A 72,089-nucleotide genomic window follows, 5' to 3' on the forward strand; every position below is an offset into this window, starting at 1 on the left:
TGGTGGAATGGGCCTCTTCAATATGTAGCTGATCGTGTGCATCAGTTTGGTTTGAGAGTGTATTACTTTGCTAGGGCTCTCATAACAAATGCCACAGCCTAAGTGGCTTAAACAACAGAAATTTATTTTCTCTCAGTTCTAGAGGCTGGAAGTCAAAGATAAAGGTAGTGGCAGATTTGGTTTCTCCTGAGGCCTCTTCCTTGGCTTACAGATGGCCACCCTCTGGCTGTCTTTTCACATAGTTATCTCTCTATGGAAGCACACCCCTGGTGTCACTTTTTTTGTCAAAATTTCCCCTTTTTATAAGGACACCAGATTGGATAAGGCCTCATTTTAACTTAATCACCTTTTTAAAGCCTCTGTCTCCAAACACAGTCACATTATATGATACTGGGGTTTATGACTTCAAAATATGAATTTGGGAGGGAGACACAATTCAGCCCATAACAGAGAAGGAGGGGTGCCATCCTCCAAGACACAATATATACCCCAAGTCAAGGAACTTTATATGTTGTTTTGTCCTCAATATCTCAAACACAGGAGACTGGGAACCAAAGAGTTGGAGGTAGCAGTCGCCCCACTTCTTATCACTCCCAATGACCCACTAGGAAAATTTGGGCTCCCTGTGTTACCAGGGACACAGTAAGAGTCCCACTCAACTTTCAACTTGAAAGTTGCTGTCCAGTAACTTCAGACTCCTTGTACCAAGAAAACATCAGGAAAAATAGAGAATCACCATCCCGACAGGCATCTTGATAAGAAACCCACCCTAAGCATCATGCTGCAAAATGGAACTAAACATATTTTGTGCTCAAGGGATTCACTGGGGTATCTCGCTGCTTCCGTGACCAGTTTTAATAATAATGAACAAGCACCGCAGCCATTGTCTGAGAAGAGCATGGTAACTAAGGGACTCAGATCCTTCAGGGACAAAGATCTCATTCACTCTACCAGGGAAACCACCTAGCAAGCAAAGGCGTTAGCTGAGAATGAGGAAAATGTGGAATGTGTGGTGGAGCAGGGTGACGAGTATTAGTTACTGCTAAGAGGTCACACGAAGCAAATGTGGTTCATCCTATAGACCTTTTCTTGTAAGTTTCCCAGGAAAGGTCAATAAGAACCCTGAAGGAGAGCTGCTCCCAGATAGGGAAAACTTACTAGAAGATGTTGGTGGATCTGTTCCACTTGGTAATAAACTATAATTATTACAGGGTGCTTCACTCAGATACCCTCTATAGGGTTGACACACCACCCCTAGCTGCTGGGAAAACAGGCTGCTGAGAGCTCACTGATACATCCTTCACTGTAAATTTCCTCAGCTACCGCAGAGAGTGCCTTACCCTTTGTTATAAACTCTTCCAGTGGAGCAACTTATAGCCAGTGACCTTGAAGATGCAAAGCTCTGTTCCCTTGCCTTAATTGGGGGTAGCTTTGAAGGGCCATCCCAGCAGCCAGGCTTCCATAGGATCAGCTGAGACCTCAGGTGCATTGTGGCCCAACTTCTCCCTCAACCCAGTCCTGCTTCTTCGATGCCTCAACGAATATCTTGAGAACAGTCCACAATAAATCTTCTTTGTGAAGCTACCATTCTAAATGTTTCCAGGACATGCAATCTAAAACATTCCACCCTCTTAGCCTCTCACCTTATATCTTAACTTTCTTTCAGAGCAATTAACATTATTGGTAATTATACATTTATATGAGTGTTCATTTGTTTCTATCTCAACTACTAACATGATTGAGGGCAGGACACATATGTAAGTATTTTGTTCACCCCTGTATCCCCTTATACGTGATACATAATTTGTACTTATTAAATAGTTCTTTCTGCCGCTACTCAAACTAGATAAAATGGTCTATTTTTTCAACTCCTCTATTAATAATACATTGACCTTCCTCTAATGAATTCTTCAGTTACCAGTATAGAAAAACACCAAGCATGAATGAATATAGTTTTCTGCCTTGTGCAGGATGCTGAATTCTGGGGAAAATAGTACCAGCTCCCAGATCATGCCATGAGCTGTAGCATCTACTTGTTCCTCAACACTGTTTCCTGATCCTTTTAGATTCCCCTAATCAGCTGCTTTCCTTTTCCCCTGAAGAGCTAATTCAGCCTTCTCTAAGCTCCTTAAGCACCTCCACCTTCTAACTTGCCGTATCATTGCAGAGGACTTGAACTTCTTGACATGATGTTCATTTTTGCAAAACAAAAACACCGATGCCTGTATCTAAGTCTACTTGTTTAGTGCCCAAATCATTAGGAGTACTTTTTGTCTAAGCTTATCAGCCCTAATTTTTAGGCCAGCACTAATTCTTGCCCCTGCCCTTCACAGATGAGCTTTTTGAAGAGTTGTTACATTTGCTGTTTTTGCTTCATCACCTTCTAGTTTTTCCCCATCAACTTCAGCTTTCTTTGTGGAGTCCATCATTCCACTGAAATTACTCATACCAAGATTGCCAACAATCTCATTGTTAATAAATCCAACAGAATTGTTTTCAATCATCAGATTACAAAGCCTTTCTTAAGAATGTATGACACTCATCCTGCCTCCTGAAATGCCCTCTTTCTTGGCTTTTGTGATACCAGCTAGCTTTGTATTCCTTTCACCACTGTTCAAAATTATTGTCAGGCAACTTTATTAACTCCTAGTCTTCTGGGACTCCCATAACTATTGGAATTTTCCTGAGTCATTGGCTCTCTTCTCTCCATATTTTATGATGCTCAAAAGATAATCCCATTCAGTTCCTTGGCCTCATTTATTCCATCCATATCTCTGGTGCTAATCTCTATGTGATTGTCAAATTCTACATTTCCAAACCCAAGTTTGTTTCCTTTCTCACTCGCTCCTCTTCCACTCTCCTTATATACATACTCCATTCACCCAGCAACACAAATCAGAAATTTAGGAATTTAGGAATAATACTTGACTATTTTTCACCTTTTCCTTCAGTTCATTACAGAGCTTTCTGAAATCACACCTAATTATGGTAGTACCTCACTTACATCTGCCTAGTGATCTGTACTGTCCCTGAGGTAAATCCCTATTTCATTTATAAGACTCCTAGACCTTTCAGGAGCTGAACTCCCTCTCACCAGAAATATTTTAATCATTCTTTTCTATCAAGAAAGATAGGATAATTCAAGAGAATCAAGATGCCTCAATTTGAATTCATCATGTACTATCTGTGTGACATTTATTACCTGTGTGAGGCAAGAGAATTAATTTGTCCATGCCTTTTTCCTTTAATGTTAAAAGAAATGAGTAATAGTATCCATTTGTGTATGTATGAGAATCAATTCGTATCTGACATGTAAAATTCTACAGTGGTACCTGGCAAGTAGGAACCACTCAACAAATTGTACCTATATTTATTATTATTATTACCAAGAGTAGTAGTAGTATCTCATTCTAGACATGAAATTTCGTCAGGGAAGGTACTATGATAGGCATATGATAGATACTAATTAAATGTTATATGGATAAAAAATACAAGAGCTCTTCTTTTGAAAACCAACTCATGACACTATGTAATATTTTACTCACTTTAAATGCTGAAATAATTGCAAAAATAAGCACATTTCAAAGAATTTCAGTAAGTGTAAACGCTGAACTTATGACAGAAAGAAAATACTCTGATACGTATCAAATGAGAAGGGACATTAAGACTATCTCAGGAGACTCAAGCAGTTCACATGTAAGGGCTTCAGAAGCAAATATTTTCTGAAATAATCAAAAAGAAAATGAAAAGTTATGCCATAAATTTATCATGCCTATGGCATAGGAGAAAGCAAATTTTGCAAAATAAAACTCAACCAAAGCTGACTTTCAAACTGTCTTATTTAAAACTTCTGGCAGAGACCAAAAACTCAACAACTTGGTTTATCAAAGACCGCAATCAATATAGCAAGGCTTACAAAAGATTGGAATGAACAAGCTGCTCCACAGACTGAACATTATTAGAGTTCAATAGAGTCAGAGCCAGCCATACCATATGGTTGCTGAAAAATTCACTCATCAGGAAGAGCCATAAAATTGCAGTTTATTTCCAGAGGTGCAAAACTTCTGCCTATTAAGGATTGAAAACAAAAACAAAACAAAACAAAAGAACAACAAAAAACACAGAGAACTTGCCAGGAAGGAAAGGGAAGCAAGATTAGAAGTCTTCTAAAATTCTCTTAGAGTGTTTGTGCTATATACAGCTACACAGCAGACAGCGAAATATGTCCTAGGAGCTGCAGAGATAACATCGACGCACAGAAATTCCAGGCTGTTTGTGAATTGTCTATAGATATTACTGACTCAATACTCACCCACTACTGACAGATGCCCTTCCAATGGCCTTTTCACCTACTACGTGTCCTGATTCCACTACTGCCATGCATTTCCTTCTATTCCACAAACTTTTTGGAATAAAGCAAGTATTATGTTTTTCAAATAAAACCACAACATTTAGGTATCAAAACATATTTCTGAATAAAAATAAAATTGACTCTCAGTCACTGGTGAGAAATTTAATCTCTCATATTGCACATCCTCAGGTCCCCCAAATTGTATAAAATACAGAACGTTTAAAGAGGGCCTCCTGTTTTTTTGGATTTCATTTTCTATTTGTCTGTGCATACCAATCAAGTGGGACTGGTCTCCTGAGGGTAGGAACCACCACTGGTTTGTCACCAGGATGAGGAGAGAGCATTTTGCCTAAATTTACAGCTTCAAAGTCCACCATCTGTTCTCCTAGTGATGTCCTGAAGCTCAGTATCTTCTGACGCCTTGCTACCCCCTCCAAAGTAGCAAGAATCATGCATTGTAACTGATCAAAATGCAACTTTATTTTTGTTTCCTGCAGCCCCATTAAGTCTTATTCAGTGGTAGAATTCTTCTCTATTCGTGAAGGAAAACTTGGATGAAATCAAAGTCCCTTTATGTTCTGCTCATTCTTTATGTAATTGGTCACTTTGTCACAAACACTGTCTTATTTCAGTTATTAGCATGTCCAGACCAAGTTAACCTCTTAACTTGATGAAGCAAAAATCTCTTCTCTAGCCTAGATCAGCCTTAGGCTAGAGCCTGCAAAAGGGATCACAAGACAGAGTCAGATGTTATAAGTTAGCTGTACTCCTGGCCTTGGCCCGTAGTTAAACTAGACTTTCTCTTGTGATGCACTTTCAGTCACTTCAGGGACCCTCACCTGTGGAAACCTCTATTCTACAGCCCCATGCCAATGTCTATTCCGAGCAGATACTTTGTGTTCTTCTTCAGCATCCTGTGACACACCCTATGATACCCTCTGTGATACACCATATCAAGTCTCTCTTAGCTGAGGTCTCCTCAGTCTTCTAATCACCATTCTTGGCATGATCTTAGGTGACCTCATGCCAGCTCACATGGCCCATTCTGATCTGCAGAACATACTCTCACATGCTGTGCCCTGAGAAACTCCACAGTGTTGCAGCATTCTTCTGGCTTGTCACCAAGCAATTAGTTGGCACTTCTTCTGCCCACTAGTGCTTTCGATGTGACCCCCACAGCTGCAGAGACACACATCTTTTAGCTCTCCAAGTCTTCTTGTGAAAGTCCTCCTCACCAGGCTTTAGGAAGTGGGACAGAGCCATGTGCCTTTGGTGGAGAGTGCCCAGGTTGGTTACAGAGCTCACAGCACCATCTTCTGCACAGGTGTTCTCAGAAATCTCTTGAATAACATCATCTGCTGAGAGTTCTTGGAGTGACAACACCGGAACTCAGATATTTTATGAATATGCATTGCATATAAAGATGTGTCTTATGTCCATCCTGCTACCTCAGTCTCTCTTACTGGAATGTATTTGAAACTGAGTCAACATGAGTCTCATTCCACCATCCTGTCATGGTAGCATGACCTGCTAACACCGTAGCATCTTCAGTTGGGGGCACATTCTCAGACTTTGTACTCTTGCTGCTCTGTTTTCCTCCTTGTTGCTTTCTCAGAAACTACACACTATTTCCCCTCAATTTAAATTGGCTTTTAAATCCTCTGTTCTTATAGTGGAGTGGGTAAATAAGATGCAAAGACCAGTCATATTTTTCTCATCAACTGATCCCACTATAAGAATAATAAAAATGAAAGCAAGAATTTTACATAACTGCACAGATCAGTAACTACTGAGAAATAATACATATTTATTATATAATTTCCCAATAGTAAAGGATAAAAGTATACACTTAAAAATTTTGCTAGCCAAATATCCAATGCACTTGAAAGCTCTGATAATCTTTGCAATGAGTGAGACATCTTTAGTGCTGTTGAAACATTCCTTGGACATTTGAGCGTTCAAAAGGAAATTTAAAACTTTTATGGAGGGCAAATATAACAAAACCAGTAGTCACAGTCAACAACCTGTGGTTATTCCCACAGATACTGTGACAGGTGAGAGCTAAGATCATTCATCTCTAAGTTTCCTTTCCTCTTCTTTCTCTAGTTTTTGTCAAATGATGAGTGTACCTGGGCCTCAGTTGTGTGCAGAAGTATGAATAATGCAATGAATAATCTCAAAAGAGGAGCCATTTATTTTTCAGTTAACAAAAGAGAAAGACAAGCACCAACCTGAAATATTTGCCTGGGATCCCAGAGCTGAAGCTTGATACCTGCATCTTAATAGAAGTTTGAAATTACACCAAGTATTGGAATAGAGAAGTATGTAAAAAATGACACAGCGATGTCAATTATTTGAGACATCAGGTAAAATATCAAGTAAAAAGCTCATGTGGATAAGGAACTTGACTATAGATGAGGGTATTGCTTTGCTGTCTACACATAAATTATTGCAAGGGAAGGGCAAGAAATATTTAAACTGCCAAATGAATAACTAATAATGCCACTTATCTCCCTCAAATACAATGAATATTTATTTACTTCAATTCAAAATTATTTTTCTTAAGCCTCATTGTTTTAGTTGGTCATAGAATTTCTCTGTGTGTGTGTGAGTGTGTGTGTGTGTGTGTGTGCATGCGCGTAAATGGAGTGAGACTTAGCTCATTAATGGTATGGAAGTAATTCAGTTAATGAATGAAACTGGCAGTGTGAGAGAAGAGTGGTTCATTGTAAATGCTGTACAAGGTATGATATATTACCTGTGATCAGCAAATAAAGAAGGGAGTGATGGTGTTCCTATTCTCTACAACAGGAGTATGTTTGGGGTGTGCTGAATGGCACATTTTTAAATGTATTGAGATGAACAATAACTCACTTAATGTGCAATTAAGAAAAACATGACACCGGTTAACATTTTTAAAATGACAGAAAGAGCTGAGAATGTTTTCTCTGGAGAAAAATATTCAGTTGGACATGTAAGCTGAGGGACGCGAGTACTATCTTCACATGTTTGAAACTACCATGTAGAACAAGAGATATTTCTTTAGATGCCAGAGGAAAATGAGCAAAAGGTAAAGGGAGATCATGTTTGGATTAAAGGTAAGATGGAGGGCTTCCCTGGTGGCGCAGTGGTTGAGAGTCCGCCTGCCAATGCAGGGGACGCGGGTTCGTGCCCCGGTCCGGGAAGATCCCACATGCCGCAGAGCGGCTGGGCCCGTGAGCCATGGCCGCTGGGCCTGCACATCTGGAGCCTGTGCTCCACAGTGGGAGAGGCCACAACAGTGAGAGGCCCGCGTACCGCAAAAAAAAAAAAAAAAAAAAAAAAAAAAAAAAAAAAAAAGCCACAGTGGATTAAAGGTAAGATGGGATATCTCAGAAGGAAGGAGGTTCTCTGCCATCTGAAGTGTATTCGATAGTAGATGTTAATCATATCTGAGATAGAATCTCACTTGGCTCATGTTTCTGGACTCATGAATCCCGGTCCATCACCTACTAACACATTAGACCCATATGGAACATATTCAAATAGGTTAAAGAGGCAAATGTATAAGAATACCAATTGGCTCCATATCCCAATTAGGGACCCCATATTGACTCCTACTGTTGAGCCTGGGACTGAGTAGAGGTGATAGCCAAATCACAGAATTCTTTTGTGTCTTAGACCTTTCAAAGTGGATAGCTCCGTCCACTAGGCTCTGAATCAGTTCTAAAGAATCCTCTATTTCTTTGTTCAATTAATCCGTACTCTCCTTTTTTGTTTTCAGTCATGAAACTATTTTTTATGGATTTCATATCTTAAAAATTCATGTGACACATTGACAGACCAAAAAAGCACTTTCCCTTTTCAACATCTGTACTATTGTGATTTATGACCTCTTTTTATTTAGTTTGCTGTCCTACATTCTTTAAGCAGTAGGTAGAAGAATGAGAATCAGTTCTTTGAACTGTATTGTATATAAATATCTGAGCTGAAGTACAATAACGGGTCTGTTGTGCATCACAAAGTAGAACCAGTAAGATAAATAATGTAGCCACATAATTATTATAAACACCTCTGATTTTACCTAAACACGGCCAAGTACAGAGTAGCCATATCATCTTGGTGTTGTGCATAGCAACTGTGAAGCATATAAACTTGTATGGCTATTTGTTTTCAGTATTTTCTAATCATAAAATGGAGGTTAGCATTAGTTCATCTTTAAATTCAGAACATTACTCTATACATATGGAGCTTTAACATTTTTTCCCATATGGTGTCATATTTATTTCTACAAAGGAAAAGTGATGACAGAATTTTTTTTTAAGTTCCAAAAAATATGTATTAAAACAGCAGTAGATTTCCCATTAAGCAAAGAATTCCGTACCTCATTTTTCAGCCAGTTGAAGGAGCGCCGAGAATGTACTTGCTTTGGAAAAGATACATCTTTCCAGCCAAAGTCTTCAGAAAAGTTCAATAAGAATAATTTCCATTCAGGAATTCCATCTTTCATATGCCAGGTGTCAGGACTGTCAAATCTTTGGACTGTTTAGTCTTATCAAACCTAATAAAACAATCATACATAACCACTAGGAAACATTTTGTTGTTCTTTTCTTCACAGCATCACTTTTAAGTTCAACTTGGTTTACTAAAAACCAGTTTTGCATTCTTGAACATCTTGTTCAGATTTCTAAAGAAAATTTTCTTGAAAGTATGTCAATATAAGGAGTTATTCAAATATACACATAATACAAGAGTGATATTCAGATGCTTATATATTGAATGTAAACTATGAGACGTAAAGTTTAAATGGTATTCTTTCTGAGGAAAAAAAAAAAATCAGTGGTTGAAACCTTTTAGCCTTATCTTACTGACAGTTCATGGGGAGTCGGATGATGCTGGCTGGATGTTTCTTTGTGCCTAACATTTGAAATTCAGTAGAGAAAAGGGGTGTGCAGATGGCCTCCTTGCACCATGATTCAGTTTTGTGATATGATGGCTTCCCTTGTAGAGCTTTGAGTTGAAGGGGTCCTTGTTTTCCCTAGTTCCCATAATGTGTAGTTCTACAAAAGGAATGGGGTGGAAAGAATTTCTCAAATTAAATATTTTAAGTGTCACCTACAATTGATATTGTTAAAACCAATTCCTTGGCTTAATAACATTAAGGTCTCTTAATTTCTTCATCAATATATTGGTGAATAAGAGAGAAATTTATTTTCAGAGGGGGCTGATGCGATTGCTAACTGTTGCTCTGTCACAGGATGAAGCATGATATAGACTGCTTTTTTATAATCCTCTGTGGGTTAAATTTCTCTGGATTTATGAGAGAATAATAAACAATAAATGCTGGAGAGGGTGTGGAGAAAAGGGAACCCTCCTGCACTGTTGGTGGGAATGTAAATTGATACAGCCACTATGGAGAACAGTAGGGAGGTTCCTCAAAAAACTAAACATAGAGCTACCATATGACCCAGCAATCCCACTACTGGGCATATACCCTGAGAAAACCATAATTCAAAGAGTCGTGGAGCTTCCCTAGTGGTGCAGTGGTTGAGAATCTACCTGCCAATGCAGGGACATGGGTTCAGGCCCTGGTCTGGGAAGATCCCACATGCCGCAGAGCAACTAAGCCCATGAGCCACAACTACTGAGCCTGCGCATCTGGAGCTTGTGCTCTGCAACAAGAGAGGCCACGACAGTGAGAGGCCCACACACTGCGATGAAGAGTGGCCCCCGCTCACTGCAAATAGAGAAAGCCCTTGCACAGAAAAGAAGACCCAACACAGCCAAAAATTTTAAAAAAGAAAAAAAAAAAGAGTCATGTACCGCAATGTTCATTGCAGCACTATTTACAATAGCCAGGACATAGAAGCAACCTAAGTGTCCATCGACAGATGAGTGGATAAAGAAGATGTGGCACATATATACAATGGAATATTACTCAGCCATAAAAAGAAATGAAATTGAGTTATTTGTAGTGAGGTGGATGGACCTAGAGTCTGTCAGAGTGAAGTAAGTCAGAAAGAGAAAAACAAATACCATATGCTAACACATATATATGGAATCTAAAAAAAAAAAAAAAAAAAAAAAAAAAAAGGTTCTGAAGAACCTAGGGACAGGACAGGAATAAACATGCAGATGTAGAGAATGGACTTGAGGACACAGGGAGGGGGAAGGGTAAGCTGGGATGAAGTGAGAGAGTGGCATGGATTCATTTTGTTGTACAGTGGCAACTAACACAACAATGTAAAGCAATTATACTCTAATAAAGATGTTAAAAATATATATATAAATCACTCCTTTGCATACCTGTCATGGAATGGTTGAGGATGATCTTAGTGCATTCAAAAAGGAGATAGAAACTTTATTGACCAACTGTCAAATAATGGGCCAGGTGCTTTTAGGTATATTGTCTCCTCTCACAGTCTCAGTTGTCCCTGAGGTTGTCAACCAGTCCTGCCATTAGTTAAGAAGAACTCTAAGCCATGACTTGTTTTCAAATCATTGGGGCCACTAGATCTTTTTTGACTGTAAATTATACTTCTAAATTCAAGGATTCTGTGTTAGGTTTAAAACAAAGTCCTTGACCTTTGTATCAATTTTAGTACAGGAGTGTTTTGGTTTATTCTTTCAATACTGGCCTAATACTTGAGTTCATCCAAGAATACTTGGTTCTGTTTGCTTTAACCATGCTTCTCCAGAGACTTGAGTTCAGTCCTAATAGTTGCCACTGGGTGCTGATGACCAGTAGCATCTGACTTGCAGAATATCCAGTCATCAAATCGTTGTAGCCTCTATGATAACCATTACTTTGGAATTACCACTAGTAACTAGTGGGATAGAAATATTCATAAGCCTGTATATTCTCATAGCAGCGCAATGTATTTGAATATCAGCTATCATATGTGCCACTTAAAAAAAAAGTTGAAAGTCATCAGTTGTAGGAATTTTGAAGGTACCGTCAAAGTACAGTTGGTCATTTTGTACCCTGAGTGCATAAAATCTTCAAAGCCAGAGAGCCCTTTTCATCACTGTATTCTTTGCAACTAAAATGGAGCCTGGCCCAAGATGCCTTTGTCCTATCTTGAAAAGGCAGGTCTAGTTGCTATATTCTAATCCTTTCCAGTCTATTTCCAGAGTTTGATTCTAGTTTCTGATACTTCTTTTTTTAGAGCCTTAGGAGCTTAATTTTTTTAAAAAAAATGTTTAAGTGAGATTAGCGGTTGCAGAAGTTGGTGGCAGAGGAGAGCAAATGGTAAAGAAATTGAAGTAAAAGGGAGAAGAAAGAAGGTATACCTCTTATTACCTCCAGAAAATATCATAGGTGATTTTGTGATTGGTCATAGAACCATATTTGATAGATAACACTTAGTTTGAAAAGAAATGGTTAGTTTAAGAAATGGATATTTTAGGGGGAAAGTCGTATAATTGATCTATATCATCCTCTTGAAGAATACTTAATATACTTAAATTACAGTTTTTTTCCACATCAGTTCCCATGGCAATCTATGTTCCCATACCTGACACTGTGTGGTCATATCCACGTTTAGGCACCAAATCTAGAATTTTCTCCCCAGTGGTCAAGAAAGCTAGGAAATGAGGATGACACAATACAGATTATGTATTCTTGGTTCTTGTCTAATCACTTTTTTTTTTTTTTTTTTTTTTTGTGGTACGCGGGCCTCTCACTGTTGTGGCCTCTCCCGTTGCGGAGCACAGGCTCCGGATGCACAGGCTCAGCGGCCATGGCTCACGGGCCCAGCTGCTCCGCGGTATGTGGGATCTTCCCGGACCGGGGCACGAACCCGTGTCCCCTGCATCGGCAGGCGGATTCTCAACCACTGCGCCACCAGGGAAGCCCTCTAATCACTTTTAAAGTAAAATTTATATGTTTATAAATTAATAAAATTTACAAATTTGGTACATCTAATCTTGTTAGTAGGAAATGTTTAAGCAAAACCAAACCATTAAGAATAATTATGAAATAAGATATGAAATGAATATTAATGAAATGTGAAGGTAAATCTCTATACTGCTAAACAAATACAATTGGAGCACAGAAATATGAATTATCCAAGAGAACAAATAATTTAAGAAATACAGGAGAAATCATTTGTTAGGCAAGAGAAGTGGTTCATGTTTTTTAGAAACTGTTTAGTCTGCTTTGGTAAACAATAGCATGTCCTCTCAAACATTAAGTTAAATGATCATGTAGCAGGTACAAAAGAAAGTATTTTGGAAATATGCCAAACTTTCATAAATTATTATATGCAAGCTCCATAAAAGAATTTATAAGTGATAATTTTTACACGGTGGCATGTAAACATTCTTGTAGCTTATAGAACTCAGCAGTATATTACCCTTCTTGAAGAAATATTCTTGAATCTCAATGATGATTTACTGGGGTTTGTAAGAATATTAAAAGTAAAAACCAATAATTACAGTGATTGTAAAACTATATATACAGAGAGAAAGCATTTTTCAGAAAATATACACAAGTAATTAATATGGGGTTGAAAAAACATTCCTCCAGAAGATAGTAAGAAGCGGTTAATACCAACATACTTCTTAGCAACATGTTTTCATGGAATCTCAGTCACATCTATATTCTTATCTCTTGTCTAAAATCTCCAGCATTTCACTGAATAATTTTAGTTGAGATTTTCAGACATTGAAAAGCTGACTCTGTGAGAGCGTACGTGTGAAATACCTTCTAAAGTGGGTGCCTTTAACATGATTTCTTTGTATGTTTATTTTACCCATATTTTTACTCTTCTATTTTTTTTAACATATTTTCCTTCAAACTTTGACCTGCATATCCTGAGGGTAGATCCCCCTACTTCCTGACACTTCCAAGTCAAAACTCTCTCACTATGTACGTCTCATGGGCATCATGGTTTCTTGTCGTGAGAAGGGGTGCTGTGAGAGTCAATCTACTGCCACTTAATGTAACATCTTTCTAATCCTGGGTGATGATCAGAGGTCCAGGTGGCGTATAATACTGTCACACACATACCACTGTGGAGCACAAAGAATGAATATTCATATTTAAATGCTTACAAGGATATCCATGATGACACAATTTTTAGTAGAATTTGTGAGAAACAAGATTTTTTTAAAATCTCAACTAACATATCTTTAGGAGATTATTTGCCATGTATAATTTTAAAATAGATTTATGCTTTAAAAATACAATCTTGAAGGAAATATCATAATTATAACTCATGAAAATTCAAACCACAGATAGTGACCAGAAAATATTTTCAGCAAGTTGAAAACTACATTATTTGTTCATAAGAGTATCAGTTTGATCATCTTTTCAGACTTAGTATTGAATTATTTTCATATGTTTGAAAATTTTTTTCTATTTTATTTCTAAATTTCTCATGCTATCCATGTAAAATCATACTTAAAGATTCAGAAACATTTCATAAATATATTTATATATTATATAAATATAGTATACATTTGTATATGTCTCTATGTGTGTATATATCTGTATACACACACACACACACACACACTTTGGAGAATAGAATATTTATCTGTGTTTCTCTGTTCTGCCTTGTCTGAATTCAAAGCCTCTGTTTTGAATAAGATTGTAAGTGGTTTATTGGTTAAAATTTAATGAAACACTCTTCATTTTTTGCATGTACATTCTCCTTAATTATGACACTCATTTTTTTTAGCTACCTTCTCTACTACAAATTATCATTCCAGATGGCATTCCATTGTTTAAAAATCGATGCCACTTGCCTTCTTTTAGGAAAAGATTGTATTTAATAGGAAGTCTGGGCAGTGTTTTTCTACAGAAAGGCAGAGAGGGTGTAGCTTGAGGAACAATATTAGCCTTTGCAATTGAATTGTTCTTCTATGAATTACTTCCTAAAAACTGATGTAAGCAAATAACTCTTCCAAGTCTCTAAGAACTGTTTTACAATAGGAAGTATCTCAACAATTTGCTGAAAATATTTTCATCCCTTCACTCAGGAAGTGAAGATCAAAAGTGATTTATTATTTCTTTTTCCTTAAGAAACACATCATAGGTGCCATGTGTCATAGAACACACACCTTAGCTGTGGGTGTGTACCCGTGTTGAGAAACACTAGTACACTCTTGAAAAGAAACATCTCCCTTCCCCCTCCCCTGCCGACAATATGTTTTTAAATAAATTAAATGTAAAGATCACTGGGAGTAGGAAGAGACTTTTATATACTATGGTCATCTCAGTGCCTAGCTCAGGGTCTGACACAGATGCTTGATAAATACTGACCAGGTGAATGAAGGAAAGCTGTTGATAGTCTCAGCTGCTGAGCAGCAATCTCTGAGTGAACTAAAGGATGCTGGGCTCTCTACTCACTCACTATATTAGCTCCGTAGCTAAGAAAGGCCTCAAGTATATCTCAGTATCAGTTTACCCTTTCAGGTGATAAGAATTGTCCATATTATGTCTGGGAAACACCAACTATGGAGATAAAGGCTATATAGAAAATTAGGAGGAAAAAAAAAAAAATCACACAAGGCTGAGCCAGGTAGGGACCAGATGATCACTAGCCTGTTAGGTGGAGGAGATGGTCTAAGTGTCTGGATCTCTTTCAGGGTCTATATTCTATCATTCTGTGATGATTTTGCCCACAATATACACTAAGTTTGCTTATATACATGGGTGTTCTTGTACTAACAATAAGCAAACCTAGATTAGATATCTTAGGAACTCCAGAAAGTCACTCAGGAACGTGGAACCTAGAGGGTCCTAGCATCTTCCCTAGTTCTGTTTTTGACATTTCTCTCCATGTAGAGTAACTTTTATTTCAAGTTGAGTTTCACACTCCCTTTGTAACTTTTTCATCAGTTGAGATTCTGCAGGATGTGAATTTTAAGCCGTGTAATAACTGTTTTTTAAGGAATGGATTTTAAGGGTATAATATAGTAGTTAAATTCTGGTTCATCAGTAATCATTTCCCTTTTTCTGTTTCCTTTGGATTTTTCACCTGGCACCCACTGTGCCCTAGACTCACAAAGTCATGCTGCTCTTTCTCTTCTAACGTTCCACTTAATAATGTTGATCTAGGGGCTTCCCTGGTGGTGCGGTGGTTGAGAATCCACCTGCCGATGCGGGGGACACGGGGTTCGCCCTGGTCCAGGAAGATCCCACATGCAGCAGAGCAACTGAGCCTGTGTGCCACAACTACCGAGCCTGTGCTCTAGAGCCCGTGAGCCACAAGTACTGAGCCCTTTGTCTTTAACAGGTTTTGGGGTGGAGTAGGGTGGTATGGTAGTCAGAAGATAATAGAGAGGTAAATTGTCACTTGTAACTGATAGCATCTTAGTAGCTAGTTTTATCTTTCATTTCTGGAATTTAATGGTAACTTTAAGTCGAATTCCTTCGTTCATATGCAGAATAATAAAAACTCACCTAAATTTCAAACCTTATACCAAATCATCTGGAAATGGACCATGGACCTAAATATAAAAAGTAAATCAAAGAAAAAGTAAATCTATTAAATTTCTAGATGAAAGCATAGAAGAAAATATGTATGAACTTGGGTCAGACAAAGAGGTTTGTGACCCAAGTTTGATGACTCAGACACCAAAACACAATGCATGAAAGTAAGAATGGATAAACTGAACTTCATTAAAATTAAAATTTCTCCCTGCAAAATAACCAGTTAAGAGAAGGAAAGGACAAAATACAGTGGGGGAAAAGAACCTGTGCAAAGTATATATGTGATAAAGCTATCATATCAGAAATTTTTTTTAAACTCTAAATATTCAACAAATAATAAAAAGCGAATAGCCCAATTTTTTAAATAGGCAAAAGATTTGAACAAACACTTCACAAAAGAAAATGTAAGAAGGGCTAATAAGCTTATGAAAAGATGTTCAAGATCATTAATCTTTAGGGAAATGCCAATTAAAACCACAATGAGAGACATCATAACACATCGATTAGAATGTGTAAAATCTGACAACTAGCAATATCAAAGAGTGGTGAGCTTGCTGAGCAGCTGAAACTCACATACATTGCTGGTAGGATTAAAATACGTCTCAGCCATTTCCAAACAGGAAAAGAATTTGGCAGTTTTTAAATAAAATTCAACATACACCTATTGTATTACCAAGCAATCCTACTCCTAGATATCTGACTAGAATAAATAAAAAGGTATATTCACACAAAGACATGAGTATTTATATTAGCTTTGTCCATTATTGCTAAGAATTGGAAACAGCTACATGACTTTTAGCTGCTGAAGGTATCAACAAACTGCAGTATGCATATACCTGCAATGAAGTATTAGCCATAAAAAGAAGCAAACTATTGATCCACACAACAACATGGATGAATCTTAAATATATTTTGCTAAGTGAAAGAAGCCAGTCCCCAAAGGCCACATACTATATGATTTCTTTTATATGGCAATGGAAAAGGTAAAAGTACATGGTGAAAGACAAGTCAGTCGTTGCCAGCAGTTGAGGAATGTCTAGCTTGGGGGGAATGTTGAGTGATAGAACTGTTGTATACGGAATTGCTGTGGTGAACAAATGACTCCATGCATTTGTTAAGACCCATAGAATCGTACACAATAAAAAGAAAATGTTATTAAGTGTAAATTAAAGAATAAATCAGCCAGGTAGGGGATGTTGGGGAGGAAGGAGAAGCAGTATTACATATAAATCACTTAATCACATTCAAGGGGATGGGGGCAAAAGGAACTGAAACAGTGTGTTCTAGTGTGTAGATTTCTCTTAGAGGTATGGATTAGAAGTCTAAAACTGTTCTATTTGTATACTAGGGCTGAACAAATAAGTGAGTATATATAGATAATAAGATCCAGTCTCATGCTAGCAGAGAGAGAAGTTGTAATAAAGAAAGGGGAAAGGTGAGAATGAATCCTGCAGTGCTGGATTAGTGTGGATGGTACCAATATTGACTTATTAAAAAAATATAGGTCTGTACACACAGGTAAATAGAAAAATAGCTATGGATATGTGTGCATGCATGAGTTCGCACACATATTTGTTAGCTTTATCCAGTGAATGCGGCTAGCATCAGTGACATCCTATTCGCAAATTAGCACATCTCATGCCCAGATATCGGGTTTTTAAAATTAATTAAGTAATTAATTAATTTATTTGGCTGTGTCTGGTCTTAGCTGCGGCATGCGGGATCTTCGTTGAGGGCTTCTCTCTAGTTTCAGTGTGTGGGCGTCTCTAGTCGTGGCACGTGAGCTCCAGAGCGTGCGGGCTCAGTGGTTGCAGCACACGGGCTCAGTGGTTGAAGCATGCAGGCTCTCTAGTTGTGATGCACGGGCTCTAGAGCGCAGGAGCTCAGTAGTTGTGGCACGTGGGCTTAGTTGCCCCGTGGCATGTGGGATCTTCCTTGACCAGGGATCATTCCCGCATCCCCTGCATTGGAAGGCAGGTTCTTAACCACTGGACCACCAGGGAAGTCCCCAGATATTGGTTTCTAAATGCTACTCTCTAATAAAGGAACCAGGGCTCCTGGGAGAATGGTTTTCTCAAGGTGTGAGGCAGGAAAATATGAGATGAGCCTGGAACATTATGTAGTGCCAGAAGTAAAGGAGTGTGAATAAAAAAAGAAAATGAAGGAGGTAGGCATATGGAAGGGCACAGGAGCCAAACTGAAGGATCTCCCAATGGACAAAGTCTGATTAGCTTGAACAATAGAATAAGTTACTGTGGTATTTGAGATTAAAAACCCTGAAATAAAAATCTATAAGTATATAATAATGTAAATAAATTAATTAATGCATAAATTTAAGTGGGAAAAATCAGTGACTCTCCTTACAGAAGAATTTCACTTAACACATTCAAAAGTACTAAGAGAAAATAGAAAACCACCATTTGAACACTAGAGTAAAAATTATCACAGGCAAGATCCAAAGATGGATGCTAAAATGAGTTGGATAAAAGTTTAAGCTGAAACAGGATATTTGTACAGTATTTCTCTATAGTATTTAATAATTACAACAGAAAAAAAAAGTTTAGAATGAAAAATCTTAGAAGACACTTCCACGACCAAGTGGTTAAGTTTACTGTCTCCAGTCATATGTACTGACTTCATGTAGCCCCTGATACAATGTATTGAGAAGGGCACAGCACTGCTGTGATAGTCTTCTCATTAATCCACAGTGTCAATCTAATCATGAGAAAACATTAGACAAACCTAAGCTGAGGGACTTTCTACAAATAACCAGTACTTGTCAAACGTTTCAAGGTCATAAAACACAAGCAATGACTAAAGACTGTCACACATTGGAGGAGACCACATAGGCATGACAATTAAATGAAATGTGGAATCCTTGATTAGATCTGGAACAGAAAAATAACATTAATTTTTTTTAATGGTAAAATTTGAATAAGGCCCGTACTTTAATACTACTGTGTCAAGGTTAATTTATTTGTTTTTGATAAACGTTTATAAGTATAAAATTTTCCCAGTACTAAAAAAAACCTAACTAATTCATCATTTTAACCAGCAGTAGGCTATCAGTGCTATTTATTCCATGTTGCCAATTTGAGTTTTTATTATTTAGGACATTTCCTAATTTTCTGCAAAGTGTTTTCTGTGATCATAGAGAAAGCATGGAAATACTGCAAAACGTCATGTATATAATTTTTATTAGCTAAGATTGACTAAGCTATTGTATCGAACAGACACCAAAGAATCAGTGACTTAAAAACTACAGTTCTCTATCCAAAACAGTACAGGGTGGGGCTTCGAGGGTATCAGGCAGCTTTGGTCCACAGAGTGATTCAGAGATCCAGTTTTCATTCATATTTTTTCTTCACCATCCTCTGAGGTGTCTTTCTCATATGTTACCACCACGTCCAATTTAGAACTGATGGGAAGTAAAAAGAAAAACTCAGGAAGCTCTGCCTCATCTTAAGAAATTATCCTGGAAGTGGCACATATCATTTTGACTCACATAAACTGGGACATCTGTAAGGATGTCTAGGAACTGAATCAACTACAATTCTACTGCTATGGAAGAAGAGAAGAAAGAGTTTGGTGGTTGGCTACCAATCTCTAAAGAGCACTTTTAGAAGATTCCCAACTGTTTTCAATAATGAGGAACTTCATATATAGAAAAGAATCTTTAAGAAATATGAATAATGTCATAAGTGTTAATGGTAATAGCTGACATCTGAATAGTAGGTTATACTTCAAAAATGATTTTCCTGTGAAATGTCACATTTAATTCTCTGAAACAGATATATTAATCCCAATTTACAAAGGAAGAAATTAAAGCAGAGAGAGATTAAATATTAAATAATAGTACTGCAGGAATACAGTTTTAGGTTACCTGACCCAACATGGGCATTTTCTTTATAGACTGTTCATGGATACCTTCAGTTTAATTGTTAGGAATGGTTTGAAAATTTAAAAATCTCACCTCACTATCATTCCAATTACATTGTTAGAAAATTGTATACACTGGTTTCAGGGAATTAGGAGTTTAAGAATGAGTCAAACTCTCCTTCTGAACATGACCTCACCATATTTGTTCAGTTTGTAATGACTGAATGAATGTTTTATTTAGACCAAAGAACCACCAATTCTAGGCTCTGGTTAAAAGCCAGACCTCAAAGTCTGCTATTATTCCAAGACTACATTTCTAAATATTTTATTTCCTTAATTTGTCTCATGCACTGGTTTTGTCCCAGGCAGCTCTCGTTCACCTCCAAGTTCAAACAAGAGCCTTCAGTCTCACAGTCTCTCATCTCTCCCCCAATTTATTTTGGCTGATTGCCTCCCACTGTGGCCACATGATTTCTCTCATTTGCACAATTGATGCCATAAGTCATGGCTGTTGGCAAGGGAGTACTTGAAAGCGTAGGTTCCTCCATAGAGAGTGTGGTTAAAGGACAGATCCCAGAATTGAGGACCTCTCCAGTCCATACATTCCATGATCAGTCTCCTCCTTGTGGAGTGATAAAATAAACATCATCCCTATACAGCACAAGATTCTAAATAAGTAAGCTGGTCCTTTCCTACCCACATAAAATTGATAATAAGATTATAATGAAGCTGCCAAAAATGTTAATTTGATTTTTCATTAGTGGAAGTTGAGGTATCTGAATGGAGGAGTTGCTATTATGTCCTCACTCTGTGATAGAGCAGACCAGAAACTTTAGGTGAAAGTCATGGTCTTACAGCTTAAGAGGCCTATTTATACCTGTGTAACCATTAGAGAGGGGAAAGGACTCAGACGTTCCAAGAGGAATAAGAAGGGTTCCTTTTAAGACTGGAGAACAATTGTCTCAAAATATTTCAAAAGCAGCCCTGTAGCAGCCCTTAATAAGGCATCATTTTGCATTAGCTAATAGGGAAAGCCCAATTTGGGTAATTATTAGAAATCATATATTAGCTCAACATGAAGAAAAATAGGTATAAACATAAGAGCTATCTGAAAAAAAAATGGGGGTATTTCTACAGTGAGCTAGTTTCTTATCCCTTGGAAGGCTTCAAGCACCAGAGCAGCGGTATCAGAGTCTGTGGTTAAGAGAATAAATGCTGAGCCACACTGCCTGGGTCTGCAATCTTGGACACAGTATACTTTAGCATCCTTGCAACATAAGTGGAATATTAATGCCATCTATTTTAAACAGATTTGTGGTAATTAGTTTATATGGAAAGCACTGAGATGGATGAATGTTTACTAATTCTAAATGCTCAATAAATGTTGTAAATATTTCATAACAGCCAGAAATAGAGAAAAATATGTTGTAAATGGAAAAGAAAAAAAAAAAAAAAACGTATAGGAGATTGAAGAGCTGCATTGAAGATTATAACAGATCTGTAAACTCCCCTTAAGATTCTATATGGTCTGTTTTCCATCTTATCTTTATTAAATTGCAAAGTTTAGAAGGCAAAGAATGTATGAAGAGAATGCCAATTTGAAGCCAGGGAAGATAGAGTAATGCACTGTTTTACAACCAAACTGTCATGGCTTAATAATGGGCTGTGAATGGGTTACAGATATGGTTACAGGAGATAACAAAATATAAATCCATTTTATAACCATTTAAAATTTTTATCAATTGAAATTATTGTATGGAGCTATTTCTTTTTTTTTTTTCTTTTTTTTTTTTTTTTTGCGGTATGCGGGCCTCTCACTGTTGTGGCCTCTCCCGTTGCGGAGCACAGGCTCCGGACGCGCAGGCTCAGCGGCCATCGGCCATGGCTCACGGGCTTAGTTGCTCCGCGGCATGTGGGATCTTCCCGGACCAGGGCACGAACCCGTGTCTCCTGCATCGGCAGGCGGATTCTCAACCACTGCGCCACCAGGGAAGCCCTGTATGGAGCTATTTCAAGCATCAAAACTGATACAAAAGAAGTTATGTTCATTTAGCAAGTTTAAGTTGTTCATTAAAACTTCTGAAAACGTTAATTGAGACTTTTTATTACTGAGAAATAAAATACAGAAAATATGATGTTTCTCATCAAGTCTCACATAGACCACCCCACCCCTGAAATCACTTCCAAATTATTCCAATGTGCCAATTAAAGATTATGATTTTCTACATATTGTGACATTAAAATGTATTAAAAGTACTAGTTTCCATACTCTCTTATATACAGTGGTCCCTTGATACTTGTGGGGGATTGGTTCCAAGACCCTCCCCATAGATACCAAAATACAAGAATGCTCAAGTCCTTTATTTAAAATGGCATAGTATTTGCATATAACCTATGCACATCCTCCTCTATACCTAAAATTATCTCGAGATTATTTATAATACCTAAAACAAAGTAAATAGTATGTACATAGTTGTAAATACAATGTAAATGCTACATAGATAGTTGAGAGTACACAGCAAATTCAAGTTTTGCCTTTTGCAACTTTGTGGAGGTTTTTTTTTTTTCTTTTTAAATGTTTTCCATCCATAGTTGATTGAATCCATGGATGTGGAACTTGTCAATACAGAGGGCCGACTGTAATCTTTTTTAATTATTTATTTATATCTTTTACTAAATCCCAATATAAAAATTGCAATAAAGCCAAGTTAATCTGGTCATAGCTTAAGTTTTTGGTTTTGATTTGAGTTTTATTTTAGTTTTTTATACAGCAGGTTCTTATTAGTTATCTATTTTATACAAATTAGTGTATATATGTCAATCCCAATCTCCCAATTCGTCCCACACACCCCTAGATCCCCACCTTGGTGTCCATACATTTGTTCTCTACATCTGTATCTCTGTTTCTGCCTTGCAAATGGGTCCATCGGTACCATTTTTCTAGATTCCACATATCTGCGTTAATATACGATATTTCTTTTTCTCCTTCTGACTTACTTCACTCTGTATGACAGTCTCTAGGTCCATCCATGTCTCTACAAATGACCCAATTTCGTTACGTTTTATGTCTGAGTAATATTCCATTGTATATATAGTACCACATCTTCTTTATCCATTCGTCTGTCGATGGGCATTTAGGTTGCTTCCATGACCTGGCTATTGTAAATAGTGCTGCAATGAACATTGGGGTGCATGTGTCTTTTTGAATTATGGTTTTCTCTGGGTATATGCCTAGTAGTGGGATTGCTGGGTCATATGGTAGTTCCATTTTTAGTTTTTAAGGAACCGCCATACTGTTCTTCATAGTAGCTGTATCAATTTACATTCCCACCAAAAGTGCAAGAGGGTTCCCTTTTCTCCACACACTCTCCAGCATTTGTTGTTTGTAGATTTTCTGATGATGCCCATTCTAACTGGTGTGAGGTGATACCTCATTGTAGTTTTGATTTGCATTTCTCTAATAATTAGTGATGTTGAGCAGCTTTTCATGTGCCTCGTGGCCATCTGTATGTTGTCTTTGTCTATTTAGGTCTTCTGCACATATTTTGATTGGGTTGTTTGTTTTTTTAATATTGAGCTGCATGAGCTGTATTTATATTTTGGAGATTAATCTTTTGTCTGTTGATTCATCTGCAAATATTTTCTCCCATTCTGAGGGTTTTCTTTTCGTCTTGCTTATAGTTTCCTTTGCTGTGCAAAAGCTTTTAAGTTTCATTAGGTCCCGTTTGTTTATTTTTGTTTTTATTTCCATTACTCTATGAGGTGGGTCAAAAAAGATCTTCCTATGATTTATGTCAAAGAATATTCTTCCTACATTTTCCTCTAAGAGTTTTATAGTGTCCAGTCTTACATTTAGGTCTTTAATCCATTTTGAGTTTATTTTTATGTATGGTGTTAGGGAGCATTCTAATTTCATTCTTCTACGTGTAGCTGTCCAGTTTTCCCAGCACCACTTATTGAAGAGGCTGTCTTTTCTCCATTGTATATCCTTGCCTTCTTAGTCATAGATTAGTTGACCATAGGTGCATGAGTTTATCTCTGGGCTTTCTATCCCATTCCATTGATCTATATTTCTGTTTCTATGCCAGTACCATATTGTCTTGATTACTGTAACTTTGTAGTATAGTCTGAAGTCCAGCTCCATTTCTTTCCTCAAGATTGCTTTGGCTCTTCGGGGTCTTTTGCTCTGTAAAAAATGCCTTTTGTAATTTGATAGGGATTGTATTGAATCTGCAGATTGCTTTCAGTAGTATAGTCATTTTCACAAAATTGATTCTTCCAATCCAAGAACATGGTATATCTCTCCATCTGTGTGTGTCATCTTTTATTTCTTTCATCAGTTTCTTATAGTTTTCTGAGTACAGGACTTTTACTTCCTTAGGTAGATATATTCCTAGGTATTTTATTCTTTTTGTTGCAATGGTGAATGGGATTGTTTCCTTAATTTCTCTTTCTGATCTTTCGTTGTTAGTGTATAGGAATGCAAGAGATTTCTGTGCATTAATTTTGTATCCTACAAGTTTACCAAATTCATTGATGAGCTTTAGTAGTTTTCTGGTAGCATCTTCAGGATTTTCTATGTATAGTATCATGTCATCTGCAAACAGTGACAGTTTTACTTTTTCAATTTGGATTCCTGTTATTTTTCTTCTCTGATTGCTGTGGCTAGGACTTCAAAAACTTTGTCAAATAATAGTGGCGAGATTGGGCATCCTTGTCTTGTTCCTGATCTTAGAGAAAATGCTTTCAGTTTTTCACCATTGAGAATGATGTTTGTTGTGGGTTTGTCCTATATGGCCTTTATTATGTTGAGGTAGGTTCCTCTCATGCCCGCTTTCTGGAGAGTTTTTATCATAAAGCAGTGTTGAGTTTTGTCAAAAGCTTTTTCTGCATCTATTGAGATGATCATATGGTTTTTATTCTTCAATTTGTTAATATGGTGTATCACATTGATTTATTTGTATACATTGAAGAATCCTTGCATCCCTGGGATAAATCCCACTTGATCATGGTGTATGACCTTTTATTGTGTTGTTGGATTCTGCTTGCTAGTATTTTGTTGAGGATTTTTGCAACTATATTCATCAGTGATATTGGTCTGTAATTTTCTTTTTTGTAGTATCTTTGTCTGGTTTTGGTATCAGGGTGATGGTGGCCTCTTAGAATGATTCTGGGAGTGTTCCTTCCTCTGCAATTTTTTGGAAGAGTTTGAGAAGGATAGATATTAGCTCTTCTCTAAATGTTTGGCAGAATTCAGCTGTGAAGCCATCTGGTCCTGGACTTTTGTTTGTTGGAAGATTTTTAATCACAGTTTCAGTATCATTACTTGTGATTGGTTTGTTAATATTTTCTGTTTCTTCCTGGTTCAGTCTTGGGAGCTTATACTTTTCTAGGAATTTGACCATTTCTTTCAGGTTGTCCATTTTATTGCCACAGAGTTGCTTGTAGTAGTCTCTTAGGATGCTTTGTATTTCTGCAGTGTCCGTTGTAACTTCTTTTTCATTTCTGATTTTATTGATTTGAGTCCTCTCCCACTTTTTCTTGATGAGTCTGGCTAAAGGTTTATCAATTTTTTGTATCTTCTCAAAGAACAAGCTTTTAGTTTTATTGATCTTTTCTATTGTTTTCTTTGTTTCTATTTCATTTATTTCTGCTCTGACCTTTATGATTTCTTTCCTTCTAATAACTTTGGGTTTTGTTTGTTCCTCTTTCTCTAGTTCCGTTAGGTGTAAGGTTACGTTGTTTATTTGAGATTTCTCTCATTTCTTGAGGTAGGATTGTATTGCTATAAACTTCCTTCTTAGAACTGCTTTTGCTACATCCCATAGGTTTTGGATCATCATGTTCTTGTTGTCATTTGTTTCTAAGTATTTTTTGATTTCCTCTGATTTCTTCGGTGATCTCTTGGTTATTTAGTAATGTATTGTTTAGCCTCCATGTGTTTGTGTTTTTTACATTTTTTTTCCATGTAATTGATTTCTAACCTCATTGCATTGTGGTCAGAAAAGATGCTTGATATGTTTTCAATTTTCTTAACTTTACTGAGGCTTGATTTGTGACCCAAGATGTGATCTATCCTGGAGAATGTTCCTTGTGCACTTGATAAGAAAGTGTAAGCTGCTGTGTTTGGATGGAATGTCCTAGAAATATCAATTAAATCTATCTGGTCTGTTGTGGCATTTAAAGCTTTTGTTTCCTTATTAATTTTCTGTCTGGATGATCTGTCCATTGGTGTAAGTGAGGTGTTAAAGTCCCTCACTATTATTGTGTTACTGTCTATTTTCTCTTTTATAGCTGTTAGCATTTGCCTTGTGTATTGAGGTGCTCCTATGTTGGGTGCATATATATTTATAATTGTATGTCTTCTTCTTGGATTCATCCCTTGATCATTATGTAGTGTCCTTCCTTGTATCTTATAACATTCTTTATTTTAAAGTCTATTTTATCTGATATGAGTATTGCTACTCCAGCTTTCTTTTGATTTCCATTTGCGTGGAATATCTTTTTCCATCCCCTCACTTTCAGTATGTATGTGTCCCTAGGTCTGAACTGGATCTCTCATAGATAGCATAGATACAAGTCTGGGTTTTGTATCCATTCATCCAGGCTCTGTCTTTTGGTTGGAGCATTTAATCCATTCATATTTAAGATAATTATCAGTATGTATGTTCCTATTACCATTTTCTTAATTGTTTTGGGTTTGTTATTGTAGGTCTTTTCCTTCTCTTTTGTTTTCTGCCTAGAGAATTTCCTTTAGCATTTGTTGTAGAGCTGGTTTGGTGGTGCTGAATTCTCTTAGCTTTTGCTTGTCTGTAAAGCTTTTGAGTTCTCCATGGAATTTGAATGAGATCCTTGCCAAATAGAGTCATCTTGGTTATAGGTTCTTCCCTTTCATCACTTTGAATATATTGTGCCACTCTCTTCTGCCTTGTAGAGTTCTGCTGAGAAAGCAGCTGTTAACCTTATAGGAGTTCCCTTTTATGTTATTTGTCATTTTTCCCTTGCTGCTTTCAATAATTTTTCTTTGTCTTTAACTTTTGTCTGTTTGATTACTATATATCTCAGCATGTTTCTCCTTGGGTTTATCCTGCCTGGGACTCTCTCCACTTTCTGGACTTGGGTGGCTATTTCCTCTCCAATATTAGAATATAGTGGAATATAGAATATACTGAATATATATATATAGAGAGAGAATATATATATAATATATATATATAATATAGTGGAAACACTATATTCTGTTCAAATATTTTCTTGGGTTCTCTGTCTCTTGTCCTTCTGGGACCCCTATAATGCTAATGTTTGTGCATTCAGTGTTGTCCCAGAGGTCTCTTCATTTCTTTTCATTCGTTTTCCATTATTCTGTTCTGTGGCAGTGAATTCCACCATTCTGTCTTCTGGGTCACTTATCCATTCTTCTGCCTCAGTTATTCTGCTATTGATTCCTTCTAGTGTATTTTTCATTTTAGTTATTGTATTGTTCATCTCTGTTTGTTCTTTAATTCTTCTAGGTTTTTTTGGTTTTGTTTTTGTTTTTTTGCAGTATGTGGGCCTCTCAATGTTGTGGCCTCTCCTGTTGGGGAGCACAGGCTCCGGACACACAGGCTCAGTGGCCATGGCTCATGGACCCAGCTGCTCTGTGGCACGTGGGATCTTCCCAGACTGGGGCATGAACCCATGTCCCCTGCATCGGCAGGTGGATTCTCAATCACTGCTCCACCAGGGAAGCCCCTCTTCTAGGTTTTTGTTCTTTAATTCTTCTATGTCTTTGTTAAACATTTCTTGCATCTTCTTGATCTTTGCCTCCATTCTTTTCCCGAGGTCCTGAATCATCTTTACTATCATTATTCTGAATTCTTTTTCTGGAAGGTTGCCTATCTCCACTTCATTTAGTTGTTTTTATGGGGTTTTATCTTGTTCCTTCATCTGGTACATACTCCTCTGCCTTTTCGTTTTGTCTGTCTTTCTGTGAACATGGTTTTCATTCCACAGGCTTCAGGATTGCAGTTCTTCTTGCTTCTGCTGTCTGCCTTCCGTAACATAAGTTTGGTCAGACTTAGCATAAGGTTGGCTAGACATTTTTCTTCCAAGGAACAAAATTTTAAAATTTTGTAAAAACCACACTTCAGTGATCTTTCATGGTGCGGGCTATGATCTCCTTTTGGGCAGATTACCCAATGGATGAAAATTTACCTGAAATGCAAATTTTTTCTTCTGTTCTTATGACCAAATGATGGTCAACTCCACACAAGTATATATTTATGTATAACTTAGAATAACATTTTAAAGTGAATTATAGTGCCTTACTAAATATAATATTTATAAATAAAAATTAATGCGTTCCACCTATTTACTGTGGATTGTTCTACAATGAACTCTGGCTCCCAGACCACATTCACCACTGTTGCAAACCTGCTGTTGAGTGATACTCATATACATTGGTTGGAAATTTTTCAGTGTCCAAGAAGGCATCATTTGTTTTAGTCTTGAGTTGGACATATTCAGTATTTTTCAGTTGCTTTTCTTGCTTTCTAGTAAATTCTGCTTTGAAACCACCCTGAACAAACTTTGCTTAGGCTATGACATTTTATTTTTATTATAATTGCTCTTCTTCCAACAATAAGAAAGTATAAATGGAAAGTTTAAGTGGACTTCGTATACCTAATGTATTATTATCAAAATAATCTGGGAGCCAATAGTACAGTGAAAGGACAATGAAACTTGAGTCAATATTTGACTCTTAATTCTTAAATTACTTTAGACAATTTATTTAACCCCATTGGGTCTATTTTCCCAATAGTAAAAAGAATAACAACATCCCTATTGTAGATCTCTTACAGAGAATTGATATACTATAGAAGCTTAGTGATGTGAACAGTATCTGTGTCCAAATGTTTTTAATGATCAGTTTAGTATTAACATTGTAATCATGGATTCAAAAAGGGGCTACCAAATAGAAGCCATGGTAAAAAAAAAAAAAAAAAAAAAAAAATCTCCAGTGGAAACAAATGAAATGAAACAGGCTTTTCTTCAATACGTTTCTCCCAGAAGAGCCACTGACCACTGACTAGCTGTGATGCAGGCATTCATTTATAAATATATTCAGGCATAGAGTATAATGACTAAACAGCTGCAACATGCCTGACAAAGTTTATTTAATCATTTTAACAATTGTCTGGGGCTTATTGCTGAATTTATTTGATTAACTGTGCATAAATCTATTAAGATAAATATAGATAAAGGCTAATGGATCCAATCAAAGCCAAAAAAAGGGGGGGTGGGGAATGAAGAGGCAAATACAGGTCAATTGCAAAATAACAAGGTGTGCTAATTAATTTCTAGATGCATATCTTCCATTGTGATTTGCAGAATACTATAATACCAACATGAAACCCACAGAATGATCAGAAGTTAAAAATACTTAGCAGGCATTGATGGATGTAAACTTCGATACAAATGTACATTGAATGTAGTTGCAAAACTGAAAATAATAGAAGTAAAGTCATGGCACACACATGGTTAGGTTAGATATTGTCAGAAAACTGCATGGGCTGACAGCTGCATTGAATGTTCATGGTCAAAAGTCAGTACTCTTACTGCACAATATTCCTGGTGCTTGGGGGCAGAGATCAATTAATTCTGTGAGAATGGTGAGGATTCGGGTTATTAGACTCAGAAGCAACATAAATAAAGTCTTCTATAGCAAACTTTCACATTCTATCCCTCATCTGAACAGTACCTGTCAACCCTTCCAAATGAAGTAATAAAGAGGAAAAGCAACATTACATGACTGGCAGCCTCAACTATGCCACGGAATATTTGTTATTCTTTCTAACCAGGGCTGTTTCCCCTGGTGGGCACTAGTGGAGTCATACAGGCAGATCTGTGAGGAAAAGCATACAGCCTAGGGAACATTTCCAGGCACTACTTGGAGGAGACTGATTTTCTATTGTTAAAGAAAGTTGAAAGAAAAAAGTCTATGTTTTTAAATCTTATGCACATTAACTTCAGTTTACTTATTCCCCTTGAGGTAGAGAATAGTCTGGAGTTATTATATATATGTATAGGAAGGTTGTACAACATGCAGAGAAGAGTATATGACTATCAATTATAGAAAAATTACTTTGATTTTATTTTTTATATTCATTGTATACATGGTTTGGAAAGAACAAAAAGCATCACTTTGCATTCAAATGAATAAAAAGAATTTATTAAGACCAAAGGATCCTAAAGAACAGGGATCACACTTATATGGGCTTGTTGTGCTTTGGAACATAAGCTAAATCAGCCTAGTAAGCTGATTAATTAACTATCTTTGGGTTGATAATTGACCATTTTTGCTGGGTTGACAAGAAATCTAAATCTGCAACTCAAAAGGGCTTCAAATATTCTGTTAAAATTATGTGTAAAAATTAAAAGAAATTCCAATATTTTGAGGATAAATAGGTTTCTTGTAGGAGGTACAATTTGGTAGGGAATCATTGTCCCCAGAGCTTTGGATCTGGATGCCTTGTTGAAATTTTAACTTCTTTTCTCCTTTCCCTGTCAGGCAAGTTAGCAGCTCTATACGTAATCATTTCAGGACAGATGTATGGCAAAAAAAGAGGAATGAGCCACAGGTCTTTGTAGACATTTTTCTCAGTGTTTAAGCTCTTAGGAGAACCTAGAGGATTTTATTATGAAGCCAAATCTTTCTTGGTTTCATGAGCATAAATTTCTGAACACAGAAGGAGGATTGGCTATGCTGTGAATAAGAAGAGACAGAGAGAAGGTGATAGGTTCACAGACAGGGGACACCACATCTTGTTCTTTAGCAGTTTCTCTGTGGAGCTGACAGGCTATTGGATGGATGGGTGGGTGGATGGATGGATGGATGGATGGATGGATAGATAGATAGATAGATAGGTAGGTAGGTAGGTAGCAAAAGGGTCCTGTCTGCCAAGCATGTGCAGGAGGCAGCAAGGAGTAGCTGAATTCAAAGAGCCTGTCAGCCCTCTACAGCAGTCATCACAAAAGCAAACCATAGGAACCAAAGAATAGAGTCTACATCTAGGATGACTCACATGTCCCAGGTTACCTACGACTTCCCCAGTTTTAGCACAGAATCCCCTCAGTCTCAGATAAATCAAGACATTTGTCATCTCCCCCTTTCATCCCTCTCACCCTCCCAAATACAATGTTTAAGTATATGGAAATATGCAACAAGCCTTCTACCCCTACCCCTACCCCAAATACAATGTTTAAGTACTTGGAACTATGGAACAAGTCTAAGATGAATATTTCAAAAAGGACTAAGATTTCCACGTGACCTAAGGAATGGGGATTGAGATTCAGAATTCAAAGGGAATTATGGATAATAAAGAAAGTTCTATTTTTTACACACCAGAACTTGTGTACTAAATGATATTTACAGTAACTGAATACTAAAAGGAAACAATGTCAAGAGTTTTCCAGTGAATATTACTAGCCTTAAATTCTGTACTGAGCTAAAACATTGTGTACACCCACCAAAGAAATAGTGTCATAATTGCAAAATTCAGAAAATCTAACAGCATTCCTGAAAAAGGTGCTTGAAGGACTATTAGTTGATATAGAAATGAATCAAAAGAAAAACTCAGGAATTAGAGTAATGAGAAATTAGAGTAGTAAGAAATTATGTAATAAGAAATCACATGAAAGCTTGAAGAACAATTAAAATTAAGTCTAAATAATGTTTCTAAAAATGATAGTACAACTAAATGTTAAAAAGGTGAAAAGCTTCTCAAAAACAAATAAAGAATTTGACACAAGAATGATAAATCAAAGATAACTTTCATCATGTTGCCTATATACATTTACAAATTGTACCTTTGAAGATGGGGAAATAAGATCATTCATTTATTTATTTTTATTGAAGTATAGATGATTTTACAATTTTGTGTTAATTTCTGCTGTACAGCAAAGTGATTCAGTCATACATATATGTACCTCCTTTTTTTCATATTCTTTTCCATTATGGTTTATCATAGGATACTGAATATAGTTCTCCATGCTATACAGTAGGACCTTGTTGTTTATCCATTCCATATATAATAGGTTATATCTGCTACCTGCAGCCTCCCACTCCATGCCTTCAAACCCCTCCCCCTTGGCAACCACCATCTGTTATTTATGTTCATGAGTCTGTTTCTGTTTTGTAGATAAGTTCATCAGTGTCATATTTTAGATTCCACATATAAGTGATATCATATGGTATTTGTGTTTCTCTTTCTGACCTGCTTCACTTGGTATGATAATCTCTAGTTGCATCCATGCTGCTGCAAATGGCATTATTTTGTTCTTTTTTATGGCTGACTAGTATTCCATTATATATGTGTACCACATCTTCTTTATCTATTCCTGTTGATGAACATTAAGGTTGTTTCCATGTCTTGACTATTGTAATTAGTGCTGCTATGAACATAGGGATGCATGTATTTTTTGGATTAGAGTTTTGTCAGCATATATGCCCAGGAGTGGGATTGCTGGATCATATGGTAATTTTATTTTTATTTTTCTGAGAAACCTCCATAGTGGCTGTACCGACTTACATTGCAGAAGTAAGATTAAAATCATTCTGTTTTTAAAGTTTACCAAAAAACAGATCAAAAGATTTGTTGACATTTGATTTTTTAAATAATATATAGGGTAAAATAATTGTCTAGAAACCATAAATAGATTTTTTAATGAAAGCAAAAGAAAGCAAAGGATAAAAGAAAAATAGGAAGATAGTATAAATAGGATACACAAAACAATGACAAAAGTAGGTCTAGTCATATTGCTTACGATCATGCAGGTTAATGAGTTAAACTCCTTAAATTATAAAACTCTCCATCTACATTATAAAAAATAATTTATTATATGCTGTTATAAGGGAAATGCCTAACTTCACAGTTATCTTTGGGCCATCCAATAGTGCTGAATCTCGAAGCCCCATTGTAATATCACTAAAGGGATTATTTTAAAACACATAAACCCACAAGGATAAAGTAGGAGTAGAGACAATAGTGACAGAACTTTGAAGCCTGGGAAACAGATGAACGAGTGGCCTTGGCCTGATTTGCACCACAGAATCTTCAAAAGACTCAGGAATTGATGTCCATGTGTACCTCAGTTAGTGGGGGTGATGGCTGAGGAAAGGGATAGTGGATGAGAGCTATTTGAGAAGCAGTTGTCTGTCTAGATCTCCTCTCACACTCTTTCCCCCAACCGCCCCTCCCCCACCCTATTCATTGTCTAAAGCTCCCTGGAAACTTGACAGAGGGGATATCTCAACTGAGGGACACAAGGAAAAGTTGAGGGCAGGTGTGCTGTGACAGAAAACAAACAAAAACACCTGGGGAGATCAAGGGTACACCTACCAACTGCATAATGAGACTTCCTCCTCAAGTCCCTTTGCCTTTTTACCAGTGTTACAGCCAAGACTTGACTTAACTTCTGGACAGGACTTTAGTGAGTTGTTCAGTGGGAAATACAATCACCCCCAAAGAGGACTAAAGACACTGACATGGAGAGAGCCACAACACGTGGCCAAGTCAAATCATCTTACTGTCAGTCTCAAGAGCAACAGGTCCCATCACAGGCACAGAGCTTATAATCAGCTTTTCAGGTCCCTCAATCTTGAATACAGTAAAGAATCCAGGATTACCAAGCATTTTAGGAAAGCCTCTAATATGAAAGACAGGCAATTAAAACACACGGAAAAAGAAAACAATTTGGAGGAAAAGAAAATTGTGAAAAGAGAAGGAATAAAGAACATCATAATCACAGGGAGGTACTGAATCTCAGACATAAGTATACAAAGACTATATTATTTTTAAAATGGCAAATTATATCTACAATGAAATCGAATTTTAATCTGTCTACTGAAGGTTAAAAACAATAATTGTTCATGCTATAAAAGGTATGATGTACTTTGCCAAAACCTTGTAGGAAAGAAATCTTGAGTAGTAAACCAGGAGACATAAAAGTTTATATGCATTTTTGCCCAGAAAACCCAGTTCTAGGAAATGATCTTATGTAAAAATTATACATGTACAAATAGATATAATTATACATGTACAAATAGATATATAAGGACAGTCAATCTGAAAGTATTCATAATAACAAAAGGTGTGCATCAAAAAGTGGATGGTTTGCATGTAGAGTGACTAAGATTGTTTTAGTCATTAGAAATCATATCATGTAACAGTAATTGAAGACTGAAAATTTTTGTAATATGACATTAAATTAAAAATTATGAGTTGCAATTTCAATTTTGAAGAAGTTTTGGTATATGTGCATATGTGTTTAGGTATATATATGTAATTAATAAATGCTAAAAGATAAAAGACTGAAAAATATATCAAAATTTAACTATTTCTGGGTAATGGGGTTATGGGTTAAATTTATTTTCCTTTTATACTTTTTATTCATGTTCTAATTTTTTAAATTCAGAAATAGTAAATATTTTAAATAAGAATTTGAAATTCTCTTCAATTGAATTGGCTAGTGACAAATATGGGATGAATGCTTTTCCTCCAAAGCATTTGACTGCTATTATAGACGTAGTCTTCCTACTAGCAGAAGAAGCCCAGAATGACCAACAAAAGTTGTTCACACAACTGTGCTGACAATGATTTTAGTACCTAGAACAACATAACAGTTAACTAAGGGAAAACCATGTTGGGTTCAACTCAATGAGAACCAGGGGAGGGTAAAAGCAAACGGAGAAAGATGAAATTGACAGGGAAAACCGATGCTCAATTCAAGCTCCCAGCCTGGGTGGGCCATTTGGGTGGGAAACTAACCTCTCCAGAGTTTGGGTTCACTGACCACAAGTGGAACAAAGGTTTACAGAACAGGCCAGATTGAAGCAAGTAGCTATAAAAGTGTTCTGTTCTGTGAACACCACCCTGCAACATAATTGGCCACCTCAACAAAGGAAAACAGTGCCCAGGCTTTCTCCATTCAGGAAGCAAATATGAGGAGCAGGAACTGGAGCCGTGTGCCAACACTTCCCCAAGATCAGAAGCCAAGAAAATAGTATAATATCTGAAAAACAAATCTGGTCAATTTCTCATAGGACTTTCTAACTCAACTATTTTAAATTGGCAGTATATTTCTAAGGGTCTGGGTATTGGTTCTATCCTAAAACCATGAGGTTCTATGAGATTATTTTTACGTAGCAACAGACTTTGCTATATGAACTATCATTTCTGATATTTGAAAGAGAGCTAGTCTACCTGGATTGTGGGAATACTTCTGCTACTTTAAAACAAAACAAAACAACAACTATATACACACACACACACACACACACACACACACATATATATGAAATTAATAGCCTCAATTCCTTTTTTTCATTAATTCATTTGAGTATTCAGCCTCAGTTCTGTATATGTAAGGCATTGATTATGCCTAGGCATTGAAGGGTATATAAAGACAAGTCCCACACATTTTTCTTCAAACCTAGTGGGAAGGGAATAAGATTAATATATAAATGCTTTATTTTTGTAATTATAAATATAAAGGGCTCTTATCAGTCAGTATAGCTAGGCTATGTTGCAGTAATTGAAAAAAAAAAACACCTTGATATATCAGTGACTTCACATAATAAAGCTTTATTTAGCAGTCATAAAAGTCTAAAGAGGGCAAGTTCTCTAGAGCAAAGCTCGAACAAATGGTGGCTCAAGAATATAGGCCAAAACATGGCCTCCAAATTTGCTGCCAAAAAGAGATGGAAGATGCACATTGGCTCTTTTTTTTTTAATTTTTTTTTTTATTGAAGTATAGTTGATTTACAATGTTGTGTCAATCTCTGCTGTGCAGCAAAGTGACTCAGTTGTTTATACACATATACACCTTCTTTTTTTGTATTCTTTTCCATTATGGTTTATCACAGGATATTCAGTATAGTTTCCTGTGCTATACATTAGGACCTTGTTGTTTATCCATTCTAAATATAATGGTTTGCACCTACCAACCCCAAACTCCCAATCCATTCCTCTCCCTCCCCCCCCGCCTTGGCAACCACAAGTCTGTTCTCTATGTCTATGAGTCTGTTTCTGTTTTGTAGATAGGTGAGTTTGAGGCACACTGGCTCTTAAATATCTCAGATCAGAAGTGATATTTGCACCGAGTGTGAGCATATGTGTGTGTGGTGAGAATATGTAAGATCAACTATCAATAAATTTCAAGTATGTAATATAGTATTATTAACTGTAGTCATCATGTTGATTTATTCATCTCATTAATGGATATTTGTACCCTCTTAACAACTCTCCTCACTTCCCCCCCAGCACCTGGCAACCACCTTTCCACTCTCTGGTTTTATGAGTTCAACTTTTTTAGATTCCATATATAAGTGAGCTTATGCGGTATTTATATTTCTATCTGCCTTATTTCATTTAGCATAATGTCCATGTTGTCGCAGATGGCAGGACATCCTTCTGTTTTATGGCTGAATAATATCGTATTGTGTGTGTGTGTATATATATATATATATATATATATATATATATATATATATACACACACACACACACACACACACACACGCCACATTTTCTTTATGCATTTATCTCTTGATGGACTCATAGGTTATTGCCATATCTTGACTATTGTAAATCATGCTGCAATGAATGTGAGAGGTAGATATCTTTTGGAGATACTAATTTCATTTCTTTTAGATATATGCTCAGACGTGAGATTGCTGTCAGTTCATGTGGTATTTCTATTTTTAGTTTTTTTAGGAACTTCCATACTGTTTTCCATAATGGCTGCACCAATTTACATTCCCACCAACAGTATAAAAATAACGTTCCCTTTTCTCTATACCCTCCCCAACACTGGTTATCTCTAATCTTTTTAATAACAGCCATTCTAACAGGCATGAAGTGATAGCTCATTTTGGTTTTAGTTTGCAGTTCCCTCACGATTAGTGATGGTGAGCACCTTTTCGTGTACCTGTTGGTCATTTGTATGTCTTCTTTGAAAAAATGTCTATTTAGGTCCCAGGCCCTTTGCCCATTTATTTTTCCACATATTTAATATGTTTTATTCACCAAGTTAGGGGAGCTATTTTAACATTTGCTAATGACACCTGCTGTCTTCTCTCAGTGATTTTCTTTTTTTTTTAAACTGGGGTATAGTTGTTTTACAATGCTGTGTTAGTTTCTGTTGTACAGCAAAGTGAAGCAGAGTTCCCTGTGCTATACAGAAGGTTCTCATTATTTATCTACTTTATACATATTAGTGTATATATGTTAGTCCCAATCTCCCAACTCATTCCACCCCACCCTTCCCCCCTTGGGGTCCATAAGTTTGTTCTCTACATCTGTGTCTCTATTTCTGTCTTACAAACCATTTCATCTGTACCATTTTTCTAGATTCCACAAATATGTGTTAATGTACAATATTTGTTTTTCTCTTCCTGACTTACTTCACTCTGTATGACAGTCTCTAGTTCCATCCACATCTCTATAAATGACCTAATTTCATTCCTTTTTATCCTTTGCCCATTTTTAAATCATGTTATTTGGGTTTTGTGAGTTGTATGAGTTCTTTTTATATTTTGGATATTAACCCCTCATCAAATACATGGAATGAAGATATTTTCTCCTATTCCATATGTTGTCTTTCCATTTTGTTTACTGTTTCCTTTGCTATACAGAACTTTTTAGTTTGATGTAGTCCTACTTGCTTATTTTTGCATTTGTTGCCCGTGCTTTTGGTGTACTATCCAAAAAAATCATTGCCAAGACCAATGTTGAAAGTTTTCCCCTACATTTTCTTGTAAGAGTTTTACAGTTTCAGGTCTTACTTTTAAGTTTTTAATACATTTCACGTTCAATTTTTGTGTATGGTATAAGACAAAAGTCCAATTTCATTCTTTTGCATGTGGATATTGAGTTTTCCAAACACAATTTATTGAAGAGACTATCCTTTCCCCATTGTGTATTCTTGGCACCCTTGTCAAAGATTAGTTGACCATATATGCATGGGTTTATTTCTGGGCTCTCTATTCTCTTCCACCGGTCTATGTGTTTGTTTTTATGCCAGGACCACAGGGCTGCTTTAGGCTCTGCAATTGGATGGAGGTCTGTGGGCCTGCCTCCAGGGGCCAGGACGAAAGTTTCTCCCACCAAGTGTCTGAGCAGGAAGGACTGCTGTCAGACCATAGCTGAGGGGGGCTGAGGCTAAGTTACATAGCCATTTCAGGATCTGCTGTCAGGCTGAGCGTGGCAGGCCTGCCTCAGGAGGGGTAGGTAGGGGGAAACAGGTGGTGTGTCTCCTGCCTGGTCCCTGGGTGGGCAGAATTGCCTCCCAGGCAGATCTCAGCCAAGACGGGCTGGAGTCAGGCACAGGACCACACCCAGGACCAATGTCAGCAGGTTTGTTACCCAAGGCACCTATGGGCGTGAATCCTGCTGGGTCCCTTGGGGGGTGGTCCTGGGGGTGGGACCAAGGCCGAATGGGGCTATAGCCAATTCCACAGGGGGATGGGGTGATTTCTAGGTCTGTATCCAGGACCGTGGTTGGTGAGTCAGCCACCTGGGCATGGGCCTGCCTTCTCAAAGTACCCCTCCTCGGTCTTGGGCTCCACTGGGGTTTCACAGTCACCTACATGGGTCCCAAAGTTCCCACAAAGGCACTTTTGTCTGTGGCTGGCTGCCAAATTAATGTTGCTGAGGGGGCATAGGAGCAGGGGACCTCCTATTTTTCCAGCTTGCTGAAGTCACCTCTCTAATTTCTTATTTTTGTATTTAACATAATAGCCTTAGAAAAAAATTGTTCATACCATTTATTTTAAATTATATATCTATTAATGTAAATGAAGGAGCTTGCTTAGCACAATGCCAGCACATAAAAGACTGTTCATGACTATTTTGACACATTAACTAAGAAACAATAATAAGAAAATGATTCCTTAGCAAGCACAAAATAATATCCATGAATGACATGGGTACCTGTTTTTAAGAAATACTCTTTAAAACCAGTAAAATTGTCTTGAAAAGAACTGGAAGAGATAAGTAATCAGGTAGAGATTCTAGAAATGTAAGATCAGCCCTCAGGCCCAAATCAACCAAAGTTCTAATCCAAATTAAGAAAACAAAGCAATTTTAAAAATTTAAACCCATAGCAGACATAACTTGTGATCTTTTTCACAGATCTTTCTACGCACAACTTTGTAGGAATTTCTCAAGAAACTTTGTTTCAATCTTAATTGTTTTATCCTGCCTTTTTCTTCTCTTTTGTTTTTAGTTGGCTCCATTTTTGTGTAATTGTGCTACTCTTATATGATGATTTCCACATTAGATGATGCAGAATTACTACGCTCTGTTTATTTTGAAGGTGGGTTAAGGTTCAGTGTTTCCATTGCATTTTACCCTTCACTAACCAGTACCAAGAGAATGATACCAACTTTAAAATACACAGTACCTAGGTTTAAACAAACATCTCTGTTGGAAAATTACTGTTACTGAAACTAGCTGCAAAGAAAATAATGTACTAAATTTAAAAGACAAAAATCCAAACAAATGCATTAGAGATATTTCACCCATACCAGTATGGCTTGAAATTTGGCCTTCTCTGATTCTAATGGCCTCTCTCATTCTAACAAAGGAAAATTCTAAAGAGAAGTAAGTTCCAAAGACAAGGATGGCTGTACTAAATCCTAAAACATTGCTCCTGAGCATTTATCTTTACAGCAGCCAGAATACAGTTCTCAGTTGGCTTTAGCTGCCAAAACACAACCCAAAGAGGCTATAAAAATCCAGGAAATTCAATTCAACTGTTTGAGAGAATGGACTTGAGGACAAAGGGAGGGGAAAGGGTAAGCTGGGACGAAGTGAGAGAGTGGCATGGACATATATACACTACCAAGTGTAAAATAGATAGCTAGTGGAAGCAGCCGCATAGCACAGGGAGATCAGCTCGGTGCTTTGTGACCACCTAGAGGAGTGTGATAGGGAGGGTGTGAGGGAGACACAAGAGGGAGGGGATATGGGGATATTTGTAAATGTATAGCTGATTCACTTTGTTATACAGCAGAAACTAACACGTAAAGCAATTATACTCCAATAAAGATGTTTAAAAAAAAAAGCATATTTTGGAATACCTACTGTATGCTGGGCCCCACTGGCCTCTGGAAATACAAAAATGCATATGGCATTTTCATGCTGATACTGCAGTAAAGACATTTACTCAAACCCTGAAACCAAGACTGGATAAATTATTGTTGTCTAAAGAATATTCCCAAAGGTATCCATTAACGTTAAGACTCAGTTAACACTTAAATAAAAACTAACAGTCATTTATTAAGCTCCCACAGCATTCTAGACTCTGAAATCCACCTAAATATATAAAACTCTCACTCTCATTGTGATACTGGGAATAATGGTCCTATTGTACTAAGATCTCTCATCCCTAATTACTTCATTATCTGAAAACAAAAAGCACTATGTACATTTAAATGCTTTACTTCATTATATTAAAGGTAAATTTACATACGGAGATTGCTGAGTACTCTGTACATATGCTGCACTATTTGTCCTTAAGTCTAGGGATTTCCTTTACTTGGCATGAACTATAGGAGAGGTGCCTAACACCCAGACTGTGAGTTATTCTAGCTTATGGTGGTGTTGGAGAGAAAAGCGCATAAACCGGAGGATGTCATTAGACCAGTGACAGTGAAGGAGAAAATATCCAGTGCTGATAGCCCCGCTCACTTGCAAGCTGATGGGTGTCAACGTGCGGAGCAGTACAGACAGAGTGGCTTAGGAAGTGGTTTGTAGCATCTGGCGAGAAAGGAAGTGTAACAGCAAAAAGAGAACAAAATATTGTATGTCTGTGTTTGCTCCACCTAGGAAAAGCAGACACAATGAATCTACAGTATGTATAGAGAAGGTACTAACCACATGTATTAATACAGTCTTTGTGCCTCAGCTATAAAACAGGTTCTGGACTTGTAGTTAAAGTGGCTGCCCAGATGGGGCCTTTTCCCCTTTCTTTGCAATATTCCATATTCCAATTATGACTTGCTCTGCTTCTGGCACAAAAGCAAGGCCGCTGATGTGGCCCCAAGTGTAGGCATTATAAAAAGCCAGGACCATGAACTTGTGTGACTGCTCTTTTCCACTTCCCTTCTCCTCCCTCAGCTAATTCAGTCTGTTTTTTTATTTTTTTGACAGCATTTGGAATTCTTCAAGCTGTCTCTGGTTGCTTTTCACTCACTGAAAAAAAGAAAAAAAAAAAAAAGATCAGATCTTCAGAAGTAACTCTATAGTTACTGGCAGGAGAGGAAGCACAGACTAGTTAATGATGTAGTTTAAAACCCCACATGCATATAAAGTGCTAATAGTTGATTACAGTGAAAAGGACCTTGTGAGAGATAGTGGAATTGTCCAGTGTTCTACATAAAATCCAAGTGCAAATCTACACTGTGGGTGACAGTTTTCCCCACTTCATATGGTGCTTCATTTTGGCCCTAAATGTTTAGGTTTTCCATTTTAGACCATAAAAAAATAACAGCATAAAATCAATGAAAATCACTAAATGAGATGATCTAAGTCACCTTGTTACATTTCTGTGATTGCTACTGGAGCCTTGTAAGTTTTCTGTTCTATACAAATTGGTGTTGAACTATTGAGTATTAGAAGATGAATTGAACTATACCTTAACACTCCATCAAACTCTTAAGAAGGACAAGTGTTCGTAACAATGAGTCTCATGTGAGCTATGTAGCTATAAATATAGGAAAGTATACTACACAATTTGCCCTTATGTCTTAGCTCTTTGAATATAGTACTAACATAATTCTCAGGTAAAGCGTCTTCTGTTTTAATGTAAATATTTGATACTTTTTCCCCCTCTTTTTCGCCCTTGGAGTCGTTTTTTCCCAGATATCTCAGTAATTTGTCATTTAATAATCATGAGTGGGACTTCCTGCAGTAGTTAAGAATCTGCCTGCCAATTCAGGGGACATGGGTTCGAGCCCTGATCCGGGAATAGCCCACATGCCGCAGAGCAGCTAAGCCCATGCGCCACAGCTACTGAGCCCGCGATCCACAACTACTGAAGCCTGCATGCCTAGTCTGTGATCCGCAACAAGAGACCCCACCACAATGAGAAGCCCGTGCACCACAACGAAGAGTAGACCCTGCTCGCCACCACTAGAGAAAGCCCACGCAGCAATGAAGACCCAACACAGACAAAAAGAAAATTAATTAATTAAAAAAAAAATCATGAGCATTGTTGTATTCATTCACTCATTTATTCATTCAACAAATATTTACTGAGTGCCTGGAAATACAGTAGTTAACACACCAGAATGAAACCCATACTTTACCAAAAGGAGATATATAATAGATAAAATAAACAAGTAAACTATATAGTAAGCTAGATATTGATGGGAGTTACTGTATAGAGAAAAATAAAGGAAATAAGAGGAATAGGGAATGGAATTTTAAATATGGTGGCCAGGAAATGCTTCACTGAGAATCAGGCTATTTATACTTCAGTAGAAACAGACAGAAATCCAGTCATGTGCATTTATGGTAGAAAATTGTTCTGTAGAGAAAAACGACTGCAAAAGCTTTGAAGGCAGATTACTCATGTAGTATGAGAAAAGCAGAGTGGCTAATATAACGAGAATGGAGCAACCAGCAAAGTTGACCATAGAGAAATAACCAAGACCAGATTATGTAGATCAATATAAGGACTTCAGCTTTTACTGTGAGTGAGATGAGAAGCCACTGGAGAGTTTATACAGAAGAGTGACATATTTGAATTTATGCTTCTTAAGGCAGATATATTGATAATAAACTGTTGGGGAGACAAAGGCAGAAATGAGAATACTAGCTAGAAGCTTGTTATGATCATTCATTCAAAAAATGATGATAACTTGGATTAACTTGATAGAAATGAAGGGAGTACAAAATGCTTGGATTACAGATTTATTTTAAAGGTACAGTGAGCAGTGCTTGGTGATGGATTGAAAGCAGGTTAGGAGAGAAGGAGAAAAATTGATCCCAAAGATTTGGGCCTTGGCAAATGAAATGTGGAGTTGCCATTTACTGATATTGAGAAGACTGTGAAGAACAGATTTGAAAGGAATGGTAAGAGCATGATTTTGGACTTGCTGACTTTGAGATGTCTATTACATATCTAAGTAGAGAGATGTTGAGTTTAGAGAAGAGGTCTAGGATAGGGAGCTGTCAGTGGTGAAATGATTTTTGAAATCATGTAAAAGATGTGATTGGCAAAATAGTGTAGGGAGAGAAGAGAAGGGTCTGAGGACTTAGCCCTGAGTCACTCCAGTGATTCCTGGTCAGGTGATTAAGAGAAACCCTCAAAGGAGTCTTAGCTGAAGCAGCCAGTGAGAAAAAAGGAAACTTGAAGAGTGTAGTATTCTGGGGACCACATGGGGAAACTTTCAAGGAGGAGGGAGTGATCAACTGTATCAAATTCTGTTGATGGGTCACATGAGATGATGAACAGGGACTGATTTGGATTTAGCAATATGGAGGTCATCGGTGATTAATCAAGAGCAATTTCAGTAGAGTGGTGAGTTCTAAAGTTTGATTGGAGGGGCTGTAAGGAAGAAAGGTAGAAGAATTGAGGACTGTTTAGAAAACATTTTGAAAGTTTTTTAGGTAAAAGGAAATGAGAAATTCAGTGGTAGCTGAATGGAATGATAGAGTCAATAAAATCCTTTTCCTTTTTTCAGATGAGAGTAATAGAGCATGTTTGTTATAAATGATCTAGTAGAAAATGCAAGAAAATAATAATTGGAGGGAGAGCAATATCTAGAAGTAGGAAAGTAAGCAAAACAATCTCCTGCCAAGTGGAAGAATTGTCTTTAGATAGGAACTCCCTTAAGTCATCCACAGTCAAAGGAACAGATGCAAGTAGGTGGTTAGTTATTATGGTAGGACTTTATGGAAGCTCTCTTCTGTTCATTTCTATTTTATCTGAAAGCAAGGTCATCAGCTGGGAGTTAGGATTTAAGAGGAAGCATTAGAAGTTTGAGGAGAGAAGAAAAAGTAGGAAGTATTTTTCAGGGATAGTGGGAGAATGAATGGACTAGGGGAATATAATATGATTGCCAGGCAATATTAAGAGCCCACTTGAGATTAGAGGTCATAAATTTAAAGGAAGACAATCGTTATGGTTGTGTTTTTCTGCAGCCATATTCAGCTGTATGGGAACAGATGTGGAGTAGGCAGAGAGATGGATTTAACCATGGGTGAAATTCTGCAAGACAGATACAATGCACGGAGAGAGAAGAGAGAAATTATAATGATGGGTCATGGCATATAAGGTAGCTGAATAAGAAAGAGAGTTCATAAGGGAGACAATGAACAAGTGGTATGATCAACTGATTTTGGCCACCATGAGGTATAAATATGCATGAACTGGAAAGACAAAAGGTAACAGTCATGGAGAAAGATTCCTGAAAATGCAATTTTTGGAAACTAAGAGTTGTTAGTAAAGAGAAACTATATGGTATAACCTTAGTACTGATTGTCTTATGTAGATGGGAGGTGATCATTTTATAGCAGTGGTCCTCAGCCTTTTTGGCACCAGGGACTGGTCTCATGGAAGACAATTTTTCCAAGGACCAGGGCGGGGGGGGATGTTTTTAGGATGATTCAGGTGCATTACATTTATTGTGAACTTTATTTCTATTATAATTACATTGCAATATATAATGAAATAATTCTACAATTCACCATAATGCAGAATCAGTGGGAGCCCTGAGCTTGTCTTCCAGTTGATTTATTATGGTCTCTGTGCAGTCAAACCCCTCTGCTAATGATAATCTGTATTTGCAGCCACTCCCCAGCGCTAGCATCAGCGCCTCAGCTCACCTCAGATCATCAGGCATTAGATTCTCATAAGGAGTGCGCAACCTAGATCCCTCGCATGTGCAGTTCACGGTAGGGTTCGCGCTCCTATGAGAATCTAATGCAACCGGTGATCTGACAGGAGGCAGAGCTCAGGCGGTAATGCAAGCGATGGGGAGCAGCTGTAAATACAGATGAAGCTTCCCTCACTCACTCACTGCTCACCTCCTGCTGTGCGGCCCGGTTTCTAACAGGCCACGGACTGGTACTGGTCTGTGGCCTGGGGGTTGGGGACCCCTGTTTTAGAGGAGAGGGGGTCAAGGCACCAAGAAGCTAGATTGAAGGAGCATCTACATAGATTTTGAAGTCAGCAAGAATTAAGACAGTTGTAGTTTATGAGAGAGTGACTATTATCTAATAATTAAAATCTTAAGCAAAAAAGGAAAGTGACCTAGTGGTCAGTAAATGAGTGCAACAAGGAAGGGTAATATGAGCTCTCACAGCATGAGCTTTAAAGCAGGAAGAATTGATGAAAGGGGGAGAAAGGATTGCTGAGAAATGATAATAGGCAACAAGTGCATCTGCCCCATCTCCAGGCCCAGGGGTAGGAGAGTGCAGAAAAGAGCCACCAATTAAGGGGACTCCTAAGGAAACAGTGTCCTCAAGGAAGAACCAATTTCAGTTACAGGCATGGTTCTCAGTCTTGGCTGCTCATCTCATAGATTGATTAGATAGATAATAGATAGAATAGGTAGGTAGGTAGGTAGATATATTTATTTTAGATAAATATTTTTCAGTGTCATTTTTAAAGCTTTCCCCCACAATTCTCATAGAAATCCTGCCATAGGATTAAAACAAGTAATTTTTCAGTCAAGTAAATTCCATGAATGACATTACTTACATCCTCTATTATGTAGTGAGAGATGTATCCACAGTCATGCATATAATCAATTTTCATTATCCCAGAAGATTTAATCAAATTCAATTAGGCAGGAAATAATCTCACTTAAACTTTCTTTGAGTATGAAGAATTCTCCAACAATAATAAAGACTAATCCTTCTTCATGTGTAACATTGAAGCTATGGAATTATGTGTGTCACTGGGTACAATTCCGAGATGGCTGCTGATACAGCCGCAGGAAGGCCATGTAGCCTTATTGGACTGGATGTCCACACTGCCTCTATTACAGGCACTATTTCCAAGAAAACCTAGAAATACAACAGTAGTCTGCCATGTTTGTGAGAAAAGCTGTATTTATATCATTCCTATAAGGTATTATGGTATATAGTTCATTGTGAATTAATGTGCAATTGGCGCTAGAGAAAAAGTTCAAGTGCTTAATTATAAGAAACAAAAGAGGCAATTCATAACTTTTTAAGGCTGAATATCTTATCATTTTAAAATGTGTTCATTTATTCCTTCAGACAACAGGTTCTGAGTATCTCATATGTGCGAGGCACTCTGCGGGCTAATGGGCACACAGCCATGAATGAAACTCTAACTTCCCATAGTTTACATTCTTCTTCACTCTGGTGAAGAGTCCTTTTTATTCACCATCCGAAAAGCAAGATATATGAATGTTACCGGATAAATATAGGGAACTGGAATTAACTTTCAATTGGATATTTCCTCCTAAAATTATTTCCTGATATCCCTTGTGAAGATTGAAGATATATAAGAGTCTTACAAAACTTGGAATGAGAACTCACAAACTCAGAGAAAACTAGTTTCTTAGTAAATCTCTTGTGATGTTTGTAATTTCAAAAATCAGAAACAAATGTTTCTGTCACCCCCTAACAAGTGGACGAGGCAGCTAAAATCAACTCATACATCTTATTTTTTTTTTAAAGATGAATACTAAAACATAGATGAGATTAAATAAGAACAAGAGAGATCTGAGGGTTTAAAAATAAAAAATGTGACCATAATTCCTCTGAGAGGAAAACCTAAGACAAAATACAGTGGTGCTGCAGAAAGAAATGAAAATCCCCAAGGCAACCCAGCAAAGGAAGAAGAGGTTCTCTTAAAGTATAAATGGGTCTTTGTTGAATTTTAACAGGCCCTCAAAGGACAGATTCCCGGAGATGTCTGAAGTTCTTCATTTAATGTGAAAATACTTTACACTTCCCTTTAAACAATGAAATCACCCCACTGGCTAGGAGCCAGAGCTTGCACATTTTTTGAGGCACCACAGGAAAAGAGAAAAGAAGAAAGAAGCCAAGCACTTCCACATTCACCCTAAGGGAAGAATGTGCCCCACTTCGCAGAGTTCGCATCAGTGGCAGTTGTGGATCCTGATTAATGAGTCCTTCCATGCTCCTGGCTTTGCCGTCCCCAGTGCTGCTCTCCAGTTTCAATTTTCACCCCAAATCTGGATGTGGCTCCTCAGTGAAGAAAGCCCTGAGATGATGGGGAGGGAATAAAGGGGAAATGCAGACATTAGTGCTACCTGACTAGCAGGAAATTTGAACTGTATCAACTGAGATGGCCCAAAGAGCTGTTGAAATGTAAGATAAAGTTCAGAACAGGATTACTATGCCATGGATTTTGGGGAGGGGGGCGGGTGGTGAGAAACAGAGTTTGAACTAAAAGTTTACCAGTCAGTGTGGCATACCATCACTTTTTCATTGCCTCCTGCTCTGACAGGGGCTTCTTTGAGTCACAACTGCAGTGAAGATTTTTACTAAACCTCCTGAAAAGGACTTTTCGCGTCATTTGGGTGGCTGAGCTGGGATAGCTTATCTGTGGGTTACGATTTATTTAAGTATGTGAATATGATATTCATGGATACAGATCATCATAACACCTACATTTCATACTGTTTGGGCTCTATAAATATAAAATAAATAAATTTCCATAACATGGCCATATTGCATAGCAGTGGGAGACAGGGAATGTCTGTGATTCACTCGTGGTCCCATAGCTAGGAGATAGCGGTCAGGGGTCCAGACTGTGCTCTCAGGCACTCAACCATCAGCATCTCCTTTCCAAGGGAAACATTGATATGAGCACTAATTGTCACTTTCAAAGATGTACAGATGCTCCTTTAGTCACCAGCAAAGCCCACTGGGATCCCGCAGAAAAAATAAGATGGAATCCAGGCGAAAGCTCTACCCTCTTCTTTTGCGCTTAGTCTAGTTCCCTTGCCTATAGGGGGCCACCGTGTACAGAGGTCTTGCACCTAACACATGGGATTAGAGTTCCCAGTGCAGAACTGCTGCTGCCAACAGCCCAATTTGGCTGGCCGTGTGCGTAGATGCGCTTCCCTCCTCCGCCCCCGTACTGCAGCTGGCGGGCCATGTGCAGAAGCGCTGTCCCTGGCACTGCGATCTGGAGTTTGAGCAGCACAGCTGCACTTGCCCCGGAAAGCTTCTCTTTGCTTCTGAACCAAACTCGGTCTCATTCTATTGGCTTGAAAGACACCGGGCAGGAGGACCCTTCTTAGGGATTGACTGGGGAGGGTGGATAACACTTTGAAGAGAAACTAACATTTTTAATAAAAGTAGAAAAGGAAGTATCTAAGAAGGCAACACAGAACAGCAGTGAAGAGTTAGGACTGAGTTTGTTTTTCTTTTTCTTTTTTTTTTTTAACTTCTTTATTGGAGTATAATTGCTTTACAATGGTGTGTTAGTTTCTGCTGTATGACAAAGTGGATCAGCTATACGTACACATATATCCCCATATCCCCTTACTCTTGTATCTCCCTCCCACCCTCCCTATCCCACCCCTCTAGGTGGACAGAAAGCACTGAGCTGATCTCCCTGTGCTATGCAGCTGCTTCCCCCTAGCTATCTATTTTACATTTGGTAGTGTATATATGTCAGTGCCACTCTCTCAGTTCATCCCAGCTAATCCTTCCCCCTCCCCGTGTCCTCACGTCCATTCTCTATGTCTGCGTCTTTATTCCTGTCCTGCCCCTAGGTTCTTCAGAACCACTTTTTTTAAGAGTCCATATATATGTGTTAGCATACAGTATTGTTTTTCTCTTTCTGACTTACTTCACCCTGTATGACAGACTCTAGGTCCATCCACCTCACTACAAATAACTCAATTTCGTTTCTTTTTATCACTGAGTAATATTCCATTGTACATATGTGCCACATCTTCTTTATCCATTCAGGAGAGGGTGTGGAGAAAAGGGAACACTCTTGCACTGTTGGTGGGAATGTAAATTGATACAGCCACTATGGAGAACAGTATGGAGATTCCTTGAAAAACTACAAATAGAACTACCATAGGATCCAGCAATCCCACTACTGGGCGTATACCCTGAGAAAACCATAATTCAGAAAGAGTCATGTACCACAATGTTCATTGCAGCACTATTTACAATAGCAACCTAAGTGTCCATCAACAGATGAAAGCACTGAGTTTTGATCCCTTCTTAGTCCTGTTTCCTAGCTGTGTAGCAACCTTGTTAAGGTTCAGTTTTCTCATGTGTTAACCAGGGTAATAACAGTAGGTTTACTTTAAAGATTAAATGAGATGATGCATAATAGATGGAACATAATCTAGACAATAACATTATAATAAATCGTGGCAATTAATTTAGTGTCTTTAACATGCCTCCAAATAATCTAATAGTGAATTCACCACAATGGAATCTAAAATGTCCACTTCTTTCCCTCCCAGAATATATATTAGAAGATTGTCTTACCTAGCTCAGGGATTGGAAAATGGCAGGGATATTTTTGGTTACAAGAAAGAATTGTGAAAATTAATTTGAGCACATCCAAATTCTGGCAACAAGCTGACAACATGAATCAAATAATAAAACTTAGAAGAAATGGAGACGTGGCTGTCCAAGGAAAATCAGAACAAGTAATGCATCTTTCTTAGTTTGCTCCCCAAATTGTCCCTCAGTCTTTGATGTCTCCTGGGCTGTTTAGTTTCTAGTCGCTGTGACCTCAGCATTGTGGTTTCTAGCACCAAAGGAAGCTTTGTGACCATATCACTCTAAGTCACTGTGTTTCAAGCTGCCAAAGATTTTGGGGTTAAGAATGGTAGAGGACTTCTATAATTTAAGACCAGTTTTCTTTTTTTTTTTTTTTTTTCCATTGGAGCAATTCAATGTGCATTGTGTGCACATGTGTTCCAGTACCGATGGAGACTCAAATGACTATCAGACCCTTTGGTGTGAGTTCAAATTTCCTGAAGGTGTTGGAATGTCTGTAAAACATCAGATGCCCTTCTGCTTGAGTTTTTCTTAAGTAAATATATTTTAATTCTCTGCTGATTTGAAATCTCACTTTATTTAGGGAAAGGCTTGGCAGTATCTCTGAAAAATTGTACATAAAAAATGTTTTTGAGTTTCTGGCAGGTAACTGATTTTCATATTAAGAAGTTAGATCTAATTTGTCTATAAACAAAGACCAGGCATTGTGTTTGTGTGTGTTCCCTCCCACCCCCCAAATCTAAAATCTTTGTTCTTGTTCCAATACTATTAGTCATATTTTAAAGAATTATTGGTGAGCTGCTGTCATCACTCTTACAATGCTTTTTCCTACTTAAGCTTCAGAAAGTGTTTTCAGGGAGGCTTGGAAAATGTAATCAACCTAAGTGTTGGGGTTTTATTTCTAAGCCTTTCGATAACTGTAGAGTAGCTTCCTCTGACTTCATTTTAAACTATAGCATTTGTCAAAGAGAGGAAAGAAGCCTCCCCCAATACTGTGCTTTGAGTACGGGATTCCGCAGTCAGTGGCTTCCACCAGTTACCTTTGTAGCCGAGAATCAAAACGTTAAGAAAATGCTGTGAAAAGGCAAGGATTTGTAGCAGACAGAATCTGAAGTTCACAAAAATTTTGTTCTCAATCAGAAACTGAAAACACAAAAATAACCATCAGTTAGAACATCATCAGCAAGCAACTTTGCAGGTGTGCTGAATATGTAGCTGCTTTTATAACATGGTTTGAGGTGCATTTGTGGTTTCTATTTGCCCAGCTCTTCCCCTACATAAGATCACTTGCTCCCTGTCCCATGGCAGAAATTCTACCAGTAGAGTCGTTCCTATGGACTCCAAACCAGAGACTAAAGCAATGCTGGTAGAATGCTCCTGTGATAATATAATATATGATACTGGTCCCCTCAGGATAGGCTTGCTCATGCTGTGGGAGCAAATGGCCACTGAGTCACAGTGACTTAAAATAATAGAGGTTTTATTTTTTTCTTGTTTACATGACATGTCCATCATGGGAGCAGAAGACACTCGGGGAGTTCTCTCATCATCATTCCAAAAGAAAAAGGAATCCCTAAAATAGTCTCTTTTTTTTTTTTTTCTTTTTTTAATGAGCAAGACAGAAAGGGAATTTATTTATTTATTCATTTATGGCTGCATTGGGTCTTCATTGCGGTGCGCAGGCTTCTCCTTGAGGTGGTGGAGCGCGGGTTCTAGGCACACGGGTTTCAGTAGCTGTGGCTCGCGGGCTCAGTAGTTGTGGCTCACGGGCTATAGAGCGCAGGCTCAGTAGTTGTGGCACTTGGGCTTAGTTGCTCCGCGGCATGTGGGATCCTCCTGGACCAGGGCTCAGACCCAGGCCGCCGGAATTGGCCGGCAGATTCTTAACCACTGCGCCACACGGGAAGTCCTGAAAATCATCTTGAAGTTACAGATAGGTACTCAGATCTCCAGAGTTACACATATCACGTATAATTATAATTCATCTGTCATTACTGGTCTCGTGGCCTCCACAACCACAAACAGGTGCCTGCAAGCGCATCCAACATGTGCCTGAAGTGGTGAGAACCTGAAAGCGTTTGGTCAGAGCACTAAGGACTCTCGACATTTATCTCAAAGGAGGAGTTCTGAATTTGGAAACATCCTTTACCTTCTGGCTCCAGGAATTCTCAAGATTAAGTGCTGGATGAGCAGAGGGGAAGTAGAGCAAGCCTCATTAGGCTGAGAGGCTTCATGGGATGGAAGCCAGAGGGAGAGGATCCTGGTTGTTTGGAAGCAAAGAGCAGATGTTAGAAAGGCAAAATTAAGACGGAGATCAATTCACTACGCAACTTTGCTCAAATCTGTTTTGCTTAAAACTATATTGTTGCAGTTAGTGTCAAAGGTTTTTTGTTTTGATGTAAATATACTTTTAAAGTAATGCAAAATAATAAATACTGTATGTGAGAATATTCTCATAAAAAATGTTACATGGGCTTCCCTGGTGGCGCAGTGGTTGAGAGTCTGCCTGCCGATGCAGGGGACACGGGTTCGTGCCCCGGTCCGGGAAGATCCCACATGCCGCAGAGCGGCTGGGCCTGTGAGCCATGGCCACTGAGCCTGCGCGTCTGGAGCCTGTGCTCTGCAATGGGAGAGGCCACAACAGTGAGAGGCCCGCGTACCGCAAAAAAAAAAAAAAAAAAAAAAAAAAGTTACATACTTGTGGACTACTACAAATAACAAAGCCAGGTCATTCATTATTTGCTTAGCATCAAAAGAAAGCAGCTAAAATTTGAAATGTACAGACATTAAGGTTTATGTGTACAAGTTTCTAAGTTTGCTTAGGTAAGTGTATTATAAGTATCCGCAGAATTCACTAATATGGATAACTACTTGTCAGGAAATCAACATTTTTTTTTTGTATAAGAGGCCACTTACAGTTTGTTTCAATCTTAGATGTCAATGTTTTTATAATTAATTGCATTTATTTTTATAGTCACTCTCTCCAAACATGAAGCCACTCATGAATACTAGATTACTTAACTTTTTCTTAAGTGTGTCTCAGGAGTTAATTCCTTTTAATGTTGCAGAGTATTACATTGTATGGATACATGTAATTATTTATCAAATGATCTGTTGAGGAACATTTGAGTTGTTTCCAGTTTTTGGTATTACAGATAAAGGTGCTTTGAACATGCAGGCACAAGTGTTGTATGGACATATGCTTTCAGTTCTCTTGGGCATATACCTAGGACTGGAATGACTGGGTCATAGGAAAGTGTATTTTTAACTTTTCAAGAAATTGCCAAAGTGTTTTCCAAATGATCGTACAATTTTCCATTCCTTTGAGCATTGTATAAGAGTTCCAATTCCTCCATATTTTCACAAACACTTGGTTTAGCCAGTCTTTTTAATTTTAGCCACTCTCACAGGTGCATACTAGTATTTCATTGGAGATTTAATTTGAATTTCTCTAATATTGAGCATGTTTTCATATGTTTATTCACCATTTGAAATATTTTGTGAAGTGTCTATTCAAATCTTCTGTTTATTTTTGGGATTGTTGTTTTTGTTGTTTGTAATTGACTTGGAAGAACTCTACATATTCTTGATCCAAACCTTTTGTCTGATACGTGTTGTGAAGAGTTTCTACCAGGCTGTTTTTTGCCTTTTCATTTTCTTAACTGTGTTTTTGGAAGAACAAAAGACTATGTTAAAAAAAACCAACAACAACAAAGTTTTAGAAGAATTTTTTTAAAAAAGTACAGGCAACTTACTTCTTAGGTTAGAAAGTAGCTTTTCTAAAGAAAGGGAGTATCCTCAAAGTTGCATTGCAATCCTTCTGAGTCTAAGATACAAATACTGTTAAGGTATGAACAGTCCACAACTAAAGATAATCATAACAAAACCCACCACCACAACAATAACCATTTCCTGAGTGCTGACGCTGTGCCAGGCAATGTGGTTGGCTACTTAAATAGGAAGTGACTGAGACACAAGCCTTCCCAACTGCAAAGTTATACAATTTTTTAATCTCTGCCCAAGCCAGCACATTTCTGGTAGTGTTTCATAACTACGCTGACAACTTAAGAAACAGTGAATAAAAAATACACATTTGTAAACATTTGCTTCTCTGGCTCTTTAAAATACTGTGATACTGAGACAGAAAAGTAGGTTGATGCAGGTGATAATCTCAAAATGCAGGATCAAATCGCTTTGCATTCATCTCACTTGTTAAGAACTGATCGAGACAATGATATAGCATTACATCAAATAACTAAGAGGTTTTGCTTGTTTTTATTTATTTTTAAAATATTTTTTCTTAATATTTACCTAACTTATTTTGTAACTATTAAAACAAGTTAGTACACTGTGAGGAAAATCTTATGAATTTTTAAGGTAAAACATGTAGTTTCTGGAAAATATCATTCTTACATTGGATTATTTCAACTGTACCCTCCTGGCACAGGGTTTTTTATTCACTGGCATTTGTCATGTGGTTCTCTCTGAGAAAATAGCCAATAACTGAGTTGCAAGTCAAAGGGAGTTTGATGTTTAAGTCTTGAAGGGTGGTAAAAATTTACATATGTACCCATGCATACGGTAAGCTCTAGCTTCAGTGTAACCAGTTACAATTTTCAAGCAAATGAACTGAGATTAAATAATATAAAGAATTCAAACCAAAAGAGGTAGAAAGTAGAGGAAATATGTATATACAAAATGTGGAAAATATCATAAATAAATTATAAAATATAGATTTAAACATGTCAGTAATTACAGTAAATGTTAACACATTAAATTCCCTATTGAAGTCAAAGATTTTAACTGAATTTATCAACAACAGCAACAATTCTATGCTTGTTACAAGAGACACAGCTAAATAGAAAGTTAAGAAAATAATTAAAATTTAAAAAGGAAATATATGAAGAGCAGAAACTAGACACACACACAGCAACTATAGTGATAATAATATTGAGGTGTATAAGTCAGAAGGCATTAGCAGAGATAAAAAGGAAATTTTCCTGAGGATAAAAAGTTCAATTGACCATGGTGATAAAAGGTTCAATTCTAAATACCTAATTATATAACTTCAACTTTATGAGACAAAAATTAACTGAAATTCAAGGAAAAGTAAAAAAATTAATATGGAAGAGTATACAAATTATGATCACTGGGCTATAAAGCAAGAAATGAAAGTAATACAAACCACAATGTAAAATTTTTAAAGAAAAGATGTACAAACCAAGTCTTGCAACATGTAAAAAAAAATATTTCAATCAGGAAGGGATTATTCAAGTGATGCTTGGTTTTCAAATATTGAACTATCAGTATATTTAATTACATTAAAGAAATAGAGAAAAAAATCCTGATTTTCTTTATACATTCAGAAAAAGAATTAGAGAAATTGCAATAACCATTACTTATAAAAAAAACTTTTATAAAACTGAATTTTAAAAAAATTCCTTCATACTAAAGTATATCTTCAAAAATCTATAGCAAAATACAGTCATAAAATATTAAAATCTTTTCCCTCTAGTGTCCTGTTATCAACACTGTTATTCTACTTTTTATTGTGTTCCCTAGCCATTATAATAAGACAAGAAAGGAAATAAAATATATATGGGATGGAAAGAAAGAAAGAAAATTGCCACCCTTTGCAGTCAGAAAATCCAAAATAATCTATACATAAATTATTAAAATAAGTGCATACATCAGGGTTGCTGGATATAAGGTTGTATTTGGGTTCTCCAGAGAAACAGAATCGAGAGAGAGAAAGAGAGAGAGAGGGAGATTGGGGCAGAATTTAAGAGAATGTCTTATATAATTGTGGGGGCTGGCAAGTCTGAAATCTGTAGGGTGAGCCAGCAGGCTGGAAATTCAGGTTAGAACTGTTGAACTCTTTTTTTTTTTTTTTTTTAAATTTATTTTTGGCTGTGTTGGGTCTTCATTTCTGTGCAAGGGCTTTCTCCAGTTGTGGCAAGCAGGGGGGCCACTCTTTATCGCGGTGTGCGGGCCTCTCACTATCGCAGCCTCTCTTGTTGCGCAGCACAGGCTCCAGACCCACAGGCTCAGTAGTTGTGGCTCACAGGCCCAGTTGCTCCACGGCATGTGGGATCTTCCCAGGCCAGGGCTCGAACCCATGTCCGTCCCCTGCATTGGCAGGCAGACTCTCCACCACTGCGCCACCAGGGAAGCCCAGAACTGTTGAATTCTTGAGTCTGCAATCTTCAGAGCAAGTCAGCAGACAAGGTTTCCAATACTGCAGTCTTAAAGCAGAATTGTTTCTTCTTTAGGAAACTTTAGTCTTTGCTCTTAAGGCCTTCAACTGGTTGGACATAGCACCACCCCCCCGCCCCCCCATGTTATGAATGGTAATCTACTTTACTCAGAGTCTAATGATTTAAACATTAATCATATTTTTTAAAATAGCCTCCCAACAACATCTTGATTGGTGTTGAATAAATAATTGGGCACCAGAGCTTAGCCATGTTGATACATAAAATAAGCCATCACAGTCTACCCCTTGTCAATTTGGCAGCCATACACATCTTTTTCAAACTTATTTAAACTCTAAAGACATTATTAAAGTCATACTTCTGCTTGATATGATACGACTATCCTGGGTAAAACCCAAGTCCCCTAACCCTTTCACCAGAAGATGATGCAAAATGCTTGAATGATAATCAGTCTTCCCTTCATATTCTGTAACTCAAATACTATGATGTAAAGGTAACAAAACTTAACTACTATTAATCAAAGTTAATACATCTCATGTTATATGATGAGAGGAAAGAAAAAAATATTAGGTATACACACACACAAATATATTCATAACAAAATAAGAAACACTCAAAACAATTATATTCCTAGTTTCTGCAACTGGTCACATGGCCATAACTGGTATTTATTCTTTTTTCTTTTGCCCTACCCAGGTACGTGGGGAGTTTCTTGCCTTTGGGGAGGTCTGAGGTCTTCTGCCAGCGTTCGGTGGGTGTTCTATAGGATAAGTTCCATGTGTAGATGTATTTCTGATGTATCTGTGAGGAGGAAGGTGATCCCCGTGTCTTACTCTTCCGCCATCTTCTCGCTCCCCCATAACTGGTATTTAAAACTACCTATCCCTCCATCCCTTCCATATTGTCTAAGCCCTCAGAAAATACCTCAGCTGGCTGTGGTCTATACCTAGTGGCGTGACTCAAACGTTCATTCCTGAAGGTCCTAGGCCATTAGTAATCCTGCCTGGATTGAGTTGTTGTAGTTTTCTATTGACTTGAATCACAGGGCATTGTAGTACTAAGATATGCCCTAAAGGAACTTCTGCATTACAGATATCCTCTTCCTTACCTCCATTTTATAGTAGCAGTCCAATTTCCTTTTGGCAGTCAGGATCAGTCCCCCTAGTCAACGTAGTAACTCCCTTATTTGCCTGTTGATTCCGAGGCATGAGGAGCCCAAAGTGGTCAGGTGGGCACCTTCTCTTCCAATGCTGTGTTTACTGATGGAAGCATTCCTCCCTTTGGAGACCTCCAGACCAGGGTAACATAAGATAGGTGAGGACAGGGAGAAAAATGTTTACTGATGGATCACTAGCAGTAATAGTGGTGCAACTTCCATTTCCACCCCTTGATCCCTGGACCCATGAGTCCTGGATATGGTAGAAACAAAACCATATGTTGGACACTGATTTTCAAGATTCCTTGATATTTATATTATATTGTATTATATATTTGTATACATATACGCCTACATATAAATCCATATATACATACATATATATCAGGGAATCTTGAAAAAAGTAAAACACAAATTAAAGAATAAGTTATGAACTATGATACTATTTTATATAACATATGAAAGTACACCACAATATTATTGTTTATACATATATAAATAAGTAGTAAAATATTAAAATCTGAACAGAAAATATACACAAAATGCAAGAATAAGGTTATTATTAGATAAAATGATATGATTGGAGAAAGGTATAAAAGAACTTTCATTCATAAACTTATTAAAAAAACATTCTCAATCAAATATGGCAAAATACAAAATTTTTCAAATGGGGCACCTGAGTCTATGCTATGGACTGAATTGTGTCCTCCCAAAATTCATATACTGAAGCCCTAAACCCAATATAATCATATTTGGAAAGGGAGTGTTTGGGAGGTAATTAGGTCTAGATGAGGTCATGAGGCTGGGGCCTCATGATGGGATTAGTGCCCTTATGATAAGAGACATCAGCTTACTCTCTCTCCATCATGTGAGGACACAGCCAAAAGGTGGTCATGTGTAGCCCAGGAGGAGAGATCTCACCAGAATTCTACACTACTGGCATCCTGATCTCAGACTTCCAGACAGCAGAACTATGAGCAAATAAATGTATGTTATTTAAGCCATGTTGTCTATGGTATTTTGTTATGGCAACCCAGGCTAAGACAGTCATCATGACATTATTCAAAATATAATTCCTTATATTTGAAAAATCACCTTTCTTTAAAAAAAAAATTCATTGCCATGAATATCAAGGTCATGTTGCCCAAAGGGTACATCAAAAAGCAGAATACTAGAAAAATTAAAAGTGAAAGCATTTTTCAAGTTTAAATCACTACACAACTATCAGATACTGTAAAATCCTTAAAAGTAGGAACTATATGAGTATCCCTAGTGCCTAGTGCAGTATCTGCCATATACCAGTGCTTAATGTCTGCTACATACAGAGTACATAAATGAAACAGAATCTGTAAAGCTCCACAAACTTGTTCTTCTGAAATCCCATAATAAAGAGATGAGGTTAAAACAACCGCAAAAAATATATCTTTTCAGGGACATTTTATCATGTAGCAAGTTTTCAAACTTTAATGTTGCTATAAATAACATGGACCTCTTGGTCTGGTAAAAAACAGTCTCCTAATATCCTCTTTACACAAATTATTAATTCTGACTTCTACAGTTGTGATTAAGCCCTTTTCCTTGCTTTCTTTACAATCTCCCTTCCCTAGTCTTCCTTTCCTAGTCCAAATCCTGGATCATTTCATACTAAACAGGCGCATGTAATAGCTTCCTTCTTTGCTGTCGTTTGAGCTAATCATCCCGAAGAGGGAATCACTCTTATTTTGCATCAGTCCCAAAAAGTGTACTTCAGCTTCTTCAGGAAAAGTGATCGCACTTTATTAACCTGCATCACACAAAGTTCAGATTTCTTTTAAAATTTTATTTATTTATTTATGGCTGTGTTGGGTCTTCGTTTCTGTGTGAGGGCTTTCTCTAGTTGTGGCAAGCAGGGGCCACTCTTCATCGCGGTGCGCGGGCCTCTCACTATCGTCGCCTCTCTTGTTGTGGAGCACAGGTTCCAGACGCGCAGGCTCAGTAATTGTGGCTCACGGGCCCAGTTGCTTTGCAGCATGTGGGATCTTCCCAGACCAGGGCTCGAACCTGTGTCCCCTGCATTCGCAGGCGGATTCTCAGCCACTGCGCCACCAGGGAACCACCCAGAAGATTTTTTGATATACCAATAAGCTGTCATTGTAGAGAACCGCATCTAGACTATGGGCCTGGATAGAATCATAGAAATGGAGCTATCAAGGAAAATCTAAAAAGAAAAGCATGGCTCCAAGTAAGAATTGCATGTATGGTTCTTTCTTCTCTCTCTCTCTCTCTTTTTTTTAAATATCATATGTGTTTATACTTTCACTAAATTTCCAAACGTGTTAATTCAAATTGGTCTCCTAAGTATTCCCTTCTGTTGGTAGCATTTAGCTGTATAGTAAAATGAGCAGCTGCCACAGAGCATTTGCTAATGCTTCCTTTCTCAAAGGGAGATTAGTACAAGTTTAAGTTTGTGTTAATCCCCACCTGTAGTGTGATGACCTCTGTTGGGTTTTCGTGAGTTCAAATAATTGCTACAAAAATAGTTTGGTCTTATTTGCATAATATAGGACCATAGCAACAGTATCTGCACTGTGTCATTAACCTGTTTTGCAGTAAATGGTGTTTACATATGGCCTTGGACATGTGGTATCTATTAAGTAACATCTCCAAGAATGGACGCTTACTTACTTGTTAAATAGAAACCAAAGTGTCAAAAATAATTTGGGGGAAAGAAAAAGTAAATGGCAAACGTTGACAGTCGTGAGGCTTACTGAAGTTATAAAAAAATGCAGATTACTTAGACATTAATAAAAAGAAATAATAATAACAGCTTTTCAGGCTTGACTGGGACCATTTATGGCAAGATTTCAACATCACAAAACATGACACATTCATATTTTCCCAGTGCAGTTTTCAATTCTAATATGATACAAATTTTATTAGTCATCTAGTAATACTGTAGAATAATTGAAAGAGGCAGTGCATGATTTTTAAAATCGGGACATTGATTCTGATTCTATGAAGCCTTGACTTAAGAAGAAAATAATTAATGAAACATTTTTTATGTAAGGGAAAAATAACTATCTTCCATTGTTGAATTTTTCGCTTTATTTCAACTGTCTTTAAAAATGATTTGTAACGGCCTAGCATAAACATAATGAACACGCATTAATTACAAAATGTTTTTAAATGTAAATGATGAGGACCCATTTGAGAGAGAAGAGTCTTGGATACTTTGGCCTAAGGATAAACATGGTATCTCACCAAGTGTTTTCTGCTCCTAAAGAACTATTGTTGCTGGCATCTCCTGTGACTTCAGATCCAATGCAAGAAATGTTCAGCTATTCTTCTCCAAGACCATGCTACTCAGAACTCGAGCAAGAATTCTTCTGGGAAATTGTTCTGCACAGTTCAACTACCTCATTCATAGTGTGAAAGAATGATGGGAACAGATACAACATCAAAAAATGTTGGTACCACTGCTAAGTAAACATTTTTTTGAGTGATGCCACCATTCAGCCCTTAACGTAGTAGAGTATTACAACATGAATTCCAAGACTGAAGGAAGTTTGGAAAAATGTACTATATCTATGGATAGGTAGAAGAAAGAACTAAAACAAAAAAACAGAAACACCCTACAACTTTGGATCTTTAATTCTTCAATTTACCAGTTTTCATTGATAAATCGTAAAAAAAAAATAATAATACAAGACATCTGTCTTTGTATTTCTTATTTAATCAGACTAATTTCAAAACTGAGTTTCCATCCTGCCAGGCTGGTGGAAGATTCAGCCTGAATTTTTCTGGGGATCCTCCTACACAGAGGTCCCAGTGTTAAGAAATAGGAAATCTCTCTGACCATTGCTGACAGTTGGCCTTGGCTGCTGCCGGGAGGCCTTGAGGTTTTGTTGCTCTCAGGAGCCCTGGCACTCCTCTTCAGGTATCTTCAAGAAAGCTGAGAAGCTGAGAATCTCATCAGAGTTCCACTGGGTTGTGTGATATCTTGGGTCAGAGAAGAACCCCATATTTTTCTGTTTCTCAAAGACACACCCCTCTTCCTTGCCCCCAGAGGATTCCAACACAGTACCTTCACTGATTTTAGGAGGAGTCTGCTATATGTACCTTCTATTTTCTGCTCTGCAAGAATCCCCAAGGAAAGAAACGACAAAGGTCAGCTACCCATCTAGAATGCAGGGACTGGCAAATTTGTAGGGGCCACCAATGCTATGCAATATTAGAATAAAATATTGCCTTAAAAATGAATAAAAAAATGATTGCCAGAAATTTTTAATTTTAATGGTAACTGAACCAAAATGTGAAAAATATTGTGTCTTGTCCCTTCAGTGCAATGCATTCTAAGATGTCTTAAAGCACATGATATATTTTTTCCCAGCCATTTTTGTCTGGTTTCTCTTGGACTCAAACTAAAACTGACCTTATCACTAACTAGACTCTCCTCTCCAACCTCCCCAATTCACTCACTTCTCCCCTCTCATCTTGTCTGCACTGGGGACTGCACTGCTAAGGTAATGTACTCCTGAGAAGGGGTACATCTTGTATTTATTGACTCTTAGTGTTTCAGAAATAGTGACTGATGCAAGCTAGATTCTGTCATTCCATATTCCTCCACCAGTCAACTGGAAATGCTTTGCTCACTATACACTCAATTACTGGGTCCTATTGATTTTACTTTTGTCCATGAACTTCTTTGTGTTGGCATTTTTATGATGCTCTGGTTACCTTACAGCAGTTCATCCAGAGCCTTCTCTTGAGGAATCTGTCTACATGCAAATTTTCCTTCATTCCACCCTGTACAACATCAAATGAGTCTTCTGAAAATACTGGTTTAGCTTGGTGTCCCTGGTCTTGCCTAAAAGTGTTCATTCTTTCTCTCTTGTCAGAAGGATTAATTCCAAGCTATTCAGCATGGAGCTTCCAACCTACAAAAATATGGACCCAACTTTCTTCTTTTACCTTATTTCTTATTATATCTATTTTAAAAAATCAATCTAGGCATGACTTTATGATTCCTTCTTTGCAACCCACAGGTCCCTCTCCTATTGCTCTCCTGCATCTGAGGAAATCCCTAATATTCTTTAAGTCCGGGTCAAGACCCGCCTTCTCCAAAAAAAGTGCTTCACACCCTGTAGTAGAGACAGTGGCTTCTCTTGTCTGAAAACTTCCAGGTTTGCTTTCTGGTAGCCATTTATTATTTCCTTGAGTGTAAACTTGTTTAGACTTGTTATTGCTCTTTTGTATTTTTAAATCATTCATATTACTAATGAAGTTTTACCTGTGTGGCTATAGACTGTGGGCTTTGAGTGTGAGACTATGGTTCTTCTGTGTAGAGATCAGCACAGCATGTGCAGCTGTTTCATCTTGCCATCAAGATGTCTGAAATGAATGTATAGCCGTGCCTCAGCCTGAAGACTATGGCGAGTATAGAGAAGAAAATGTTTTTGGTGAAAATGAACATAGAATAAATTGTCTAATATGTGTGTGTATATATATGCACATATATGCACATAAGTATGTATGTATATCTATAGCTTCTATTACAAATAAAATGGCTAAGTACACATCTTGATTTTTGATAAGCTTGGAGAAAGAGGTCCGACATTCCTCTGGAACAAAGAAAAAGGAAATTTAACTAGTGTAAGGGATGTCTTTTCTCCAAGAGAAAGGAAAAACCTTCCTCCAGCAACCAAAATCCAATCTAATTTTTAAAAAGTATTTTGTATGCATGTAAAAGTTGATAATATTTGAATTATCCATTCATCAAAGCATTAAAACTCAAAAACTCATTTCTGCTCTCCAGAACGGCGCCATCGCACATTTATGCTCCAGAATAATTCGTGTAGACGGATCTGGCAGCCAAACATGAAAGTGTGGGTGCTGAACGGCTGGCAGCTGGCCCAGTATTTAACCCTGCTGTTTTAGAATGCCATAAAATAAGCACAATTTAATCTTTCCAAATCATTTGGTCATTGGCTGTGATTTCCGCAGAAAATAACTTCAAAGAAGACAGGCACCTTTGCTGATGCTTGTTTAAGCAGCCTTGAGCGCCAATATATTTAAGAATAGGAAACAAAAACCTCAAAACCTGTGATACATTTTGGGGATTATAAACCAAGGGGGTGTGTAGACCAGCCTATTAATTTTTCCCGGTGGCAAGGATGTGCTCAGATTGATACAATTAAGAGATAATGTCATCAGCTAAAAAGTCATCACGTGTGGATAGATACTGCTTGTTAAAATCTATCAAAGCAGAGACTTTGCCGTAGATACAGAGAACAGATTGGTGGTTGTCAGAGGTACGGGGTACTGCTCAGTGAAATGGGTGAAGAGAGTCAAAAGGTACAAACTTCCAGTTATAAAATATATGAGTCATGGGGATGTGATGTGTAGCAGGGCAACTATAGTTAATGTTATCCTGCATATTTGAAAGTTGCTAAGAGAGTGAGTCTTAAAAGTTCTCATCTTACTCATTCCATGAGGCCACCATCACCCTGATACCAAAACCAGACAAAGATGTCACAAAGAAAGAAAACTATAGGCCAATATCACTGATGAACATGGATGCAAAAATCCTCTACAAAAGACTAGCAAAGAGAATCCAACAGCACATTAAAAGGATCATACACCATGATCAAGTGGGGTTTATCCCAGGAATGCAAGGATTCTTCAATATACACAAATCAATGTGATACACCATATTAACAAACTGAAGGATAAAAACCATATGGAGGTTTGTATGGAGGTTCCTTAAAAAACTAAAAATAGAACTACCATATGACCCAGCAATCCCACTACTGGGCATATACCCTGAGAAAACCATAATTCAAAAAGAGTCACATGGGCTTCCCTGGTGGCGCAGTGGTTGAGAGTCCACCTGCCGATGCAGGGGACACGGGTTCGTGCCCCGGTCTGGGAAGATCCCACATGCCGCGGAGCGGCTGGGCCCGTGACGCATGGCTGCTGAGCCTGTGTGTACGGAGCCTGTGCTCTGCAATGGGAGAGGCCACAACAGTGAGAGGCCCGCGTATCACAAAAAAAAAAAAAAAAAAGAGTCACATACCACAATGTTCATTGCTGCTCTATTTACAATAGCCAGGACATGGAAGCAACCTAAGTGTCCACTGACAGATGAATGGATACAGAAGATGTGGCACATATATACAATGGAATATTACTCAGCCATAAAAAGAAATGAAATTGAGTGGTTTGTAGTGAGGTTGATGGACCTAGAGTCTGTCACACAGAGTGAAGGAAGTCAGAAAGAGGAAAACAAATACCGTGTGCTAACACATACATATGGAATCTAAAAAAAAAAAAAAAGTTTCTGAAGAACCTAGGGGCAGGACGGGAATAAAGACGCAGACCTACTAGAGAATGGACTTGAGGACACAGGGAGGGGGAAGGTGAAGCTGGGACGAAGTGAGAGAGTGGCATGGACATATATGCACTACCAAAGGTAAAATAGATAGGTAGAGGGAAGCAGCCGCATAGCACAGGGAGATCAGCTCTGTGCTTTGTGACCACCTAGAGGGGTGGGATAGGGAGGGTGGGAGGGAGGGAGACGCAAGAGGGAGGAGATATGGGGATATATGTATATGTATAGCTGATTCACTTTGTTACACAGCAGAAACTAACATACCATTGTAAAGCAATTATTATCCAATAAAGATGTTTTAAAAAAATTCATTAAAAAATAGTGCTTATCTTAAAAGAAAATTCTGGGGCTTCCCTGGTGGCGCAGTGGTTGAGAATCCGCCTGCCGATGCAGGAGACACGGGTTCGTGCCCTGGTCCGGGAGGATCCCACATGCCGCGGAGCAACTAAGCCCGTGAGCCATGGCCGCTAGGCCTGCGCGTCCGGAGCCTGTGCTCCGCAATGGGAGAGGCCACAACAGTGAGAGGCCCGCATACCGCAAAAAAAAAAAAAAAAAAAAAAAAAAAAAAAAAAAATTCTGTAACTAAGTATGGCGACAGATGTTACATATACTTATGGTGGTGATAATTTTGCAACATACAAAAATATCAAATCATGATATATACCTGAAACTAATGCTGTGTGTCAATTATACTTCAGTTGACAAAAAAGCAAGACTTTGCTATGGGGAACACAAATCAGTGTATAAAATTGTGATGTCCTACTATTGACCTAGAAAAAAATCAGACACACATTTATGTAGGATATTCCTCACAATAACCTCATTAATTTGACATCGATCTGAAATGCAGATTGCATCATTTTATCTTATGGTTACTTGGAAACTTATAAGAAACAACTCTTTTTTTTTAATGCTGTCATTTGACAGTTTGGAGAATATTATGTGATTTATTTCAGTAATTGTTTCTATCATATGTAGAGACAAACTCTATGGAAAGTAACTGATCTCCCTTGACCAAAGCAGAGGATATATTTTAAATTAAGAAAACCAAACCTGAAGCATTCTAGCAGGAGGGACCGTGTTGTCATAGTTGAACAAATTTTATCATGGTCAGTGAAACTCTGAGACATGGTTCATTATTAAGACCATCTCACCTGTCTTGATTAAAAAAAAATGTATAGGAGACCAAAAATTCATTATGTTCCCAGTGCATTTATCTGACTTAGACTACACACAAAATAGAGTAGTTCAAACCAAAATTACTTCTAATATCAATAATGCAAAGCAATTTATCTTATTTACCTTACATCAAGAACTAACATAGATGTCACATCATGTATTTTATTAAGCAACCTAAGGTGCTTTTTCTGTCAGCATTTTTGTCCCTTATCTCTTGTGCAAATATTCTGTCTCCTTTCTTTATATTTTCTGGTGACAACTTTTAATTATTTTACTAGTTAATAGTCCCTTATGTAGTTGAACATATCATCGATTCTTAGTTCCTTGATCTCTCTTATATGTTCATTGCCAATCTATATTTATATTCTTCCCTCCAAAACTAGGATGCATGATTTGTCCTAATACCATCCTCAAATTCCTTGCCCCTTGAATATCCTTATGTTGTACTTTTTACATGATCAATTTCTATCTCTGGTTTACTCGAGCCAATTAAGTTCTCTGTTATTCTTCCTTGGCTAGAAATGATTACCAGAAAAAAATTAAAATGGCCTAACTCTACTAATAAATGCCATTACAAACATGACATTGGATGGGGCAATCTTTATGCTGATTCCCGTTTCACCCAGAGATTGTCGTAGATGTTTACATTCTTCTTAAACCTACATGATTCACTCTGTAGATGATCTATCCTCCTTAACCACAGAGTAAAAATTTATCCTCTCAAATCCCACAGGGATAAGGGTCTGGATCACCCCACTAGGAGACAAACCTAGACCAAGAGAACTACGAGTTGAGGGTGAGGGGCATCTAAAACAGGTGGTGGAGGAGGGGATGAGAGTATTAATTACTCTCCAAAAGATGGCCCACTGAATAACCTCAGAATAAGCCCAATACTTTCCGATCCCTCTTGTAGCAAAGCCCTACCTTTCCTTAAATATTGATGTCAATCACCCCTGCCACTATGGTGACTCATTTGCTTTCCTCATAGTCTTTAGCATGGGAGCCTGAAGTAACAGATTAATAGCTGTAGCATAGAGTGCAATGGGACTAACTTCGTGTCCATTGGTGGAAGGGTTCTCCTTTTGGAACTAGCACCTCTCAATCCACAGAACCTAAATTTGTGGCAATGAGAAGCACAAGTTCCCCAAGTATGTCACTGGGAGTGATGGTAATTGATATGGCTGCTATTTCCACCACTTGGTTCCCAGATTCATGTACTCTACTTAAAGACAAAACATCAGATGATGGTACTTGATTTAGAGTGTACACTCAGTCCTGAGGATGATGCAGTCCTGGAGGATTATTCTTGCAGGGTATCATTTTCAAACTTGTGCCTCAGCTGTATCTTTAAGAGGTCAAACTACTGTACCGCCGAGCTAGTGGCTTCTTTCTGGTCTTGTATGGGAAAGAACCAGTGGTTCCCTTGGTCTTGTTTCCACTGCCATATCTCCTCAGACGTAATTATTAAATTATTTGGTATTACGTGTCAGTGAATAAAACACTCTGTAAATCCTCAGATACTGGGTCTAGACAGGCTTTGCCAGCATGAAAGTCGATCTCTTACCAAGCGTGTGTGTCGATTACAGTCAAGATGAGTTGCTGCTCCTTTCAGAGTGGAAGGATCCAATGTAGTCAAACAAGAAGCTGATCGGACTCTTCAGAATACAGTGCTGTAATAGGGTCAAGGATTGATCTCTTTGCAGGCAATTTGGGCGTTTAGCAAGGGCAGTCACTAGAATAGCATTGGTGAGTGGGAGCCCATGCATAGTCTCCATGACTTCACTCTTCATGTATCCATTGTGCCAGCACTAGAGTGAACAATGATGGAGGCTGGCTGATGTCTACTGGCCAAGTCTATCAACTTGGTTAATACCTCTTTTGTGGACAGTGTGTGTATTCTCTGATGGACATTGACAGGAACTTAAGATTGTCACATTTTGCACTTATCCCATAGGTCCAAATACACGTCACTTCTCCAGACCTCCTAGTTCCTAATTTTCCATTCTTACTTCTCTATGCCCCTGACCAGTCAGTCAGCTGGGCTATTTACCACTGTCCATGAGGTCATGTACCCTTGGGCTATTTCTGTTTCCACACAAAGTGGATGCTAAATTCCCCACTCTGAGCTCTGCCTATTGGGAGAGTTTGCCTATACAATTTCCTTTCAGGAAAACCCCTGGATTGAACTGCAGTGAATCAGCCATCCATTTTCAACTAACACCAACATAACATACCAACCCTTTAGTGAACCCAATACTGAGGAATATTCTTCTCCATCAGCTGGTTATAAGGGACCTTCAATGCTGCCATAGGTGTGACTTGGGGGAAATCTGCTGGTGAAACAGTGCTAGATATTGTGAGGGTGGGTCTGGGCCACCTGTTTATGCATTTACTTTTTCTCTCTGTCCCTGCTTATGCCTGACTCTGAATGTACTACTTCCATCTTACAATGACTGCTGGGTCCACCTGGCCTTATTAACTCAGTAATCTGAGAGGACTAAGTTCATGATGGCCACCTCTGGATGCTGGTCACTTCATGTCACAGGGTCAGAAGCTCCATTCCTACCAAGGCCCAGTTTCATACCAGGAGGTATGCAGTAGGTGTATTTTTAGTAGGTGTGTATTTCTTTGCAACAAATTGTATGGCCTGTTGCAGGACCCATGGATCTATGTTTGAATACTCCCACCGCAGGTACCGTAGTCTATGCTTTGATTATCCCATCACAGATACATATGGTACCACAGTACTGTATGGCTCAAGAGGCAGGTGCTTGTACTACATCATGCCCTTTCTTCCTTTGAGCCTCACAAAAAACTGGGAGCCTACCATGTCACCCAGAAAATGTGTTGGAACATTATCCTAAGTGCTGAAGATGATGGGTGCAGAATTCAGAGTTTTGTGCTTCATTTTTAGACTCTTTCTATCCACACTTTTCCTAAAAATATATTTAAATTTCTACCATGGCCAAACTTTGCCTTGGACCAGGGGTATATGAACATGGATAGGAAAAATTTTACCTCTTTATTAAGCATTTTCTTTCATTATGTTCCACAGTTGTGTTAGCAATACCTGTTACTTTTTCATTAATAGAAATCATGGATATTTTCATGTCACATTACAGTTATTCCATATATCTTGAACTATTGTTTCTTTACTTAATCACTTTAATATTTGTGAGTTATAGATCTGCCTGTGAGCTCTCAGTTTTGATAGTTTACAAGTACATATATTACTGCATCAAAAATTCATGATTTTTTAACATATTTGATGTAATGTTTCAATACAGTTGATTTCCTTTATAGTTCTATATATTTCATGTTATGTATTTATAAATATTTTTCTGAGAAGGAATCCATAAGCTTCTACAAAATTCCACAGAGCTCTCGTTCATGGCATAAATTTTCGGAACCCCTGCCTAGACCAGCCTTCTCTCTCCAGCACGCTCTTTTATGACCCTCAGGCTTTGGCTTACATGGCAATCCTCACAGGCCTTCCTGACCACCCATCCTAAGGCAGCCTCCTGGGCACTTCTAACCATGTTATCCTGTTTTTCTTTCATCACAGTATTTATAAACGCCTTATATTTCCTTGTTCACATGGCTGTTTGTTGGCTCAGTCTGTCATATTTGATCTAGTTGACATTTCCTTCTTAAATGTCCACTCTAGTATTTCAGGCTTTTCCCTCTGGATTTCCTTCAAGGGATAAATTTCCTTTAAATGATAATTTTCCTTAGTTTTTGTCCACTAACCCTTCTCCTCTAATTCACTTTCCTACCTGAACAATTTCACCCATTCCCACTAGTCCAAACATGATCAAAAGTGTATTACTCCCAAGGAGATATGCAGGTCCACAATCTGTGATCTCCCATCCTGAAATCCATAAAGCTCCTTTTTCTACAAAGTTCATTGGCAGCAAAACAGCACCTGAATTCACAAAATAGCCATTATTCATCTCATGTGCTGTGGATATTCATACATTTCACCAACAGAACTCATACTTTGGTTTATTACATGGTATGGCCCAAGATTCTGCTAAAGATACTACCTTTCATAGAATGTGAATAACATAATAGTTTTCAAGTCTGAAAAACTGTGACATTGGAAGGGCTGAGATCATTTGTCTATTTCTAGCCCATATCTAGAGAAGGACCCAACTGTCTTCTTAGTATCCCATAGCTCAGTGCGATTGCATTGCTCTTCTACTTATAAGCCACAACTTCAGTCACTTCTCTAAGGACATCCAGTGCTTCAGCTACATCAGACTAGGTTCACGCATGCACCTCACTTCTCCACACCCCTGCCCCTGGAAAATAAATCCTCCTGTGTAGTCCTTGTAATGTCTGCACGTCTCTGAGAATTTTTCCTTAGCCTAACAAAGCAGAATTACTGAATGTCATTTGGGGACACTTTTGATTGAATAATTATTGCTGCAAACTCTTACAACACTAAATTACAAAAATGTGTGTCCTGGTATTTCTCTTGCCACTATGTGAAGAGCTCCATGAATGGAGAAGCCATGTCATATTCCCACAACAATGTCTGGCTCTGTTCTCACACTATGTTAGATAAATTTACCATTTTTCCCCAGCTCCCTTCTCCCGTTTCATTCCATTTCTGTTAATTGCACTAACAGGTATCTAGTCACTCAAGCAGTGTTCCTTCATTCTCCCTCCCATCATTCTCTTTAACTATAACATCAGTCATTCATGCCTTGCGAATCCATCTTCTCTTCTCTATCTCCTATGCCACTGCTATATGCCCTCATTACTTCTCACCCAGTGTTTTGAGACACTGTCCTTTTTCTCTACCTGAAAACTCACTTTCTATGCAGTCTGTTATTATTTGAAATGAATGGTCTAATTGTGTTACATGCTAATTTTAAATGTTTTAAAATGACTTTACACAACCTACACAATGCTCAAAATCATTAGCATGACATAAATATCCTTCAGAAGTTGCCCCAGTCTACTATTCAAGCATCCCTCCGTGTTATTCAACCCCCAAATTTGTACTTTCTAGCAAATCTTCTGTGACTTGAATCTTCTTGCTCTTTCTGGAATATAAGCCTCTATATTGGTCCCATGTCAAGTTTCAACTCAAGTTAAATAGCCAGCTTAAATACCCACCTTTTAAAAAAATTCTCCAAGTAGAGAAGATGGACATCTCAGCTCAAGGAAAGAGGGAATTCACCCTTCTTCTGCCCATCCATACTGGTGAGGGTGGATCTTCTTTACACAGCCTGCTGATTGAAATGCTAATCTCTTCCAGAAACACTGTCAAGGATACACCCAGAAATAATGTTTTACCAGCTATCTGAGCATCTCTTACGGAAGTCAAGTTGACCCACAGACTTTACCAACACAGTTAGAATTAAGATAAGGGTATCTGTTATCACCAGTATTATTTAATTACTCCATAAAGTAGTCAACAAATAATAAATGCATTAAACAACAATAAGGATGAAGCAAAATGTTAATTAGTTGTAGATTATATGATAACTTCTTTAGGAAAGCAAAATAACTATTGTATAAATTATTAGAAATTATAAAAAAATTTCAATAAAGTAATCACTTGCAGAATAAATTCTTTTCTTCTACAACAGTATCACATAGAAAATAGATATTTGATTTACAAAATCAATAAATATACCTACAAGTAAGCTTAAAAAAGAGTTATATACACATGAATATGATTATAAAACTACTACAGGACATTAAAATGATCTTTAAAGAGATATATATTGTATTACTGGAGAGTAAAGTTTAAAAATATTTAAAAATAGCAATCCTTCCTAAATTACTGGAAAATTCAAGGCATTCCCAATGAAAATAGACATTTGTTTCTCTTTGGTCTCATATCAAACATGATAAAGCTGAGAAAATTCTTTGAAATATAAGCAGTGAGGGTGACCTAGTCTTACATAGCATTAAATGTCATTATAAAGTTAAAGTGATTGGAAACATTCGGTACTGATGGAGAAACAAACATATCAATGGCACAGAATAGAGAATCTAAAAAACAGATGCAAATATGCATGGGAAAAATAATACATGTAAAAACTGGCATTTCTACATAGTCTAGATGATTCATCAAGTGGTACTGGGCCACCTGGCTTATAATTTGGAGATTAAAAAAAAAAACATGGAAAATAAACCTTGACAACTACTTCACTTTCATCAAAATAACTCCCAAATGGACTTCAAAGCATTATAATGTAAAAGGCAACAAACACAAGAAATCATTTTCAAGTATCTTTCATCTTTAGGGTACAGAGGCTTTTCTAAATACGTTGCAAAATTCAAAACCCATGAAGGAAAAAATTAATAAATTTTAAAACATAAAAAATAAAAATAAGAAAAAAGGAAAATCATTAACTGGGTGGAAAGACAAAAGTACAATAGACAAATGGGTAATAATTACAACAGAGAAAATAGCCCTATAAATCATAATGTAAGCAAAGAACAACACAAATGACAATTTAGCAAATTGCCTGGACTGTCATTTCAAATACATTCAATAACCTAAAAACATATGGTCAAGTTCTTCATCTCAACAAGACAAAAAATTTACAAATACAAACAATGAAATATTATGGCCCTATGGTTAGCAAATATTTTTAAATGATTAATAAGATAACTTGGCAGTATTTACCAGAATTTCAGTTGTGCATATTCTTTGACTCCATATTTCCAATTCTATATGTCTATTCTTCACAAATACACAAGTGGTAAAGATTTCAGTATGAAGTTAATATAAGTTTTGAAATAGGGAAAACCTGAAAATAACCTTGGTCAACAGGAGAAACATTGTTCAATAGGAGAAGGATTCAATAAATTAGCATATGGACTACATAATATGCAGCCATTGAAAATAAAATAGAAAGTTATTTGTGAAACATTTTTTGAGTGAAGGATGCCATAGAATAAAATATCAAATAAGATCCTATTTATGACTGACTAATATGTACATTAAGAACACATGCCCAAAC

Source organism: Kogia breviceps, chromosome 9 (assembly GCF_026419965.1).
Source record: "Kogia breviceps isolate mKogBre1 chromosome 9, mKogBre1 haplotype 1, whole genome shotgun sequence".
NCBI lineage: Eukaryota > Metazoa > Chordata > Mammalia > Artiodactyla > Physeteridae > Kogia > Kogia breviceps.